We start from the raw sequence: 72,089 nt of genomic DNA, 5'->3' as shown, positions 1-72,089 counted from the left end.
TGTCTAAGATTTCCCTTAGTCGTTAAAAGATACACATCATTGTTTCTGTCTGGAAATAGCCAAGCATTTTTTGTTAAAATCTATTATATTGTATTTGACAAAATGTATATACCACTTGATAGTAGTCAAATCTCTAAGCAGTTTGCAACAAATATTAAGATTACAAATTAAAAACAAAAAAAGTGAAAGAGATTAAAACACATCAACGTCAACATGTTTGGACAAGCTTGCCTAAAATATTTTAAGCAGGTGCCGGGAAAAATGTGGTAAAGTGGACTCCTTGATGTCAATAGGCAGGAAGTTTCAAAGGTTTACGTTCCGCTTGTCAAAAGTTCACATATTGTTGCATATCTGAAAATTAGATATATTACATCAAACAAAGCTTCTCAATATCGCTTTGCAATGTTTTATGTATCCCAACCATAAAGAGAAACATCAGCTGGGAAATGGTTGTGATAAATAACAGATATAATTTTGTGTGTGTGTGTGTGTGTGTGTGATGATAATTTTTTATTAGTTTTCAAATACAATTCAATAATAACCTCATTATAACAATGACCAATTTATAATACAATTATTAATACCAATAGTTCAAATACCAAATTATACAATTTAGATAAGAAGCTTCCCCCCCATGTGCTATAATTGATGACTTGATTATTTGCTTTATTTCTGCCTTGCAAAATCTTATTAATTTCCATTACATTCCAGTCATAATAATAATCCCTTATACAATAATGGATATAAATTTTGAATGGGCTAGGGCAGGGGCCAGATCACTCCCACAGAGATTGTCCGTGGGCTGGAATGGTGCAGCGCAATGCCGGAAATCGCGTCTGTGCATGTCCGCGGCACCAGCAATCGCTTCCACACATGCCCAGATGCCGAAAATTGTTCCTGCGCAGAAGCGTTTTCAGCGTCTGGACATGCGCAGATGCAATTTCTGGTATCTGTGCATGCACAGACACGATTTCCGGCACCGCTCAGCGAGTCCCCGCGCTGCACTGCGCTGGTTTAGCACAGCGCGTGGGGGACTCACCGAGTGGGCGGCTTGGTTCGGGGGCTGTTTGTGGGCTGGTAAAATGGTCTTCATGGGCCACATCTGGCTCATGGGCCACACGTTGCCGACCCCTGGGCTAGGGTTATAAATAAGGAATTACCTTGGGGATACTGTAAGCAGTGGTGGCTCCCACTTGCTGATGCAAAAACTGTGTGTTCACTGTGGGGATGTGCTAGGGACATCTCTTATGTTGGCAGTGCCATTTGCACTGGCTAAGAACATATTTCCCACAGTGGCTAACCATAAATGATTCTGTCCCTCCAGACCATTTGCAGTGAAATGAATGGGGCGGATTCACAGCCGACAGCGAGATGAATAGCGTAGTTTTTGGTGGAAGATGAACAGCAGTGGAATGGAAACACGGCAGCACTTGACCAAGACAGGGTGGAAGGATAAACGATGCCTTCTTACTGTTATGTACTGAAGTTCTTACCCTGGACCAGCAGGGGGATACTGTAGATAGCTTTCACTCAGGTCCACATATGCAAATAAGGGATCGAAAGTGACATTCAGTGATTGGATAGTTACAGAAAGTTGTTACAGTTACGTTGTACTGGAGCTCTATATAAGCAGGCTGGCTGAACCCTTCAGTTCAGTTCTGTTCTGACCTGTGAATAAACAAGAGCTGTTTGGAGAATTGCTGTGTCGTCTGATATGTTCACCCACAACCTAACACTTACCATCCCTAAAAGCAACCAATCCAGGAGGACATGAAACATTGGTGATGGTGGTGGAGGTGTTGGGGAGATAGAGAGGCCAACAGTAGCAAGAACCAGAGCCAATAGCAGAACTAATTCTAGTTTGTCCTCATCCTCCTCCCTGCTGAGTTCTAGACTAATGAGCCAATGTACTGGAGTGGTTAGAGTGCTGGACTAGGACCTGGGAGACCTGGAAGACCAGGGTTCAAATCCCCACTTGTCAGTCATTCAGTTTTATTGCACATAGCCAAAGGCTGCCGCAATGTACACAGAATCATTCAACAATTACAAGAAAATATACTGGATTGATAGAAAAAACTTAAAACATTTATATTATCAAGACATTACCTACTCTAAACAGAGCTATAAAAGTACCTTAATATACAAGTTAAGACATTAAACAATAAAATTTATAAGCTAAAATTATCACACGGGCACTAATATATTAAAAAATAATGTTAATTAGTACAATGTGCAATTATATTCGGAGTTTGGTGATAAAGATAGAATATAAGTTGATGTACATAGGGTCAAATAAATTCATCTCCTTTACAGTTGGTGGCTACCTTGGCTATATAATTTGCTCTAATTTTCCTAGCGGCAGTTGCAAAGAGTGCTGCACGCCAGGTCACATACTTATCTGTGCCTGTGAGGAGATGTAAAATCATGTCAGAGGGGTTCTGGCCAGGGGACCTTGTCATTATAGGTGCTAAAAATCTTTCTCTTGCTTCATTATATAATCCCCACTTGACCACGAATGAGGCTCACTTGGTGACCTTGGGCCTGTCACTGCCTCTCAGCCTAAACCACCTCACAGAGCTGTTGTGGGGATTAACTGAGGACAACCAGGTATGCCACCTGGAGCTCCTTGGAGGAAAAGGTGGTGTGTAAAATGCAATAAATAAATGTAAAACACATGGTGGTGACACTGAGCAGGAAGGTGACAGCCAGGGTTAGCCTCTGAAAGGGATATAAGTAAGAAGGAATGGATGTGGGTGCTGGTTGAGGGCAGATCAAGGTGTGTTTTTTCTGGGGGGCAGTGCCCCATATGCTAAAGTGGATCATCAGGCCCAGAAGTCAAGTAGGGAGCCTGAACAAGCTGAAGCAGTCATGCAGCGGTAGGACTGGGTAACTGGTGTGCTGTTTTAATTTAATTTAATTTAATTTAATTTAATTTAATTTAATTTAATTTAATTTAATTTTATTTTATTTTATTTTATTTATTTTATTTTTTTATTTTATTTTATTTTATTTTATTTTATTTTATTTTATTTTATTTTTTATTTTATTTTATTATTATTTATTAGATTTATATACCACCCTGCATCAAATGATCTCAAGGCAGTTCACTGAATAAAACACAAGTAAATAATTAAAAACAAAGCAGCAAAACAATACCCCCCTCTTTCCATAGACACATTTAAAAGGCTGTAGAATATTCATCAGCCCAAGGCCTGGTGGAAGAGGAACATTTTCGTCTGGTGCCTAAAAATATATGATGAAGGCACCAGGCGAACCCCCCTGGGGAGTGCATTCCACAAATGGGGAGCCACTACAGAGAAGGCCCCGTGCTCGTGTCGCCACCCTCCAAACCAAACATGGAGGAGACACACAAAGAAGCAACCGAGTCTACATTTACAATGTTGAGATCAAAGTGTGGCATGTTCTCTTTTTGTTATGACTTAGAAACATCCCCTACCCCCGAAACAAGCTCAGATTATGAGCAAATGTTTGATTAAAATTTGGACCAGGTTAAAAAGTGGCTTTGGAGCTGCATTCCACCTGGAGTGGCAAGAACCGAGTTAATGCATTTAAGGGAGGAAAATGAGATAAAGTTTACTGCAACTGTGACCGGTTGTTGTTTGGAAAGGAGAAGGAAGAAGCAGGGAGAAAGAGACAGGCCAAGAGAAGGTGTTTGAATGAGAAGGCATCATCTCAAGGAAAGAAATGCCAGACTTACAGTGCTCTTTGCTGAGGTCACATCAAGGCACCAGCACTGCAAACCTGACATCATGACAGTTTTGAAATATAAAGGCGTCTTAGCCACCAAGCGACTTGGGACTTCCAAAACAAGCAGCCTGACCTACTCAAGGCATGAAAGCCTTTGGCGTATATGCAAAGGCTTTGACGAAGCGCATGGCTAATTATTGAGGGTTCTCTCTCTCTCTCACTGCCATTTCATGTTTGGCTGGCTTTGCATATGACTGGCGGAACAAATGCAAGAAATATGCATTTGATGAGAAATTGGACAGAGCTCCGAACTGTTATTGAGCAATGACCAACCCCCGCCCAAAACTACTCAAGCTGACCTAAGGGCTCATACAGTCCTCCTTTTGTCCCACATTTCTAGGGACAACTCTGCTCTTTAAAGCTTTGCATCTAAGCATTTCATCCTCTCCAGCGCTTTCCCCGTGAACACCCGTTCTTTACCGCTAAATTCGAGCAAAAGACAATCCACAGAAAACCTGAATTACCATTTGTTTAGAGGAGGGAACTCTGCTGCAACAGAAAAATAAAGATCTGCCTTGCTTTCACTGCACCCTGCCTCCGTCCATTCATCTCTGACCGATCCTGGACTTAGGGGACTCAGTCCCTTGGGGAGTTGGGCAGCAAAAGCCAACCACCCCTATTTTTTCTATATCAGAGGTCAAGAGTGGCAGTGGTTTCACTCGGGATATATTGCCAGGTGAAGGTGCCATCATGCTCTGGCCCTCACAGCGGTCCTGGGTGATGTATCGATGCATAGCCCAGGCCTACCTGTGCCCACAAAGTGTGGGGCAAGCGTTAAATGTGAATAGGCTCCAAAGGAGGATTAGGAAACATAATTTTAACTGGTTAAGAACATGTGCAAAAAGCCCTGAAAAAATTCTCAATTGACTAGGCTTCATAGCGGCCTGGAATTTGTATCTTTGACTTAGAAGCCCTTAATCTTTGACCCACATGCTTGCAGTGGTGGTGGTTGCAATCTTCAGTCCTCCACATAAGACTCTTCCAGAAGTCCTGGCTTTTCATATGTATGGGGTGGGGGAACAATTATTGACTGTACCTTTTCAGACTGTGTGTGCACAGAGGTGCTCTTTTGAATCCCTCCTCTTGTGAAAACACACACACACCTTCTGCCAAGTTAAATATATAGCACTTCAAGAGATGTACTGGCTAAAGCCTTGTTTCCTGGTGTGCTAGATCATTTTTCTAAAAAAATAAAATCAAATAAAATCAGCATTCAAATATATGACCCCTCCCCACATACCTGCAGCCTGAAGTGGTATGGCCTATAACTTCAGGTCTTTGGTTCCGCCATTTTCAATGTTATCTCTCAGCAGACTAAAAATCCTGATTTTTATAGGGAAAAGGAGAGTCTGGGAAGTACGTGGGGTTTTTTGTTTTTTTTAAAAAATAAATTGCATTCACCAGTGAAGAAGTAGAAAATTTTGAGTGAAAGCTGGCATTTGTAGGCAAAGGATTATTATATCATATCTGAATTGGTTCCCTCAAGCCTTGCCGTAGCCCAGTCACGCTCAGAAAAAGAGAGGAAAGAAGTCCACTTGATAAGGCAGCCTCTTTTCTCCGTTGCTTCATATTGGCATGCAAAGAAGGAGAAAATTAACAGCATATGCCATTCAAAACACGAAATCTCTTTCACCTTGTAACTTTACAGAACTCTTTGTCAGAGCAAAAATAGCATTTCAGATTAGGCTTTACAGACATTTCCTTCTCAGAAATGGAGTGCAAATTAAATTTCAGAGACAGATTCTAGAAGGGCTGCTGCTTCTTTTTTCCATCTTCATTTGCATGCTTGTTGGCTAAGCCATCTTCTCTGAAAAGTTTCACGCCATGCCTTTGCCTTTAAAAGACTCTGTGGAGCTGTCCAACCGATATAGCCATGGGCTTCCCTGACTATAGCAAACTTACACCATGGTGAAGAGGTGGTGGAGAAACCATGTGATCCAACTGCACCATGCTGACCTCACCACCACCTTCCCCCTGTCCTCAGTTATTGGCAACAACTTATGCTGAGAAGATGATAGGTGAGTAACACTGCCCCACAGGCCATTCTACCTCACTGGCCACACCTGGCAATTTGACACACTATTATTTTCCCTTCCATTTGAAGGGGACTCAGAAACTGCAGCTAATCAAGAACGCGGCTGCCAGACTAGTGACTGGGAGTGGCCGCCAGGACCATATAGCACTGGTCTTAAAGGATCTACATTGGCTTCCAATATGCTTCTGAGCACAATTCAATGTGTTGGTGCAGACCTTTAAAACCCAAAACACCTTTGGCCCTGTATAACTGAAGGAGTGTCTCCACCCCCATCATTCAGCCTGGACACTGAGATCCAACTCCAAGGGACTTCTGGCGGTTCCCTCACTGAGAGAATTGAGGCTACAGGGAACCAGGCAGAGGGCCTTCTCAGTAGTCATGCCTGCCTGGTCAAACACCATCCCATTAGATGTCAAGGAAATAAACAACACTGCGGATAAATCTCCCTCGACCACACACCCTCCTGGCGCTGATTGGTCAGTGGGTCCACCAAGGTGTGGCCTTGCTGAGTGCCAGGGATGCAACCAGGTGACACAAAAGGGGGGTGTCAACTCTCTGCCCCCCTCCCCAGGACAGATCACTGTTAGGTCCCAGCTGCCTGGTTGCAATGCCACCGACCGGAAAATGTGAGTGGACCTATCTGACATTTAGAAGACATCTGAAGGCAGCCCTGTTCAGGAAAGTTTTGAAGGTTTGATGTCGTATTGTATTTTAATTAGTTGGAAGCCGCATAGAGTGGATTGGGTAACTCAGTCAGATGGGTGGCAAACAAGCAAACAAATATTATGTTGCTGTTGTTATTGTTATTGTTGCTGCTGCTGCTGCTGCTGCTGTCATCGTCATTGTCATTGTCACGGGAGTCATGTCAGGCTGTCTGGACGCTGGACTAGTTCCAGCCTTGAAGCAGTAAAAGACTGGGAAATGATATATAATGAGTTGGGGGGGGGGGAATGTTTAAAATAACTTTTTCTAAAAACCCCGAAGCCTTTCTTTTAGGAATTCTAGGTGCTGAAATCCCAAGGGAACAGAAAAGGCTATGTATGCAATCATGGCTGTAGCGATCGTGGCTGTACAGATGTTATTGGCCCAGAGATGGAAAGAAGATAAAGTTCCTACCAGAGAAGAATGGCAGATCAAGTTGAAATTTCTGGAAGAATCAGAAATCGGGAAGACCGAAATTTTAATAAGGAATGGGGGAAATTTATAATTTATTTTAAAAACCATTGTAAACAGTTAAAAGCATTAGTAGAATTGAAATAACTCTTGTAGTTTAATCATTTCCTCCTGCATCTTTTATAATAATCCAAATCTTTTACCTCTCCATTGTGTCCAAAATTCAACATTAAACTCAGGGCAGGATTTAGGTCTGATGAGACCCTAAGCTACTGAAGGTAATAGGGCCCTTTTATATGTGATATCTTAGGGAGCAGGCTAGCAGCCAGGGCCCATTATTTACATCATAGGAGCCTACACAGCACAAAGCATTGTTGCTCTATGTAGGTTTTATTTTATTTGTTTTTTCATCTTATATTTTGGAAATGTACATCCTGGTGTTTTTTCCTTTATTTTTATTTTTATTTTTTTTGGGGGGGGAGAGAGTGGGGCCCTAAGCTATAGCTTGTTTAGCTTATATGTAAATCCGACACTGATTAACAACAGAAGCCACAAAGGGGAGGAGGGGAGTCCAGGAGATTCCTTGGAATCTTGTTTCTATGTTGTATGTTGGATAAAGGTAAAGGGACCATTAGGTCCAGTCATGGCCGACTCTGAGGTTGTGGCGCTCATCTCGCTTTACTGGCCGAGGGAGCTGGCATACAGCTTGCGGGTCATGTGGCCAGCATGACTAAGCCGCTTCTGGCGAACCAGAGCAACGCATGTTAACGCCGTTTACCTTCCCTCCGGAGCAGTACCTATTTATCTACTTGCACTGGCATGCTTTCAAACTGCTAGGTGGGCAGGAGCAGGGACCGAGCAACGGGAGCTCACCCCGTCGCGGGGATTCAAATCGCCGACCTTCTGATCTGCAAGTCCTAGGCTCTGTGGTTTAACCCACAGTGCCACCCACATCCCTTAACATTGTATACATGCATTCGAAACACCCTCCTCCCAAGTGTCAAGGGAACTGAAGTTTGTGTGTTAGGAGGGGTAAACTGCACTTTCTGTGGGTGGGATGCGAATGTGCTTTAAATACATGATGTGTGCACAGCTTAAATCTTTCCCTTCTCCCAATAAGGTCACTGGTTTCAGTCAGATTGTGGCATTTGACAATGGCTTTCACAAGGAATCCACAGTGTGGAGCAATGGGTGGTTCGAACCCAACCAGGGACAAATGTGGGCAGGATTCCCGCATTGCTGGGGGTTAGACTAGATGACCCTCGGGGTCCCTTCCAACTCTACGATTCTATGAATCTTCTTCACGGATGGAAAAGCAGCTCAGTTGTAATTTAGCATCACGCTCTACACACCTGCATTGCAAATTGCTGTATGATTAGAGATGGAAAATATAAACTTCCTAACATATGTTGCCTATGCTCAAGGCACTGTTAGGATGGGAAAGGAGGCAGTTAGCTATGGAATTTCTAACATAAAAGAAGCATGCTGAGCTCATTAAGAATCCCTTGAAGTTTTTTGGCTTTTTTTTAAGGAAACAAACATTTCATAATCTCGCCACAAGTATAGTCTCTAAAATCTGGAAGGCAAGTCTTGAAAGCTAATTAAACTTGGCAGCTTAACAATTAAAGTCTGGAAACAGAGGCCTTTATCCTAAGCAAATATTGCTTAAACAGCTATGTATGGTGTTTAAACCAAATGAGCCTGGAAAATGAGTGGTAAATTGTTGTTACAAAGACAGTGCAGGATTAAAATTGAGATCTCATACAGCCTATGTGAAGAAAATTCAGATCTTTCTCCTTTGGCGTGAGGCCGCTGACCAGGAACTTAGGGGTACACACTGACCAGCAGATTTGGTTTAGACCCCAAGTGTGGTGCTTCAGAATACAACCCATCTGGGTCTGAACTGCTTCATAGGCTTCCTAATTCTGCTGGGGGTCTGTCTGAGTCTATGTCATTCTACTCCCATTAACTACTGGGATAGCAAAGAAAGACTAACTCCCCTCTTTTAACAGAAGTGGATGAAATTTGCAGGCCTACTACTCTCTCCGGAATACAGGCAAATGGGTAAAGGGGCTTTGTGATTGGGTACCTTTAATGAGAGAGAGAGAGAGAGAGAGAGAGAGAGAGAGAGAGATGCTGTTGATGGACTTTTCAGACAAAGACTCCCTTACTGAGGACATGAATCCTATTACATTTCAGAAGGGTGGCTGCAATGGTTTTCAAGAAGTTTTGGGGTGGATAAAAAAGTAATCTTTCTTGATGTTTTATGGGCAATCTGTCTGAAAGTTGCAGAACAAAAGAGGCGAAGTAGTTAGCTTTCAGTTATTGTTTTGTTGGGTGAATATTTGAGTTATTGTCTTTGGGTGTGTTCAGGCGTGGGTTTTATTGCATTCGTTTGCCTAGTTATGATTTCTGACCCAATTTCTAACACACCTTTCACACTGCATTGCCCATTGCACTGTGGTTTCTGATCAATATACTGCCATGTCATGCTAAATTTTCTTCACAGCAATGGCGTGATGTGACACAGCAGTGAATGTAATTGGACATATTGCCACCTTTTATGCACATAGGTGCTTCTGTGCCCCAATGATTCATCTGTGAAGATAGCTGGAAAGAACTACATCTGAATGCAACCGCAAATTTCATTCTGTTAGCAACAGTGATGTGCACCATGAAAACCACAGCTAAATTACAGTGCAAAAAATCCTGAATTTTTCTGGGATGACGGGCTTGTGAATGGATTCCCCCCCCCCCCCCGGAAGCAATTAATATGGAAATGAGCATTAAACTTCAGTATCTCCTGCTCGATTTCCAGAACTGTCTTTTACATCATGTGAAAGACCACATAAAATGTCAGGTGAAAAAACATCGAGAACACGAGATAAAGTCCTGTCTGAATGCAGGCTTTGTTATTTTGTTTTTACTGTGTCAGTTGCACTGATGCACTTGAGAGCAAAAATGCAGGTAATATATAAGTATAATATAATATCAGACCCTCCAAGTGTCCCTAGTTTTCCAGGAGCAGTCCTGAATTTACAGAAGCCGTCCTGCTTTCTGATTTGATCCCAGAATGTCTCACTTTTCAGAAGAAGAAGAAGAGGAGGAGGAGGAGGAGGAGGAGGAGGAGGAGGAATTTGGACTTGAATTTGGTCTTTCACTCCCCTTAAGGAGTTTCAAAGCGGCTAACATTCTCCTTTCCCTTCCTCCCTCACAACAAACACTCTGTGAGGTGAGTGAGACTGAGAGACTTCAAAGAAGTGTGACTAGCCCAAGGTCACCCAGCAGCTGCATGTGGAGGAGTGGGGAAGTGAACCCAGTTCATCAGATTACGAGTCCACCACTCTTAACCACTACACCATGCTAGGACATCCCTATTTTCATCATATAAATGTTGGAGGGTATGGTAGGATGTCCCTATTTTCATCAAAGGAATGGGAGGTTATGGAGTTATGTGACCCCTGAGCCAAGAAAATTAAGTAACTATACAACCTTTAGAAGACATCTGAAGGCATCCCTGTATGGCGAAGTTTTTTAATGTTTAATGTTTTATTATGTTTGTATATATCTTGGAAGCTGCCCAAAGTGGCTGAGGCAACCCAGTCAGATGGGTGAAGTATTATTATCATTATTATTAATTTATAGGATGTCCCTATTTTCATCTGGGGACACAGGTGGCGCTGTGGTCTAAACCACTGAGCCTCTGGGCTTGCCGATCGGAAGGTCGCCGGTTCGAATCCCTGTGACGGGGTGAGCTCCTATTGCTTGGTCCCAGCTCCTGCCAGCCTAGCAGTTCAACAGCACGTCAAAATGCAAGTAGATAAATAGGTACCCCTCTGGCGGGAAGGTAAATGGCGTTTCCATGTGTTGCTCTAGTTTGCCACATGACCCAGAAAAACTGTCTGCCGACAAACACCGGCTCCCTTGGCCAGGAAAGCGAGATGAACGCCGCAACCCCAGAGTCGTTTGCGACTGGACTTAACTGTCCGGGGTCCTTTACCTTTTTTTATTTTCATCTGAGAAATGTTGGAGGGTATGTAATATGATTTTTTACCATTTGAGCTTCCTTGGGGAAAGATTTGATGATAGACAGGAAAGTTCAGCCTTAGGAAGCTGGTCTTCCTTTTCACACCGCAGCTCTGAGCACGCATGGGTATTCAGTCCTGGAAAAAAACACCTTGTCAGTGCTAATTGCAGAAGCTTGTCAATCCATAATGCTGGCTACTTACCGATTGCCCAGAGTCTAATAGCTTGCCCCTGTGGAATACCTGCCTCATCTCTATTCAGTAACCTTCTTCCAAACCCTCACCATTGCAAGACTTGAGTTCATTAGCAATACTGGTCTATACCTTATATTCACAGCATCAAGGTCCTTGCCCTAATTTGGCACTAACGAGAATAACATTGAGTAGAAAATTTATGGGGGATGTTGGGGGTGTGTTGGGGGGGCAGGGAGTCATAACTTGAGGGGAAAGGGGCAAAAAGACAGCATGTAAAATCTTAAACTCATTGACATCCCATAAACTGAACAATGAAAGTTTCAGAACAGATAAAAGAAGGTATTTACTTTCTCACACACAGAGAAAGTAATGATGGCCACCAATCTAAATGACTTTAGGGCAGTGTTTCCCAACCTTTTTTGGGCAAAGGCATACTTGTTTCATGAAAAAAATCTCGAGGCACACCACCATTACAGCCCCGTGACGTCAGCGCGCAGCGTCACGCCGGGAGGGCGTGTGCCAACCGCCAAAAAGCCAAGAAAAAAGCCAAGACTTTAGGGCAGCAGGTCGACACGGAAGAAGCTCCTACCTAAGGACAGGTGCGACGGCCGTGTCCTCTTCTGCCACACTTGGCAGCCCTGCCTCACGGTCGTGACTCCCACCCTGATTTCTCCCCGCAGGTCGAGCGGCACAGGCAGCCCAATGTGTCCAGCCCAGACACAAGCCCCGCTTCCCCACTCTAGATCCTGAATGCGACCAAGTGCTCTGGACTCCCGAGCAGGGTGGGAAAGAGGACTCGCATCTGGTAGCCTCCGGGCTCCTCGCCTGCTCGAGGGATGGCATTGCAGGCAAGCTGCCGGCTGTCGCCATCGCCGCCCCCTCATGCGAGTGGACCTGCCCGGAGTGGTGGGCCGGGGGAGGCTCGCTCTCTGTGGGGATGTGGCCCGCACGCGCGGCCCCGCTTCCTCCTGCCCAGGGCTGAGCTCCTTACCCGCAATCTCGGTCTCGTGCACGCGGATCCCACTTATTCTGAAGCTCGCGCCACTAGCCGGGGCTCTCACACCGTGCCAGGGCGAGGCGGCGCGGCCCACTGACGTCATCGCGGCTCGCCGCCGCCCTCGACTTCCCTGTTCCCTCCCCTCCCTCGGGTCGCCGTGGTTACCGAGGACTGCAAGCTGCTCGGGCGAGCGTGGGGCATTAAGTGGGAGAAGGAAAATTAAAATTAAAACTCGCCTGAAGGCCGCCTCTCCGGATACAGTGGTGCCTCGCAAGACGAAATTAATTCGTTCCGCAAGTCTCTTCGTCTTGCGAGTTTTTCGTCTTGTGATGCACGGTTTCCCATAGGAATGCATTGAAAATCAATTAATGTGTTCCTAGGGAAACCGCCTTCAGACCAGGTCCGGGGACAGTCTGTCCCCCGACCTCTTCTGAAGGCTGGGGGGGGGACAAGGGCTTTTCTTCCCACCCCCAGCATTTTAAAAAACCCCGGGACAGCGGAGGACTTCTCCGCTGTCCGGGGCAATCTTAAAATGCTAGCGGGCGACATTTTAAAATCGCCCGGGACAGCAGAGGACTTCTCCGCTGTCCGGGGCAATCTTAAAATGCTAGCGGGCGGCATTTTAAAATCGCCCGGGACAGCGGAGGACTTCTCCGCTGTCCGGGGCGATTTAAAAGCCCCTGGGAAGGCAGGCAGGGGGGACAAAGATTTTCGCCCCCCGCCCGCCTTCAGAAGAGGTCCTGGACCTCTTCTGAAGGCTGGCGGGGGTCAAAAGTCTTTGCTCCCCCCTGCCTGCCTTCCTGGGAGAGCGGAGAAAGGCAGTGCGTTTCTCCGCTCTCCCGGGAAGGCAGGCAGGGGTGAAAGTCTTTGCTCCCCCCTGCCTGCCTTCCCGGGAGGGCGGAGAAAGGCAGCGCGTTTCTCCGCTGTCCCGGACGGCTTTTGAAGGCAGGCTTTTGAAAGCCGTCCGGGACAGCGGAGAAACCCAGCGCGCCCTTGCCGCTGCCCCCCGACTTGGCTGGAAGGCTGGCGGGGGGAGAAGCCTGCTCCTCCCCATCGCCAGCCCTGCAAACTCGGGGGACAGCGGGAGAGGCGCAGCGCGCCATCCTGCTGTCTCCCGACATGGTTTGGAGGCTGGCGGAGGGCTTCCTCCTCCCCCAGCCCCGCAAGCTCCCAGAGCGATGCCAAAGCTGTGCGCAGCTTCGGCATGGCTCTGGGTCCCGTTCTGGGGGAGGGGGAAGCTCGGGCTTCCCCCGCCCCAGCCCCACGCCTGGCGGTGGGGGAATAATTTTTTTTCCCCTTTATTCCCCCCCGCCAATTTTTCCCGCGGCACACCAGGCAACGTATCACGGCACACTAGTGTGCCGCGGAACACCGGTTGGGAAACACTGCTTTAGGGATATAGCAATATTTCAATATTTCCTAGAAAGGATTGAAGCAGAATGATGAGAGAGATCAAAGAAAAGTGGACTCTGGCAGGAACTGCTAATCAACTAGCAACAGTTAATTGACTTCATTCAGTCATCCATTCAATAACTTCATGAGAACATATGAAGACAAGAAGAGCCGGCTGGATCAGGTCAAAGGCCCATCTAGACCAGCATCTGGTTCTCACCGTAGCCAACCAGATGGCAAGCAAGATTTGAGCAGGAACTGAGCACAAGGGCACTTTCCTTTCCTGTGGTTTCCAGAAACTGGTTTCCAGAAGCATTGCTGGTTCTGACCTAGGAAACAGAGCGCAGTTGTCACACGGCATGATTCAAAGCAGGTCCCTTTCTGCCCCACAAGAAGAAGAAGAAGAAGAAAAGAAGAAGAAGGAGGAGGAGGAGGAGAGTTTGGATTTGATATCCCGCTTTATCACTACCCGAAGGAGTCTCAAAGCGGCTAACATTCTCCTTTCCCTTCCTCCCCCACGACAAACACTCTGAGGTGAGTGAGGCTGAGAGACTTCAGAGAAGTGTGACTAGCCCAAGGTCACCCAGCAGCTGCATGTGGAGGAGTGGGGAAGCGAACCCGGTTCACCAGATTACGAGTCCACCGCTCTTAACCACTACACCACACTGGCTCTCAGCCTTTGATTTCCACTCCAACCATCAGGTAAGGTTGATTTGATATCCCATCCTTGCTCCCGATGTAGAGCTTTATTCCTGCCTTGTTCCTGGTATAGATATTCACTCACTGCTTCTTCCATGGCAGGAGTGGGAGTGAGATTTTGTGGTTCAACTCAGGTGCCAAAATGTTTCGGGCTAGGCGTGATTATCATCATCATCATCATCAGTATTAGTACAGTCATACCTTGGGTTACAGATGCTTCAGGTTGCGTTTTTTTTCAGGTTACGGACCGCTGAAACCCGGAAATACCGGAATGGGTTACTTCCGGGTTTTGGCAGTTGCGCATGCGCAGAAGTACTGGATCGCAACCCGCACGTGCACAGACGTGCAGCTGCGGGTTGTGAACGCTGCAGGTTGCAAACGTGCATCCCACACGGATCACGTTTGCAACCCAAGTGTCCACTGTATTAGTATTTGAAGCCTGCTGTTCATTGAACGTTTTGAATCCCAGAGCAGGGAGCAAAGTAATGAAAATAATCAGAGAAAAACAATACACAAAAATTACAAAACCGCACAGATGAGCATCCAAAAATTGGAGAAGGGGAAAGGAAAGCTTTTAAGCAACTGGAATTATGCACAGCAGGTAGTTAACAAGTCATGTGAGCAAAAAATGAATATCTTCGTGGGGAGAGAATATATATATATTTTTCAAGACAACCTTGAAAAGGTAAGAAGCAAAATGCATTCAATGTCTGATCAGCCCACTTAATGATAGTACACTTTATCCTCTCTCTGTGCTTGTATTCTAATTGTCCATCCCCAGTATGTCTCTTCCTCCCTCCTGTTTCAAACACCGCAAAGACTTTCTTCTTTTGTATGTTTCTTAAGACATGTGGAGGGAATGTTTCCATGACTTTGTCACAGAAAACAATGACTAAGGTGTGGGTGAAAACAAAAAAATTCCTTCCAGTAGCACCTTAAAGACCAACTAAGTTAGTTCCTGGTATGAGCTTTCGTGTGCATGCACACTTCTTCAGTTACCTAGGTGTCTGAAGGTGTGGGTGGTGTGGGTGGTGTGGGTGGTGTGTGATGATGCAGGTTCATAGACCCAGATCTCGGGTGGACAGAGCTGGGTTTAGTCTTCTGGCATTCAGTTCAGGACAGACTCCTTGCACACCATGGGAGTGTTCAAAGGAACGTCCTTGTGTGCCCATCAGTGCAGGATGGCATAGTGGGAAAGCTCTGATTGGCCACACACTTCACATGCTGACCTGGTGGCCACCTGCCACGCTTTGGGAGTTTGTTAGAAAGGGAATGTAACATGCCTCCTCCTCTAGCATTCTCATTGTGCGGGGGGCAGGGTCACTGGTGGAGGAAGAGGGGGGCAGGGGGAGCGCACCACCCCTGGCACCATGATCCTGGTGGGGTGCCATCGCAGCTGGGCCCCCTGCGTGGGCGCCACGCCCCTGCAGGACACATGCCAGCCATGCACCTGCCTGCTCTCACCAGAGTGCTGCATGCTCTGGTTATGTCCTGCTTAAAGTACTGCAATGCGCTCTTCATGGGGCTACCTTTGAAGGAGACCCGGAAACTACAACTAATCCAGAATGCGGCAGCTAGACTGGTGACTGGGAGCGGCTGCCGAGACCATATAAAAGACCTACTTTGGCTCCCAATACATTTCCGAGCACAATTCAAAGTGTTGGTGCTGACCTTTAAAGCCCTAAATGGCCTCAACCCAGAATACCTGAAGGAGCGTCTCCACCCCCATCATTCAGCCCAGACACTGAGGTCCAGCGTCGAGGGCCTTCTGGTGGTTCCCTCCCTGCAAGAAGCCAAGTTACAGGGAACCAGGCAGAGGGCCTTCTCGGTAGTGGCACCCGCCCTGTGGAATGCCCTCCCACCAGATGTCAAAGAAAACAACAACTACAAGACTTTTAGAAGACATCTGAAGGCAGCCCTGTTTAGGGAAGCTTTTAATGTTTAATAGACTATTGTATTTTAATATTCTGTTGAAAGCCACCCAGAGTGGCTGGGGAAACCCACCCAGATGGGCGGGGTATAAATAATAAATTATTATTATGCTGATGCTCTCTGCCCTCCTCCCCCCCGCCCCGCTACCAGACCATGAAGCTCTGCCACTGGGCAGGGTTATATTTGCAGAGAGGGTGTTCCTGCTAATGCCAAACTCATGGAATGGAGGGAGGAATTCCAGGCTTTATCAGACTGCAAAATGTTTGGGGCTGACCCTGGAAAATCAGTGGAGGTGAAAGTTGCTGCTGTCCTCCTTGCTCTTGTCAATGCTTGCTTGCATGCTTAGAATCATAGAATTGTAGAGATGGAAGGAACCCCAAGAGTCATGTAGTCCAACCTCCTGCAATGCCAGGAATCACACCTTAGAGAAGGGCAAGTCCACAGGAAAGCCACGTCCACACAATGGGATATCTCCATCTAGGTTTTACTCAGAGCAGGCTCACTGAAACAAATGGATCTCGGTTATTTATGTCCATTAATTGCAATGGGCCTACCTTGAGTTGAATTAACATTCATTGAAACCTTGTAATACCACTTTAATAGTCATGGTTGTCCCCAAAGAATCTTGGTAAATGTAGTTTGCTAAGGGGGCTGAGATACCCCTAATCTAATAATAATAATAATAATAATAATAATAATAATAATAATAATAGTTGTATTTGTCATGGAATTCTACTCAATATTGATCCGGAGCAGATTCTGGCGTATAGTTAGCAGGAGTAAAAACTTAAACATGTTCCAGGATTCCCAAAAAACGGACCAGAGGCAATTGTATATCATCCAGCAGAGCTTTACTGCTACTGAAGGCAGATGAGCATCATGGTCGCAAATCCAATACATTCAGGATTGGCATTGTCCATAAGAAATCCAGTTGCAGCAGACTTATCTTAAACTTACAATAACTTATAATAAATCTAAACCTTAACACTATATACAGAACCCCACACCAGAAGGAAAAGAGATAGAAAGAGAAAGTGAAACCCAGGCTCCTTCTGGCCTCTTATTATAGTCAGCATGACCTTGATAGGAAGAGATAACAGAACCAGTTTAAGCCAGCTGTACTCAGCTTCTCTGAAGGTAGAATCCAAACATCATGAACCTTCTGCTTGTTTCTTGCACGCAGAGAAGCTTCCAGAACCCTCTTGAATTAATTAGAATAGGAAAGATCTCTACACATCAGATGAATACTTTCTGCACTAAGAAATGCAAACTGACAGTATTATTGTACCCCATCCACCTGACTGGGTTGCCCAGGCCACTCTGGGTAGCTTCCAACATATATAAAAGCATAATAAAACACGACACATTAAAAAGCTTCCTTATACAGGGCTGCCTTCAGATGTCTTCTAAAGGTCATATAGTTACTCATCTCCTTGACATCGCATGGGAGGGCGTGCCACTACTGAAAAGGCCCTCTGCCTGGTTCCCTGTAACCTCACTTCTTGCAGTGAGGGAACCGCCAGAAGGACCTCAGGCTGAACGATGGGGCTGGAGACGCTCCTTCAGGTATCCAGGACCAAGGCTGTTTAGGGCTTAGACTCTCCTCCCTGCAAGAGAGGGGAGTGGTTGTGGGCGGGAGCCCGAGCACCGGCCCTAGCAGGGGGCGTCAGCCCCCTGCCTCCACCTCACCTGGCTGGCGCCCACGCCCCTCAGCAGGCATCCAACCAGGTGCCTGAGAGGGGGCGTGTTCAGCAGCCTTTTGCTGCAGCGCCAGCCTCTCCCCGGCCTCATTCTTCGCCGTCGTCTCGTTGCGAGTCACCCACCCTCCACTCCCTTTGAGTTAGGGCTTAGGTCATTGGCCTTGCTATGGACCTTAGGTTGGTCGCCCTGGTTGTCTAGGGGGCCTGGTAGGAGTTTTTCCATTTGGCATTAGGCCTTTTGGTTTTTTCGCCTACCTCGTAGCAATCGTCACAACTTTTGTGGTATTGGTGGGTAGGTTAGGCATTGGAATAATGTGTTGTGGTGTGTCAAAGAGCTAGGTGTGGCCATCGCCTATGCCTTCAATTTTTGGGTATTCCGTTAAAGGAATCTGGCGGTCGTGTATTCTGTCCGATGCCTGCTTGGTGGGAGGCCATGGCACGACCCTCGGTGACATCAGGGGAGAGCCTATAGTTGGATTAGCATCAACAGGCTCCACCTACTGGTGAATAAACCCACTTGTTTGAGAGATCCAATGCCTAAGCCAATACCTTTTCACTGCTGTAATCAATAAAGTTGTGGCCTTTCCTTGCCCATTAACCTTATATAACGTGTCCTTGTGTATTCTTTCCACATTGTGGGGGTCGGGTCCTCGAACCACAATAAAGGTCAGCACCAACACTTTGAATTGTGCTCACAAACGTACTGGGAGCCAATGTTATGTGGTCCCGGCGGCCACTCCAGTTAACTTCAATTAACAGAGTGCTGTCACAGTCAGTCCTTCTTCCCAGGGAATACTGATTTCTGTAGCTCCGTGACAGAATCCTTTAGAGGAAGCAGAGACTGTTGAAGCAGTATCATGGTGCTTGAAATATATAGTCGGTGAAGTAACAGCAAGGAAGAGGATCAGGGTCAGGGTTCTTTGAGCTGACCTATGAGTAGCTCAGCAGGTGCCTGGTGCCTGCTGACCCAACGGCGACCTTGCTTGCCATGCTGCCACAGCAGTCACAGTTTCAGGGGCTTTGACTGAACCTTTATTTGAAATTGCTTCTCCCGCTCTCTCCCCCTGCCCCACCGCGTAAGGAATGGCAGAGAGCTGATAGCTATAGATCTTGACAGGGGAAGTGACAAGGGTAAACGTTCATTCCGGACTTGCTCAGGGTTATAAGCGGCTTTTGCTAACAAGCTTTCTGAGAACTACGCTCCATCATTTAGAAGAGCAAAGGCGCAGAGGTCACTTCCTACGATACTCTTCATTGCATGCTGAGTCAGTTAACATGGTGGCCCCCTTGGTAACTCTCTGCACAAAGGAACTGTTCTCTCGTTTCTGATGCTTTCAGTTGTCACTGCAATATGTTTCCTGGAAAACTCTTAGCACTGGATTGCCCAAGCTCTGCAGGAGTCAAAGCAGGCACAGCTGTCTGGGAAAGAAAAGACATTCAAAATCTGCTGAATAGAAAAAGAAACAACTGATCATATCAGCCTATGTGTGAACTTTCAAGCTATCCAAAGCCCAGACAGTTTAATGACACCTTCTTGTTATGTGTGGAGTGATGTAAACACAACCAAATACAAAGAATTCAGCAAAGATTGATGGGAAGCCTTCCTTTAATTTTCCACAGGCTAAACAGAAGTAATATCTAGATGCTAGGTGCTTCCTGGGTTTAAAATCATGTGGCCGTGTAACAACAGCTCTTAAATAATTGCACTGGCTACCAATCTGCTCTTGAGGATCTGGTTCTGACATATAAATCCCTGAAATGTTGGGGACTATTACCTGCAGGAATATTTCTCCCTACTAGGGATGGATGAATCTTTCAATGTCACTTTTTCTTGGTTTTTAATTGTTCAGTTTGCAACACTTTTGCGCCAGATTGTAATGCAAAATATGCCAGCATTTTGGTGCAAATTTCTCCCGATATACACAATTTTGTATGCCATTTTGCCCGGTGCCCTGGAGGTCTAGCAGAATGTCTGCAAATGCTGAAAGATTTGGAAGGAAAACATCAAATCTACAGGCAGCAGAAGACAGGTGCAAGCACAGGAACAGCGGCTGGATCAATTTGACCCTTATTTTGATAGTATTGTGTACCAATTTATTCCCTTGGGCCCAAGAGCTTTTCATGTTCAGTGGCTGTGCCTTGTGAAATTCTGATCTTTCCTACTGAATTGAAGCTCAGTAAAGCAAGTCCACCAAGATTTTCTGCACATCTGACAAGATCTGATTCAGTGGGTGCAGATTTTTATGAGGCACAGCAGCGGAACAATGAGAAAAGCTCCCAGACCCAGGGGAAATAATTGGTACACAATATGATCAAAATCAGAGTCAAGCAAAAGTGTGGTTGATCCCTTAATCCATTCTGGAGGGGCTGCTGTGCCTTTAAATTTAATCAATTTCTACCAAACCGGGGGCACTAATTTATATTTCCCAGCAGCAGATGGGGAGAGATGTAGACACCTTTGTCCTAAGTGGACTCAGACCACATGCAAAATCAGAAAACACCTGAATTGTCCCCAACCAAGGCAGGCTGTTTCACAAAGAATCAGGGTCTGAACCCAATCTTGTGGTTGGTGCACATGCATATATATATATATATATATATATATATATATATATATATATGGTTTGTTTTTTGAACTAAAAATATTTTGCAAAATCTGAAGATGTGTTGAATTTAAAATATCACTGCTTTCTGATTTCTGTATTAGACTGGGAAATTTCTTCTTCCTTCTTTGGCGATCACTCGTAGCCGAGTAAGATTATCTCCATGAACATGGTCTTAACAGTGAGTCTGTAAGTGACTGTGGAGGCCACCAGCATTACACTTTCCATTTTTAAGTTTGGAATAGAGTAGTTGCTATGGAAGACGATCATCAGGCATCTGCACAACATGACCATTCCAACGAAGTTGATGTTGAAGAATCATTGCTTCGACACTGGTGAACTTTGCTTCTTCCAGTACACTGGCATTCGTTTGTCAGTTCCCCTAGTGATGTGTCAACATTTTCAGAGACACCATATTAGTCTGAGAAATATGAATCAGGCTGGTTCACATAAAAGAAAATCTGGACAGAACAAATTCCTGGAGCATCCTTTGACAGGAGCAGTGCAATAGGCAGAAGAGAGCAAGGCAAAGACAAATAATCAAGATCTTTGTAGTACTTCAGTGATAAGACATCCACGTGGACGGTGTACTATCAGTGTTTCATTCTCATGTGCAGGATGTGTCTGGGGAAATTCACATGATTGGCAAAGTGCAGAGGTGAGCTGTCTATCACCTGATAAAACCTCATGTTGCAAAGGCATTGGAAAGGGCAACAGAGTCCTGTGGGGACCACCGCACAATCCATTTGAACGCAATGCATTCCATTGCAGTTTCTCCTTTGCAGTGGTTACCCTGGAGTGCCTTTGTCTTATGCTAATCAAAGTAGTTGTCTGTCACACATCTCACAATGCGGACAGCATCAAAGCATGAAACAGCTAGGCTGCCTGGTGCTCTGGCTACACCAAGGGGAGTTATGAGTGGGACGCTGAATCTCAGAGAGATATTGGAGTGGTCAGTGTTTTACAGGATACATTTTGTACTGTCAGGGGCTGATTAGAAACAAATGCAAGAAGTCCAACATATTTATTTGGGATATATATCAATAAGAGATCAGATAGCAAGAACAACTCTTCATAGGCCAAATTAGTTAATAATTTCTATTACAGTCCCAAAAGAGAAATGTATTCAAGAGATTCTTAGATTTGGTGTTCTACTAATAATGGAAAATCAATGGCCATTATTTATATTAAAGCACAGCAATAAAAAGCCTCCCAGATAGTACATTGCACCCAAATATGGATGAATTTTCACAATAACATTTTAAAAATAACAATATTTTAATTGCAAAAACTGATTTCAAAATGTGGAGAAGTGAATTTCAGATTGGACGAATGAGAAAATGGGATAAACCAAAATGGTCAGATTCTTCAATCCCTCTTTCTAGGTAAGACAGTGGGGAAGTACTTTGTTCTTATTTCCCAAATCATTGTTTCCCAAATCTTTGTTCTTATTTCCCAAATCATTGCTCTTCACTGCCCATTCCTCTGTTCTTTCCACAGCACCGTTTGGTAGCTGCTGCTGCTCTTTCGGGTTCTCTGATTAACTCTGCTTTTGCCTTCTATTTTTCTGCGGCTACTAGAGACCCTCCAACAGCCTCTCATAACTGCCATTCCCAGGTTTCCATCGCAATTCCCGAGAATGACACCTGTGTGCGGCAGATGGTGCAAATGACCCAGTATATATTTTCAGGATCGATGTAAGAAAACTAAACTGTCAGGCCACTGATGGCTCCAGCCTTCTGCCTTGTGGCATTAGAGGCTGTTTACAGGGAGCGAGCCAGCCAGCCTGAAGACAATTTAGATGAAAATACTCTGAACTTTTGCGGGAAGATTTCAGAGTGTCTCTTTCCATGCACTTTATGACCCCGTTTTCTGTTCTATTAGTTGGGTTTTTTCTTTCTTTCTCTTACCCACTGAAAGATTATTTGTGTGTGAAGGTTCTATATTCCATTGATGTTTCCCTTACTTTTCTTTAATTAAACTACTCCGCTGTGAACCTTTACATTTTGTTCAGTGCAACCAGTCTCTTTCCTCCTTGCCCCACATAAACCAAAGAAACTTCTACTCCAGCATCCCATTCTCACAGTTGCCCAATACCTATGGGAAGCCTGCAAACAGGATCTGGGTGCAACGGGAGGCCCTCCCCACATATTTCTGTACATATACGGAAGCTTTTCACACTGCCACACACACACACAAAATGGGGCTCCATCCAGCATTCTCTGTCTGCTCATACAAGGGCTCTTGTGTTAGTGGGATGGGTGAGTTTTATTGTTCTGCAAAATAGGAATCCAACACAAGTTGTACTAGTGGAAACTCATCAGATTGCACAACCCACTGCATGACAGAGTTACCAGCAACCTTTTGTGTAGCAATGTTCTGTTGGAGCAAAATATTTCACCAGCAGAACAAGCAGATGCTTTGCACTCGGGGGCAGGGCTAGCATATCAGGGGGCGCCACCTGCGGCGAGCATCCTAGGGGGAGCATGGTGATGTCACCCCCCTCGGGGATTACATCTGGGGTGGACTGCACCCACCACACACCCCTTCCTCTGCCACTGAGAATTCTTAGTATTCCACTAAACAGGACTTTTTTTCCAGCTGGAACTCACCAGAACTGACGGGATCAGTTAGAGGAACATCGGAACAAAAAACAACTAGAGAATGGATAATATTCAAGAACTATGTAAAACTTTATTGTACAAATAATTCCAAATTAGCAGAACAATTCTGTGTTTAAAAAGAATGTTTATATTACAGTATAATGAGAAGGATGGGAAGGATTGTGTCGATGAACACTTTTATTGTGTAAATAATGTTGTCATGTCTTTTCTTCTTTTGATTTTTTAAATTTTGTATCTTTGTTATTTCTTTATTATTATTTTCTTTTCCTTTTATTACTTTATTAATTTTCTATTTACTACCTAATTTTCTTTTTCTTCATATGTAAAGAGATAGCACATAGTGTTTGTATAGATATGTAAATTTTTAATCAATAAAGAATAATATATTTTTTAAAAGGAACTCACCAGAACTCAGTCCTGGCACCTCTCAGGTGGGCACCATTGCCATTATAAGAAAACAAGGGTGGTGTTCATGGTGAGTTCCGGCACCTCTTTTACTAGAAAAAACAGCATGGCCACTAAGATACTTTAACTTAGTGCTGCAGTGGATATAACCCATGGTAGTGGTAGAAGCTAGTGGGGACATTCATCTCACCTCTGCAACCATCCTTGCACTGGTGACTGACCTAAGAGGCTTATGTACAGCTGAAATGGATGCTTAGAATCTGCAGGTGGGATGAGCATCCCCTCAATTCATTTGTCCAAGTCATTTATAAAGATGCTGAACAACAATGGGCCCAAGACAAATCACTGTGGCACCCAGCTTGTCACTTTTCCCCCAGGATGATGACGAACCATTAGTGAACACCATTGGACTCAGTTAGTCAACTAGGTACAAATCCATCTAACAGTTACCCCATCCAGCCCCCATTTAACCATTTAATCATGGGGGACTTTGTCAAAAGCCTTACTGAAGATGAAGGACACCCACAGCATTCCACTGATCCACCAACCATGTACTGTACCTCTATTAAAAAAAAGAATTGAGATTTGTCTGGCATGACTTGTTTTTGAGAAACCCATGCTGGGTCTCAGTAATCACAGCATCCTTTTCTAAGTGCTCACAGACTGACTGTTTAATTATCTGTTGTAACACTTGTCCTGGTCTCGACAGCAAGCTGACTGGTCGGTAGTTACCTGGGTCTTCTTTTTCATCCCCTTTTTGAATATGGGAACAACATTTGCCAGTTTGCTTATTCTTCCCATTTACCCCTGCCTCCATTTGAGATAGGCGAATCTATCCATTTCGGTTTCTTTCAGTTTCTCATTTTTCCAGTCACCAATTCTGTCCTCTACATCCCCACGTCAGTTGGCATTAAAAACAAACAAACACAAATCCTCATGGAAATCTGTCAGAATTTTAGCACAAAATTCTCCTAACGCACCCTATCTGTGCAAAGCAATTCCCCATAATTCATTTTTGTGAGTTATTTTCAGGAATGTGTGTTTATGCACACCTTCCCCTAGTAAAGCAATTTTTGTGCACATTACTTGGCTACAGAACTGCCCTGCAAGATTCAGAAGAGTGGGAAACTTCGTAAGCTGGCTGTGTTTCAGCTCTCTGGTTGTTTTGGAAAGTGAGAATTAGATAGGTTCACCTTTAAACGTGAACTGAATCTTATTTCTCCACCATCCTTAGCCTCCATTTCCCTCCCTTCTCTCTGTGTCAAATTTTAGATTGTACACTCCATGTGTTAAGATCCTTTTGCATTTTGAAAAATACCATGCATGTGTGGCTCCATGATGTGTTTGTCTATATTCATTATATACCTAAACCTCCTGTAGTCTAACAAACACTCCAAAGCATGCTCCAAAATTTGTCCTTGATTGCTCACTTGCAGTAGACTGGAAAAGAATGGAGGTTCTTAAGATTATTCTCTCTCTCTCTCTCTCTCTCTCTCTCTCTCTCTCTCTCTCTCTCCTCCCTCCCTCCCTCCCTCTCTCCCTCCTTTGCCATAAGGATTGTTACGTTCTGCTCTATTAGTCTGCAGATCACTTTTCTTTAATCCCGTAGAGTAGATTTGTAGCACACTTTACGTAAGGCCTCAAGTTGTGTACAGCCCCTTCAGTGCAGATGCTTCACACAGATGTGTACATAGCTGCTAGAATCAATCTCTTCCACACGGAAGCCTGCAGTGATGGTTATTGTTAAGAGTCTCCGTGTGCCATAGCAAAGATTTGAGAATTGCTAAGGGAGAAGCAATGAGCATGCTAAATTCATCTGGCTTATTTTTCCAGCTGTGATGCCTCTCTCCATTTCCCAGATATTCCCTTAGAACATTAGTCATAGATAGGCGGTTTGGCAGGAAAACTGATTCCAGGTTCTCAAAAAGCACATCTTTGATAGAGGTAGTATATGTCACCACAGTGCCCCTGACATAGCATCTCCCCATGGCATTATAAGAGGAGAAATTGCTTTACATTAGGCAAAATTGCATACAAAAGGTAGGAGAAAAGTTCACTAAATGGCTGGTCGATTTTCATCAGGATTTTTGTTTGTTTGTTTAAGAGAATGCAATCCGCAAACCTATGTGGTAATTTGAAGAACTGAGCTTAAGATTGGGAAAAGGGGAAACGGAGAGAAACCAAAATCGATAGATTCATCCATCCCTAAGCATGTATGGGAAGAGAAGCTCATTGGGCCAAAACTTTCCTGTCTTAAGTCGTCTCCATAAATAGGTGTTTAATTCAACTTGATGAAGCCAATGTCCCTGGCATAATGGTGGAAAGACCTACTGGCACAGGCGAGGGGTGCCAACTTGAATAAAATATTGTGGGGGCCCTGGTAAGCCCCGCCCCACATAATTGATTACATGATGCAGTGCCCATACACCATTTGAATGGGAATGCCCATAAACTTTGTAGGGGCCTGGACCCCTCAAATATTTTATTGTTGGGGCCGAAGCCCCCATGGCCCCTAGGATCTGGCCCCTTTGGCACAGGCTGAGTTCATACTTGTGGGTTGGCCAATGATGGCTTGAGCCCAAACTCGGTTCCTAACCAGGAAAGAAGTGAACACTCAGACGTTGATTACAGAAGTCACAGATCTTCGCTGCCTGGATATTCAGATATACTAATGCAGTGCTCCTTTTGCCATAAATAGACCTGTTACTTCTGAGAAAGAGGTGGAGCTGATCTCTGCGGTGTAATTGAGGTGCTCAATCAAAAGAATGTGCAGCACCTTTTTTGCTCAGCAAGTAACTACTTTGCAGCAATGATGATGGGCACCCCCTGCTTTGACCCCTCCCTCTGAGCCTGTTCAAACATAACATATACAATTCTGCTCTCTACTTCTTCTGAGTCTCTTGCACCATCTATAGTTAGAGAAGGGCTACAATGCCCATTGGAAGACCTATGGTGTACCCCAATAAGGGTGTTGTGCCATTCCCCAGAAATCTTTAGCTATAATGCTCCAAAACGAAATTTTATTTCCTTCCCAGGTGCTTGTAGCATTTCTGCAGGTCAAAGGAACACTGTTGTACATTGCTGGTGTATATGTCCAAAATGTGTTTCCTATTAGCAAAAAAACATAGTTTGCTGTGTCCTCAGGATATATGCAATTGTTTTATTATGGGAACGATAGTGAAACAGTAGGATGGGGTGGAGGCAAGGAGATAGAAAAATATATCTTGTTTTTAAAAGGATCATCTTCTAACTATGCATAACTCCTGGGGGTCTGTTGCTTTTGCTCTTTCCTTTTCTTTTTCAAGAGACTGAAGTCATAAAGTTAATTGCATCCTCCTGTGAACAGAAACTATTTCTCAGCGTCCTCCTTTATGTCTTCTTATAGCCGCCTTCTGCAACGTATTATTGTAGCAAATTGTAGCAAAGGACTTGATTTTACAGGATGGCTGTACTCAGACAATGATTTCACATTTTCCATAGCAAGAAAGGGATGATTAAGCTTAAGCTCACCATTCCCTTACCTTCTTTGCTACAGTAGCCATACACATTTTGTTTCTAGCCTTGCAAGAATCTTAATCAGAAGTTAGGAAGTTGCCTTTACTCAGGCAGACAGAGCACTGATCCGACTGCCTCAGTATTACAGGGGCTCAGTTCATGTGAGGAGAGGGGGTCCTCAAGGTACCAGGGGTCCTGAGCCCAGTATCTTTACCAGAGCCCAACACTCTAAACAGAACTAGCCATGTTTACATGGTCATCTCCACTACACTGGGCAACAGCGTAGCCCAAAAGTCTTAGCCACAAACTGCTTGAACTTGATGTGTCCCAGAATCCTCTCTGTTTCAGAGTTCCATAGCAGACTTCTGCTGGAGAGAAGAGGACGTAGAAAAGATTCTCTCAAGTATTGGCACTCACAATATTAATCTGTCCATACTCTTTTCTTCTTCTTCTTTTTTGCAGGTTTCAACTTGTCCTCGATAATACATGGGATAAAATATAAAATTCAGCAGCACGGAATGCAGACATTATAGTGCATAATTTATGCATATTATAATAGACTTTATTCTGAATACTAGGACGTTTGGAAATTCAAAGAAGTGAAAATTACTGCAGTAAATCACTCATGTTCCATTAAACAAGGGCCCTGGGAGTGGGAGGTGGATCTTTTAGAAAAGACTAATTACTTTCTCCTGCTGGAATTTGATATAAAATGTGAGAGGAACAGAGAGAGCTATGCAGCAATATTATATCATCATCATGCCTGCTGCTTCTGACATTCAGGCAGTAGAGACTGGTCCCTGAGCCCGGCTTCGGCTGGGGAGGGCGGGATATAAATAAAATTTATTATTATTATTATTATTATTATTATTATTATTATTATTATTATTGTGAATGGGACCTAACCCCACCAACCTTAGTCTTCTCTCAGCCATGGCTCCACCCAGATGGTACCACTGGCTGTCAGGTAATTCTTCCTTAGTCTCGGGCCACACTCACAGCATACATTTAAAACACTGTGATATCACTTTAAATTGCCATGGTTTCCACAGAAGAATTCTGGGAGCTGCGGTTTGCTGAGGGTGCTGAGAGTCTTTTTTTTTTTTTAATGAAATTTTATGAACATATAAAACACATACATATACATTTACACAGTACATGTACACAACACACTACCTTATTTTCATAACATAAAACATACCTACATTACTCTATGTAATACCTACCTATACTGTACATATCAACATACCTACACACCTACCCCACATGGACAGAGGGTGCCGAGAGTAATTAGGAGGTCCCTCTTCCCCTCACAGAACTACAATTCTCAGTGTGCGCTAGCAGTCAATCTCCTCTTCACAGGGAGCTCTGGGAATTGTAGCTCTCTGAGGGGAAGAGGGGCTCCTCACAGCACCTTTAGCAAACAACAGCGCCCAGACTTCTTTGGGGGACGCCATGACTGTCTAAAGGGGTATACGTAAAGGTAAAGGGACCCCTGACCATTAGGTCCAGTCGTGACCGACTCTGGGGTTGCAGCGCTCATCTTGCTTTATTGGCCGAGGGAGCCGGCATACAGCTTCTGGGTCATGTGGCCAGCATGACTAAGCCGCTTCTGGCGAACCAGAGCAGCACACGGAAACGCCGTTTACCTTCCCGCCGGAGCGGTACATATTTATCTACTTGCACTTTGACGTGCTTTTGAACTGCTAGGTTGGCAGGAGCAGGGACCGAGCAACGGGAGCTCACCCTGTCGCGGGGATTCGAGCCGCCGACCTTCTGATCAGCAAGTCCTAGGCTCAGTGGTTTAACCCACAGCGCCACCCGTGTCCCAAAGGGGTATACATAATAGTGCTTTAAATGTATAGCATGAATGTGGCCTTTGTGCTACCTTTGTAGAATTCAGCAGAAGAATAGGGCAAAACTACAAGTGGTTAACTCTGCCTGTTATTGGCTGCTGTTCTGCCTATAATCCATTCTGCCTCCATCACCACTTGCCTCCTATTCTTCCAGTCAAGGTAGGCACCAGACACCTTGACTGTGTTCAGGCAGTGGGGACCATTGTTTATGTAGCAAGTTCTGGCTGGGGGGAAAAAGCCCTGGTACTGAGAATTCTTTACAATTTATTGTTTGATGAGTGTTTCTTCGGTGTTTTCTTTCTGAAAAAAATATATATTCCTGTGCACTTTGAGAAAGCTTAAGTCAGCTTAGGTCTGTGTGGTTTGGTCTTTGCAAATTATCAAGGTATACTCTGGTTTTTTCCCTCCATTGTTTTTTTAAGAACGTGCTGGTATTCGTAAATGACACTGGGTGGAAATTTTATTTGTATGGGCACCGCAGTGCAAGCACCACACAATGCAATGCTCTGCATTTATGCCAATACACCCTCACCTAGAGTGTTAATTTTCTATGGTCTGCTAAACTCTTTGCTTTTTGCTTTTTTTGCTGAGTGTGCTTGTAAGATATGCCAGCCGTGATGGGGGAAATTGTCTACAGGGAAAGTGACGGGGACCACCAGCCTCATTTCATTTAGGCCACTCAGAAACCTGCCAATAGTAACAACTTTAAGTCACAACGAATCAGATCCATAGATAAATTGCCAAGAAAAACACTTAACACTTCTGCTTCTCATTTGAAAGGAACCTCCTGCTAGGTCTGTTCCTCCAATCAGGGGCGAAGGAAGCCTCTCTGGCACTCAGGGTGGGGCGCGCCTGCGCGGTACCCGTACCTATATGGACACCCAACGTGCACCCTTGGCCGCTCTACAGCTGGGGGGGAGGCAGTGGGTCATCTTTCCACCCCCTCAGATGGCACCGGGAGCCATGCCCCCCCCCTTTGTACGCCCCTGCCTCCAATGTTGGGGAAACATGCACATCCCTGTGTGAGTTGGCCAAGCAGGGCAGGTAAAGGAAGATACTCATTCACACAGCACAGTTAAAACTACGCAACTGATGGCAGTAATGGCCATCATCTTGGATGGCTTTAACAGGGAATACAGTGGTACCTTGGGATGTGAACGGAATCCGTTCCAGAGCCCCATTCGCATCCCGAACGGAACGCAAGGCGCAATGGCATGTCTGTGCATGCGTGGGTCACGTTTCGCCGCTTCCATGCATGCGCGTGACATCATTTTGAGCGTCTGTGCATGCGCAAGTGGCGAAAGCCAGAAGTAACGCGCTTCGTTACTTCCAGGTTGCCGTGGAGCGCAACTCGAACACGCTCAACCCGAAGCACATTCAACTCAAGGTATGACTGTACAGTGGTACCTCAGGTTAAGAATTTAATTCGTTCTGGAGGTCCGTTCTTAACCTGAAACTGTTTTTAACCTGAGGTAGCACTTTAATGGGGCCTCCCGCTGCCACCACACAATTTCTCTTCTCATCCTGAAGCAAAGTTCTTAACCCAAGGTACTATTTCTGGGTTAGCGGAGTCTGTAACCCCATTCAGGACCAGGGAGTCCTCCACACCCGCCCACCTCCTGTCCCCCAAAACAGTACTTCTGTCTTGTCAGGATTCAACCTCAGTCTGTTAGCTGCCATCCATCCTCCAACCATCTCCGGACACTGTTGTTGTTGTTAGCTACTAACCATGATGACAGTGCTCTGTTTCCATGATCCGAGGCAAAATGCTTCTAAGTACCAGTTGCTGGAAACCAGGAGAGAAGAGTGCTGTTGCACTCAGGTCCTGCTTGCGAGCTTCCCAGAGGTATTTCATTGGCTTGAATCTCCAGGCAGGCAAAAGCACCTTTAAAGCATTTAATCATGATTATTCGGAAGTCTGTGCACTGCATGCATCTTGCAACCCTCTGCTTGTCAGGAGCCAGCTGCAAATTATTGTGCAGACTCTCGGCGGGTGGTCTGCCCTCTTCCCCTCTTCCAATTAGCCTCAGTTTCTGCAAATGATTGCGCAGACTCTCCAGGGAGTTTTCCCTCTCCTCCTGCAAGCTTAGGTGCTGGGAGGAAGTGCAGAGGAAGAAAAATAACCATGCTGGACTCAAGAGGAGGAGGAGCTTATGAGTTCATCTGCATGCCTGGCCTGGGGCGTAGGGTAGGAATGGAGACTGGGCAGTCAGAACTGGAGGAAGCATTTGTTTCCATTTCAGGTGGAGTTGAGATTTTACCTTCTGCTAAAAAATTGGCTTTCTCTGAGACTCTGAGTGACCCGGAAACTACAACTAATCCAGAATGCAGCAGCTAGACTGGTGACTGGGAGCGGCCGCTGAGACCATATAACACCAGTCCTGAAAGACCTATATTGGGTCCCAGTACGTTTCCAAGCACAATTCAAAGTGTTGGTGCTGACCTTTAAAGCCCTAAACGCCCTCAGCCCAGTATACCTGAAGGAGCATCTCCACCCCCAGCATTCAGCCCAGACACTGAGGTCCAGCTCCAAGGGCCTTCTGGCGGTTCACTCATTGTGAGATTACAGGGAACCAGACAGAGGGCCTTCTCGGTGGTGGCGTCCGCCCTGTGGAAACCCTCCCATCAGATGTCAAGGAGATAAACAACTATCTGACTTTTAGAAGACATCTGAAGGCAGCCCAGTTTAGGGAGGTTTTAAATGTTTGATGTATTTATCGTGTTTTTAATATCCTCTTGAAAGCTGCCTAGAGTGGCTGGGGAGGCTTGGCCAGATGGGCGGGGTATAAGTAAATTATTGTTATTTTTAATATTAATATTATTATTATTAGGGATAGACTTTCTCCACACTAACGAATAAGGATGTTTCTTACCTTCTTACGTCCACTACCATTGCTTCCTTTTACATGAACTCATAATACGTTTTTATCTCAATACACCATTTGCTTATTTTAAGGGGTTGTAGTGTGGGTTTTGATTTAACGATTTTAAGTAATATGCTATTAAGTCTTTTAATGAGTTTTCTGTATGCCGCCTTGTGAACGGACCGTGTCCTGAAAGCTGGTCTTGAAATATCTTAATGAATAAATGCATTCTCATGTTTCATCATTCAGTCACCTCCTTTAGCATTTCTAAATTGAACACAAACACTTCATCCAACAGAGACAAAAAAAAAAAAGTAAAAGAAAGTGATTTAACATCATCTTGATACATGCTTTATGATTATTTTCCGATTCTCTGAAAGGGTGTGATTGAGTAAAGCAATAGATGGAATTTGTAATCAGGATTGGTACTTAATGAATGTATTGAATTTTAGAAAGGAGAGAAGGGGGGGGGACAAGCTTGTGGCTTTCGACATTTTTGCTTGGACTGCAACAGCATCTTTAGTAATTTAAATTGATGAGGCCTTTGCGTGTCTGCCTTGTTCTTTTTCTTATGGTAATTGCAAAATTCTGCACCATGGAACCAAGATCCAGTTTCTGCTTATACTAGCAGGTGAGTGAACCAAAGGCACAAAGGCAGCCTTCCAACATTTGTTGTGAAAGTTAATGTGTCAAACATATTCCACTTGTCTTTGCTATAATGGTAATAATGATGAGAATGAAGGGAGATGGATCTCAAAGTCCTCAGCTGAAGAACTTGTTGTGCTGAAACTTGGCTGCAAATACACCATGCATTTTAAAGTACATTACCTCACCCAAAGAATCCCAGGAACTATAGAGATCTATAGTTCCCCGCACAGCTAAAGCAAAGCAAAGCAAACACATTTCTCTCATACCCCAAAATAAGAGTGGACACATATGTCAATTTCACTTCTCAGAGTTTCTCTTTTTTACAACCTTAAATTCAGTTCTACACATTTTCACTTTTTTTTTAAAAAAAGAAAGAAATCTTCATGAACATTCGTCAGCATTTCTGTGCAAATTTCTCCTAATGCACATATTTTTGTATGCACGTGTTTTTGCAAGCAGTCCCCCCCAATATGATTCAATTTTGTATGCTATTTCCCGTAATATGTGCATTTTTATGCACACTCTCCCCTAGTATATGCATTTTTCTGTGCACACCTCTTGGCTGCAAAACTGCCTTGCAAAATTCAAAGAAGTGCAAATTTCGAAGGCTGGCTGTGTTTCGGTTTGCATATTGTTTCAAAAAATGTACATTTGGTAAATTCACATTTAAATGTGAACTGAATCGATTTTTTCCCCTTCGGCTCTACACTTAATGCACAAAAAGGTAGTTTCAGATTAAATTCTGTGTGGCAGACTGTACCAATGCCTCTGTTTTCCCCAAACTCCACATTTTTTTCTGTAAATTGAATGGCTTTAAGCTTGCGGCTAGATCTATGTAACCAATCACGAACAGATTGACACTGTCTGGCTGCTGCTACTGCAGCTGGATTATTCCCTGAAGTTGACAGGCACTCTGTCTTATCCATATTCTCTTCAGCCGGTCTATTTTTAAAGCCTGCGTAAGCACCTGCTGATTAAAGATGGGTCAACCTCAAACCCTTGAATGCAGGGTATTCTTCACCAAGCCTTGTACAGGTAGTGCAGATCACCCCCGGGGCATGAAATATGTTCTCCCTTGAACCAATTGCATTCTGCAGTGACAGAAATATCAAAAGACCTTTCTGCTCTACAGGATTATGGTAGAACGCCTACCAGTCTTGGCTACGCACAGAATATTAAAAAGGAAATTCTCACTCCAAAACAGCTACTGTACCGGCACAGCTGCCACAAGGGACCTGTTCTGAGTGTCCCACATAGTGCTCATCCCTTTACTCAAACTATCCAATTCTCCCTGTGAAAACAGGTTTTATTTTTCTGGCACTTTGATGAAATATTCACAGGTGGTGTGTAGGGAAATCTCACTTCTTGCTCTCACCTTTTTTAAAAAAATGAAGTGGTCAAATCATGTTTTCTCTCCCATACGATGATGATGATAATGTATCCAATGTAGCGGTGAGTTAAATTTACTTAGTGGTGGATTTATTCTGCTGGTGAAATTGCCTTTATTTATTTCATTTATATCCCACTTTTTCTCCAATGAGCTCAAGATGGCGTTTGCTGCCCTCCTCCTCATTTATTCCCTACAACAAACCTGTGAGGTAGTCTGGGCTGAGAGACAGTCTGAGACCTGGCCCAAAGTCACCTAGTAAGCTACATGGCCAAGTGGGGATTTGAAACCCTGACTCCCCAGATCCTAGCTCAGCACTCTCACCACTGCGACACACCAGTTCCCTTTTGCACTAGTGGAATGTTGTTGTGCAAAAGGATGCATAGGCAGGTTGGTGGAAACTTAGTTGCACAATGGATGTCAATGCTCCGGGAAAGCTATTCCTCCCCCCCGGTTGCAGCAAGAGCAGAGAAAACAAGGTAGAGTCCTTTTAATGAGTTTATTCAATCATAATAGGAGAGTGTGATGGCCTGGGAATCCGATTCAGAGGATGAACCGGAGGAATCCCAGCCTGCACAGGAGTCCCCGCCTCCAGGGCCGGCTGAACTGGGGCAGGGCCTTGATTCTGAGACGCCTGCACCTGTGCCGGATCCTCGGGAGCAGGCACCAGGTGAATCCATTCTGGCTCCAGAGGTAGTTGAGGACTCAGTGCCTACAGGTGAGTCTCCCCCTGGGCCCAGTAACCCTTCAGCCTCTCCTGAACTGCAGAGGCTCAGGGCAGAGAGGCGAAGGGAACTGGTTTCTCCCAGGAGGAGTGCTCGCCTTAAGGCCAGGAGAGGCGGGTCTCCTGGGGGCCGGGACCGCCCCTGGCCTCAGAGAAGATAAAGGCCAGTCAGCCCGGTCCCAGGTTGCGGGAGCAACGTCGTCATTGAGTACCTGCTCCTGTCCGGACCCAGACCTGACCCTCCAGTGTTCCTGTCCCCGCTCGGCTTCCTGCTTCAGACCTCGCCCCGCTCCTTGCGAACTGTTTCCAGGCTAGTGACCCAGGACCGGACTTCGACTACGTCAATGGTAACCTTCTCCCTGGGACCAGCACAGAGAGATAAAAGAACACAGGAAGCCCTAACAATGGCGTTACTCCAAACTGGGCTCCTCCTCCCTCCTTCCTAGCAACAGCATCTCCCTTTATGGTGGTCACTTGTGGTCAAATGTCTCTGATTCCTTTGTTCCTGCACTCTTAACAAACGCCGAGTTCTGGAAGAAGGGGGGTCAGAAAGACTCTCCAGTGACAACGTGTCAGCTGGCTGCCCTGCCGTAGTCCCCCCAACCTTCTTCTAACAATTCCCAACTCTTCTGTTTGTCTATCTCTGAGCTGTGACTTTCCTCAAACTCCTCAAACCCCTGCTGTAAATCAGTGCTCTATCCCACTACACCAGTGTGGTGTAGTGGTTAAGAGTGGTGGACATGTAATCTGGTGAACCAGGTTCACTTAATTTTCTTGGCTCAGGGGTCACATAACTCCATACCCTCCCATTTCTCTGGTGAAAATAGGGACGTCCTACCATACCCTCCAACATTTATCTGATGAAAATAGGGATGTCCTAGCATGGTGTAGTGGTTAAGAGCGGTGGACTCGTAATCTGGTGAACCAGGTTCGCTTCCCAGCTCCTCCACATGCAGCTGCTGGGTGACCTTGGGCTAGTCACACTTCTTTGAAGTTTCTCAGCCCCACTCACCTCACAGAGTGTTTGTTGTGGGGGAGGAAGGGAAAGGAGGTTGTTAACCGCTTTGAGACTCCTTAGGGTAGTGATAAAGCAGGATATCAAATCCAAACTTCTTCTTCTTCTTCTTCTTCTTCTTCTTCTTCTTCTTCTTCTTCTTCTTCTTCTTCTTCTCCTTCTCCTCCTCCTCCTCCTCCTCCTTCTTCCTGCAGCATCAGGAGGGGGGGTGATCTCCACCATTCCTCCTGCATCTCACCCTCTTGAGTCCAAACCCTGACAATAGATTGTGTTGTCTGTAACACAATGAGTTTCTTCTAACATACCTGTTGTGTTGGATTCCTCTGTAGCATTAAATCTCACCCATCCACTGGCACATGAGCCCTTGAGTTCTTGGACAGAGGATGTTGGACACACTCTATTCCTCCTTCATCCCTACTCGTAGTACCAGAACTTGGGGCCATAGAATAAAATTGGGTTGTATCCTGAGTTAGTTCTACTCAGAAAAGACCCACTGGATACAGGTTGTTGGCACTGTTGCTAATGCTTCATGTTGTATTCTAGAACTTCTTTTTTAAAGCACGCACACGCATGAGAGTTTATGATACTCCTTTTTACCTCCAGGTCAAATATTTCATCCACATTCTCATACCTGACTTGTTTTCCATGTGCAATTTCTTTTCATCGCTCATCCATGCGAATGATTGGTGTTTGTCATGTTTCTGGGCCCAATAACAAAAATGGGGAGCAGTTTAATAAGATGAGCATTATTCAGATTATTAAGATCCTCTGCTATAACTGAAGCTTCAGGCCTATTGAACTTCCCAGATCGTGTGATTTAGGGCAAGTTCTCAAATTTCCAAGTCCTAAGGGAGTGTCAGTAAATTACAAAATATATCATTACAGCACAAGGGGACACTGCCAAAAATATTGGCGCAGCATTTGCCCCATGTTATTCCAATGGCCAGCATTTTCAGCAGAAAGTTATACTTGTGAGTTCTCAGACCTTGGAGACTATCTCAGACCTAGATGTGAGGGCAGCAGCGGGGGTTGTGTGAGGATAGATAGAACATAATTGTTTGTGCCAGAGCTGCTAAGAACTGATGATTCATATTTAAGAACTTTGAACATTTCCCCAGCTATTTGAAATGTCACCCACGAAGAGGTCTCGGAGTCAGGAGGTCAAAGGTCACCATTGCAGATGATTTAATGAGTTTGAAGGGGAGTGAAAAGTCATAGTCAATTGGCAAGTTTCAGTTGGGTCACAGCTATATTCGGAACCAAGCTTAGAGTCAAGACAGGGCGAAACTGGGGCTGCAATGGTTAGCTGAAAGTGTGGGATGGTTTGCTTAATATTATTGGATTGTTTGAGTGAGATTCGAACTTGTTCCCTTCTAGATGTTGTTGGACTATAACGCCCATCGGTCTGGACTCCAGCTTCCATCAGTGGCACAGATATATGTGTATATAATTAGACAAAACTGTGTACAAAAATGTTTATGTTAAGAGAGATTGGCAGGAAAATGCTGATGAATTTTCATGAGGTATCCTTTTTTAAAAACAAACTGCTGCATAAATGTAGAGAACTGAAATTAAGATGGAAAAAGCGAGAGCATATTAAAGTGATAGATTCAGCCATCTTTATTTTTTAAAAAAGATATTTATTCAAGTTTTACAAAATAAAAAACATAAGTTTACAACATAGAAAAAATTATAACAACAATTATCACACTAACATTATTACAACAGTTAACGAACTAAAAAAAACACACATAAAAAAGAGAATAAAAAAGGGTGCAAAATACAAAAAGAAAGAAAAAAAACAGGCAGTTGAAAAAGAAATTTAAAAAGAAAAAAATATCCATTTTTCAATATCTTTGGACTCATTTACTTGTTTCCTTGACCTCCTCTCACCTCCCCTTTTTGTATTCCCATTCACAAAAACATTTCAGCAAATCCTTACCCTCTTTCAACCATCTTTACTCTATATCTTAACCTATTATAACTATATATTCCCATTCATTATCCATCCATATTTGCATATTCTTATTAATCTTAATACCAATACCCCTTATTTTCAGTCCAACATCATTTTAACATTCATTAATTTTACAGTATTTCTGCAAGTAGTCTTTGAATTTCTTCCAGTCTTCTTCCACCAACTCTTCTCCCTGGTCTCGGATTCTGCCAGTCATTTCTGCCAATTCCATATACTCGATCACCTTCGTCTGCCACTCTTCCAGTGTGGGTAGATCTTGTGTCTTCCAATACTTTGCATCAGTATTCTTGCTGCTGTTGTTGCATACATAAAGAAAGTTCTATCCTTCTTTGGCACCAATTGGCCGACTATGCCCAAGAGGAAGGCCTCTGGTTTCTTCAGGAAGGTATATTTAAATACCTTTTTCATTTCATTATAGATCATCTCCCAGAAGACCTTAATCTTTGGGCACGTCCACCAAAGGTGAAAGAATGTTCCTTCAATTTCTTTACATTTCCAGCATTTATTATCGGGCAAATGATAGATTTTTGCAAGCTTGACTGGTGTCATGTACCACCTGTAAATCATTTTCATAATATTCTCTCTTAAGGCATTGCATGCCGTGAATTTCATACCTGTGGTCCACAACTGTTCCCAGTCAGCAAACATAATGTTATATCCAAAGTCCTGTGCCCATAGATTCAGCCATCTTTAATATATCCAGTGCTCTTGCTTTTACTTCCTGGCTTTAGGCTGTGATCTTATACATAGTTTCCTGGGAGCGAGTCTCCTTGCACTCATCAAGACTTATTTCTGAGTAGATATTTCTTTATTGAAAATATTTGCAACCCACCCTTCATCAATGCAGTTACCAGGGCAGGGTACAAGAAATGCCCTGCTGCAGATGTCAGTGCCCTCCCTCCATTCCCTGAATAGCTGCTTCCTCTCCTGAGCTGCTTTGGTCTAGAAGAAAGCACAGAAATGTTTCTTGTTGTTCTGTGCTCATAAATGTTTATTGTGATTCACTAGGTTAACATTGTGGTTTTAATGTACAGTGATACCTCGGGTTACAGACGCTTCAGGTTACAGATGCTTCAGGTTACAGACTCTGCTAACCCAGAAATAGTACCTCAGGTTAAGAACTTTGCTTCAGGATGAGAACAGAAATCATGTGGCGGTGGCAGCGGGAGGCCCCATTAGCTAAAGTGGTACCTCAGGTTAAGAACAGTTTCAGGTTAAGAATGGACCTCCAGAATGAATTAAGTTCTTAACCTGAGGTACCACGGTACCTTCCTGCTGCATGCAGCTTTGAGGATCATTTCATGGAAAGTTTGGGTACAAATATTTAAAAATAAATAATTTTACATCCATACCATACATTTAAAACACATGGTTCCCACCCCAAGAATCCTGTGAATTGTCATTTACTCCCCACTGAGCTACAATTCCCAGCATCTTTAACAAACTACAGTTCCTAGGATTATTTGGAGGAAAAACATGTGCATTCAATGAGCTGTAATTTATGGTTTGGTTGTGATTTAAGCATCTTTGGCTGGATTGTATGTGCAGTTTGGGTAGCCTTCCCATTCTCAAATTGCCCATCCTGTGCAAAGCTCCTGTTCGAAACTAAATATGTGCAGAAGAATATTTCTGCTGCTGTTGGACTTACGTGTATGTCTGTTGAGGAGAGATGCTCAAGTCCTGTGTTTCCTTATAATTTGTGTGCTACCTAGTCTGTCAAGACTAGGTAAGCTTTCAGATCTCTCTGCATGCTTATCCAATCAGAGAGGGCTGCTTTTCAAAACGCATTTGCTCCAGTTCTTCTTCTACCTCTACATCCTTTGATATTATTTTTTTTAAAAAAAGATTCTTAAGTACTTAGGATGAGGCTTTTAGTGGAGCCTAGTGCTGAACTACCCAGAATTTCATAGGCGGATAACAGAACTGAAAGACTTGGCATTAAGCCTTCGAGAGAATTGTTCCCACAGCTCCAGCAGTATGATGAGTTGTGAGGGGGTATTTGAAAGTTATTAAGCTTGCTAGCATACTGTGGACTCTCCCTGACAAAGAGATGTCAAGCTGAAAGGTTGCAAAGTATAAAATAAAGACACACGCGTGCGCGCCATAGCTAAAGATGTTATAGGAGCCTAGAGGGCTTTTTCGTCTAAAAAGTAAAGATGACTTGCTTTTCAGATATCCGGGGAAACACTAATATTATTATACTGGCAATTACAGGCAAATAGGAATGGTTCTGTATATTTTACACACATTTTCTTGAGAGGGAGACTGCCAGCAAGGTCAAATATTCTGAAAAATTAACCCCAAAGCTAAAAAAAGAAAAAGGAAGGATTCAGCTATTGAAACCCTCTGGCATAACAGAAATGGCTGCCACATTCAAAAGGCAATAGGATTGGGGGGGGGGGAATGCAACATGCCCCCACATCTGCTCCATAGGGTGCTGAAGGAGAAGAGAGCTTTATCAGCTCACTCACAGACAGCTTTTCACATTTCTTCTCTCTTCAGAATGGAATGAAGGTTGGGTACTGGTACCCAATCCGTCTTCAGATGCTAAGTTGGAAGCAAGCAAAGACATTATTAGGATGGTAATAGCACAGGATTTTATAATGTGCAAAAAACCCATAATCTCTATTAAGCCCCAGGTTGATACTGACAAACTTCGGTATAAATTCCTATTCAGCTATCCCGCATTCTGTGAATCCACATGATCTGACCTTCTGAAGAACAGTAACTCTGAGGTCTGTAACTCTGTGCCCAGAGAGATGGAGATTACTGGGTGATGACAACCTTGTTGCCTCTCCATTGCTTTGCTTTCTGTTTTATTCTTGGGGGACAAAAGCAACCTACTTGCCCAATTTCCCTTTCAATATCTCCATCATGTTCAATCTTTGCAAAGTAATTAATATGGGTTGGAAATCTCCTTCTGACCTTCACTCTTGAAGATAATTAGACTGTGTGAGTGGGTGTTTTCAGCCGTCCATATCCCTGCCCTTTATATTTTTGTGGAGGAGGAGATTGTTTTGACCAAACATCATGCATATTAAAGCACAAACATTTGATCTCATGGTTGGATCATGGGTGGATGTTTAGCATCCCTTTGACACCCAAACTGGGGATACCTGCTAGTATGCTATGAAAAATAAATTATCTTGCAGATTAAAGTCACAAGTGAGCCCACAGCTTCAGGAGCAGCTGCCTGCTGAATCTAAAATAATAATAATAATAATAATAATAATAATAATAATAATAATAATAATAATAATAATATATTATTTATACCTCACCCATCTGGCTGGGTTTTCCCCAGCCACTCAGGGCGGCTTTCAACAGAGCATTAAAAACAGAATAAAACTTCAAACATTAAAAACTTCCCGAAATAGGGCTGTCTTCAGATGTCTTCTAAAAGTCAGATAGTTGTTTATTTCCTTGACATCTGAGGGGAGGGCATTCCACAGAACGGGTGCCACTACCGAAAAGACCCTCTGCCTGGTTCCCTGTAACTTCGCTTCTCACAGGGAGGGAACCGCCAGAAGGCCCTCAGCGCTGGACCTCAGTGTCCAGACTGAACGATGGCGGTAGAGACGCTCCATTTAGAGGAGGAAGAAGAAATGTTGATATTGCCAGTTAGGGAACACCATATGTAATGTGTAGCTTAGCCCCAGTCTAGGCAAGAAATCCCACAGGAGTGTCTTACAGAGCTTTCAAAGACCTCTGGGAACTGTGGTCTGTTAATGGTGCTTAGAATTGTTAGGCGACCGGTATTCCCCTCACAGAGCTACAATTACCAGAGTGCTCTAACAATCATGTCCTCTTCCCAGGGAACTCTGTGAGGGGAATAGGGGGTGTCCGAACAAGTCTTAACAAACTAGGGTTCTTTGTGGGAGGCCATGACTGTTTAAAGTGGTGTGATATTGCTTTAAATGTCTTGTGCAGATGAGGTCTTAGTTACAACTTTTAGGATGCACAGGTTTTAGGGTTTTTTTTAGCTGGCAGATGTTTGGAAGCTTTCAAAAATGGAAGAACTTTCTGCCTGCTGTTAACAGAGACACCTCCATAAAATAAGAGGTGACAAGTAGCTTTTTATTTGAGCTTTAAAAAAGGAAAGAACACAAGACCTGCAGAAAGCTGCAAAATATGACATTATTTAGGGGCTTGGATTTCATATAATGACCATGATGTTTGTAACCGTATTGTATTACATTATTTGTAGCTATACATGTGATACAGAATAATGTCTCTTATTGATCCAATGCCTATTGCTTTAAAGTGTTGCATGCTTTAAGAGCCAGAAAATTCATCTTCAGCAATGGGCTTCAGAACAGCATGAAAATAAAATAAAAATGGAATAACTTTTTATTTCTTTCATGCCCAGGATATGCTATGGAACACTTGGAATCAATACTTTTTTTTCTCACAGCCCCAAGATATGAAATTGAGGAGCACCTGAAAACACAGGTACAAGGATTTTTAAAATGTATTTTTAATCTCTTTCATAGATATCAGTATTGTTATTCTAATACTGCTGGCTATATTTAGGGCTGAATGCTACCACTGTCAGAAATAAGGGTTGGTAAAAACCTCCATCATCACACAAATAATGCACACCCATTTTGGTGACTGAATGGAGAGCATCTAAACTGATAAGGGCAGGATACCACCGCCCTCACTCTGAGTAGGCTTTCATGATGTCATCACAGAGCTAAATCTGCTGCATTCACAAGGAAGCTTATAAAGAGCGAAGGCATTTGAATCTCCAGGAAGGTGATAAAGACTGACGACACTGCTTCCTGTCTTCAACTGACTTAGTTGCATAATTGTGTAGCTAATTCTGATTATGATGACATCATCACCATAGCTACATCATCCCTGATTGGCTGAATCACTTGGCCCATGAAACTTTGTAACCTTCCACTTAAAAAAATGTACCCTGCACTTTCAGCCAGGCCTTTGACTGATTAATATTCTATAGCCTTTTAAATGTGTTTGCTGGAAGAGGTGGTTATTGTTTTAATGTTTTACAGTGGTACCTCGGGTTACATACGCTTCAGGTTACATACGCTTCAGGTTACAGACTCTGCTAACCCACAAATAGTGCTTCAGGTTAAGAACTTTGCTTCAGGTTGAGAACAGAAATCGTGCTCTGGTAGCACGCCGGCAGCAGGAGGCCCCATTAGCTAAAGTGATGTGTCAGGTTAAGAACAGTTTCAGGTTAAGTACAGACCTCCGGAACGAATTAAGTACTTAACCCGAGGTACCACTGTAGTTTTAACCATTTATTTGGGTACAGTGGTGCCCCACAAGACGAATGCCTCGCAAGACGAAAAACCCGCTAGACGAAAGGGTTTTCCGTTTCGGAGGCGCTTCGCAAGATGAATTTCCCTATGGGCTTGCTTCGCAAGACAAAAACGTCTTGCGAGTCTCGCCATTTTTCCCCCGCTCCCCCCCCTTTTCAAAGCCGCTAAGCTGTTAATAGCCTTTTAACAGCTTAGCCGCTAAGCCTTTAATAGCCGCTAAGCCGCTAAATCGCTAATAGCGCTAATCCTCTTAGCCGCTAATGGTCTTGCTTCGCAAGACGAATAAACCGCTAGACGAAGAGAATCGCGGAACGGATTCTTTTCGTCTTGCGAGGCACCACTGTATTTCTCTTGTATTTTATCCTGTGAAACACGCTGAGATCTGTTGGAAACTCCATTCCACCCTTTGCTGCAGATATGTGGATTGTCACATGTCTGTTTACATTCCAGCACAGATTGCTGGCACGAGCAGAACTTCCGCTCTGTATTGCTTTTGTTTTTTTAGTCTCTCTCCGAGAAGACGACAAGGAGAGAAGCCATGTTTTCTTTGTCCTGATTTATGTATAATAAATGCGTAGTTTAGTATCGTGTCCATGCCTCAAGCCTCATCTGTCGTGCAGTTCACACTGCTGAGTAATGTGTGTTCAAGACTGCACTGCAGCTTGAGTCACAGACACACATCGGGGAGGATGACTGATGGAACTCCGCAGCTGCAAGGCTGAGAGGGGAGATGCTTAATCTGGGGCCGTGCCAACTGGCTTTTCATCCCCCGGTTCTGACAAGATCTTGTGATGAAGGGTGGAATAATAATAATAATAATAATAATAATAATAATAATAATAATAGTGTTGAAATAGCTGATCAGAAGTAATAGTGTGAGAAAGGTAAGTTTTTTAAGGGGGTTGGGTCAAAGGACGGTTCTGAGAAAACATTTCAGTCCCTCTATAATGTCATTATGATATAAAACATTTAGTGCAGCTTTCATAAATTACTTCATCTGTTATTTCGTTATATGAACATATTGATCAGGCTTGGCAATACTCTTGGGCAACTCACTGTAGCCCAAGGCAAACTTTTCTCCCATTTATTCATATTTATTTTATTATTTTATTAAAACATTTATACCCTTTTGGTGCTCCACTTATGACATTTAAAATTACAATTTAATTTATGAAAATCCCATCAACCAAGGAAACAGGATCAGTTTAAAAAATATATTACAAAAATAACCCATCAGATACAGGGAAACTCAGCCAGAAAAAAACATTCACTAGAAAGTGATGAAAAACTGTGAGTCAGAGGCCAATTGGACTTCATTAGGTGAGGTGTTTCACAATCTGGGTGCAGACACTAAGAAGACCCTGATTTATGAAAGAAATATTTCTTTAGATGGTTGTTTATTACACTTGTATGCCACCTGTACAACCTTAGCTCTGAGGGCACTTGTGTGTTGTGGAGCGGGAAGCCACAAGAGAGTAAATATGCCATAAATATGCCATATTCTCGTGGGCTTTGCAAAGGCATTTAACTGGGCACTAGAATGTTGAATGAGATGAGCCATTGGTATTGGCGGCTGGCCTGGCTTCCCAAGTGTTACTGAGGGAAGGAGTTATGAGGCAGCAGAGAGCTCAGCACCATGCGAGAACAACAATGAAGCCAGTCTGATGATCCCACCAGGACCAACCCAAGACATTCCGCTGCCTGGAGCAAAGGACAAGAAGGTCTCCCCTCCTTCCATATACAGAAGCCAAATAGACTGGCAGCTGAAACTTACTTGTAGCAGAACAGAGACCATCTTAGCCTTGAGTCCTGGGCAACCTGCTCCTTGCCTTGCAGACTTTTCCCCACCTTGCCCTGACAGACTCCAGCTACAAAATCTGAGGCTGCTGATCAGGGATTTTTGTTGCTGTTATTGATTGTATCTTTGTTTCTATATCTCATTATTTATAAGATCGATTTGGTTGTGTGCTTTTTGGTGTGTTTTATTTATTATGACCAGTGCTTTTTTCTGCGGGGACACAGGGGGACGCATACCCCTAAACATTTTGTAAATCTTTGTACTTTTCTCCATTTACTGTATTTATTCTTCCCGATCTGAACTATAAAATGGTGATTTTCTTGAGTCAAAATCATCACCAAACCTTTATTGGCATCGTTGAGTCAAAATGAGAGTACCCCTAAACATTAATTTCTTTTTAGAAAAAAGCACTGATTATGTCTACTTCTTTGACGTTTCTAATTACCGTATTTTTTGCTCTATAAGACTCACTTTTTCCCTCCTAAAAAGTAAGGGGAAATGTGTGTGCCTCTTATAGAGCAAATGCAGGCTGCGCAGCTATCATAGAAGCCAGAACAGCAAGAGGGATTGCTGCTTTCACTGTGCAGCGATCCCTCTTGCTGTTCTGGCTTCTGAGATTCAGATTTTTTTTTTCTTCTTGTTTTCCTCCTCCAAAAACTAGGTGCATCTTGTGGTCTGGTGCGTCTTACAGAGCGAAAAATACGGTATGTAATTTGTTTCACGTTGTAAGGCACCTTGAGTATGGCTTTAACTATGGAAAGGTGGCATACAGATAAGATGAGGATGAGGATGGCATTGCACCCGGGGCATGCAGGGCAGGCTGCATGATATACACACAGCCCTGTGCTCCAAGACATTGCTGTTACTCCCCAGCACCTGCCACCAGAGGCAGCTGCCTCACTCTGCCTAATGGTAGGACCAGTCCTGGCTTCCATCATGCCTACACCACACTGACTTCTCTGCCACCTCTCCTTCTTGGTAAAGGTAAAGGTAAAGGGACCCCTGACCATTAGGTCCAGTCGTGACCGACTCTGGGGTTGCGGCGCTCATCTCACTTTATTGGCTGAGAGAGCTGGTGTACAGCTTCCAGGTCATGACTAAGCTGCTTCTGGCGAACCAGAGCAGCGCACGGAAATGCCGTTTACCTTCCCGCCAGAGTGGTACCTATTTATCTACTTGCACTTTGACGTGCTTTTGAACTGCTAGGTTGGTAGGAGCTGGGACCGAGCAACAGGAGCTCACCCCATTGTGGGGATTCGAACCGCCGACCTTCTGATTGGCAAGTCCTAGGTTTAACCCACAGCGCCACCCGCGTCCCTCTCCTTCTTGCTAAGTGGCAGAAATACTTAGCATTTGGAAAGCAGGTGAACAGCTTCGCTCCACTCCTGCTGCCCTGCCAACCCTGACTGGCCAGCAGGGCTCTTTTAACACAGGAAACAATGGCTTGCTCATTCACACACCTTCAAACCAGGGTTTGGAGGATCATCAGAACTGAGCATCAGTAAATCTGCGGAAGAAAGACTCGTAAATTTTCACCAAGTACCCAGTAAAAATGATTTCAATGTAATGCATGATTAAGGAAGTCTGGAGAGAGAAGATAGGAATTTGTGACAGAAATTAGGAAACTTTTGCAAAGCTGTAATTATGGTGTTACCCTGACACAGATGTTAAGCAGTTAAGGGAAAGGCTAGGCTAGTGGAATTAGTGGAATTTTATTTTTTTAAAAAACCCTTTTTAAAATAACAAGCCTACTGTCTGAACTACAATTAACCTTTGAGTCAGCTTTAAAGTCATCACTGGCAAATAAAAATGTGATGGTTTGCAGGGACCGCTCAGGAGAGCAATGCCGCAGGACAATTAATATGCAGAAGGCAAAGAGAAATGTATGCAAAATTACAAAGCCGACGGTTGGCCTTCATGTAGACGTAAAAACCTTCCTAACCTCTTTTTCTTAGCACCAGTGCTCTCCTAGCACAGAAGTTAAGCAGTTAAGGGAAAGATGAGACAAGTGGAATTAACAGTGAAATAAAATAATATATTACAAGAAACTACTCTCAGACCTAGACGATTAAGTGCTGGAGTCAGCAAGTGTGGCAGACAGAAAAGTCTGATGGACAGTAAGGAGCAGAAAAGCACTTCCCTTAGATGCCACTTATAGGGTTGTCAAGTCAGAAACTTCCCAGATCTTGAGATTTCAGGGTCCAAACCTGAGATCTAGGAGTGGCCATTGGTGATTTCACAGGGTTGGACCCAGGAGATGGAGGTTAATTGTGAGAATGGTGCAGAGGTGGGCAGACACACACAACCCCCGAGTGTTTATGCTATAAGTTGCAGCCAGCTTTCAAGCTGCATTCACAGTCTTCTTAATTATTATCGGCACTCTCACACACCAGGAGTTTCAAGCCCTCCATCTGCCCCTTGGAGGTGACCAGGCAAACTTGGAGATTTCAGGTCAGACCTGGAGCTCTGGCAACTCTAGTAGTTAGACTTGTAGAGTGAACACAGGTTTAGGGTGTAATGATAATAGGAACCAAAGCACTCAGTGAGTAGGTACACAGGGGAGAGCAATTCAGGAGCATACCAGCAGAGAATCTAAACTTAGGGTGTGCTCACATGGCTGCCTTAGAACACAGTCAAGTTATCCTTCCTTTCTGGTGTGTCTCACAGCTCTTTCTCCTCAGCTGTCCAAATCAGCACGGCTTCATTGGTGTCAGATTTGTTTCTGCCTGTGTACACACCAGGTGTCGTTAATGGCATGGGAATGTCTCTGTCTGCCCTATTGTCAAGAATGGGCCAGCAATAAATCACACAGAGTAAGTGAAGTTAGCTCTTTATCAGAAGAGGTTTGAATCCCAGCGACGGAGTGAGCTCCCGTTCCTCGGTCCCTGCTCCTGCCAACCTAGCAGTTTGAAAGCACATTAAAGTGCAAGTAGATAAATAGGTACCACTCTGGCGGGAAGGTAAACAGCGTTTCCATGTGCTGCTCTGGTTCACCAGAAGCAGCTTAGTCATGCTGGCCACATGACCCGGAAGCTGTACGCCGGCTCCCTCGGCCAATAACCCAGAGTTGGCCACAGCTGGACCTAATGGTCAGGGGTCCCTTTACCTTTAGAAGAGGTCTGCTCATGAGTGCCAGGCAATTCTTCTTGGTAGGTCACGCCCCTCGGAGGCAGTTGTGAAGACTGATGGTCCCTGCCTTCCCACAGCTGCCTAATGCTCCTCTGAGAAATCTGAGACCACACCAGCACACCTGCCTTTGCTCTTCCTTCTTCATACCTCTCCTGGTCCTGGGAGACCAGGCTAGAGGGAGCTTGTTGCAACAGAAAGGAGAGGAAGCCTGGCTTCTTCACCAGCCTGACTCATCTCTGCCTCTTGGCTTCCCTCCTCTCTTGCTTCTGCTTCTGGACTTCTCTGCCACAGACTCTCCCTGCTCACTAAACCCTGTTACCTCTTCAGCTACCAATACCTCCTCCTCCCTATCTTCTCCTTCTGACCACTCAACAGCATTCCACTGCAGATCCCCAGTCTCTGAGACTTCTTCTCCTGGGGATTCCCTAGCGGGTGCCTCCCACCATTGCTCTGCATCCAGCCAGCCCATGACACAAATGCAAAGGTGTTCATACTTCGGCTAGAGACAAATTAAGGATGGCTTAAGGGCTCCTCCAATTGGTGTGAAACTGTTATGAGAAACAATGAATCAAACAGTAGTCACCTATAACAAATTACAGGATACATATGCATTTTAGATAATGTTGTGTAAGCACAGATTTTAAATCCCAGTGCTGGAAATGCAGCGAGTGCACAGAAAACAGGAGGGTGAACACATCCCAACAGAAGTAGCCATTTAGTTAATTATTTTAGCAAGATTTACCATATATAACACTTAATAATGTTGTTGTTTAGTCATTTAGTCGTGTCCGACTCTTCGTGGCCCCATGGACCAGAGCACACCAGGCACTCCTGTCTTCCACTGCCTCCCACAGTTTGGTCAAACTCATGCTGGTAGCTTCGAGAACACTGTCCAACCACCTCGTCCTCTGTCGCCCCCTTCTCCTTGTGCCCTCAGTCTTTCCCAACATCAGGGTCTTTTCCAGGGAGTCTTCTCTTCTCATGAGGTGGCCAAAGTATTGGAGCCTCAGCTTCCAGTGAGCACTCAGGGCTGATTTCCTTAAGAATGGATAGGTTTGATCTTCTTGCAGTCCATGGGACTCTCACTTAATAATAAAAGAAACCAAAATCCCGGTTTGCCAAAAATTGTCTAAAATATTAAAGGTAAAGGTAAAGGTACCCCTGCCCGTACGGGCCAGTCTTGCCAGACTCTAGGGTTGTGCGCCCATCTCACTCAAGAGGCCGGGGGCCAGCGCTGTCCGGAGACACTTCTGGGTCACGTGGCCAGCGTGACATCGCTGCTCTGGCGAGCCAGAGCCGCACACGGAAACGCCGTTTACCTTCCCGCTAGTAAGCGGTCCCTATTTATCTACTTGCACCCGGGAGTGCTTTCGAACTGCTAGGTTGGCAGGCGCTGGGACCAAGCAACGGGAGCGCACCCCGCCGCAGGGATTCGAACCGCCGACCTTTCGATCGGCAAGCCCTAGGCGCTGAGGCTTTTACCCACAGCGCCACCCGCGTCCCGTCTAAAATATTACTTAACAACAAAATAATATCATCAAAATACTGATAAAATCAACTTTTTAAACACACACACACATGTATGTTATAAGATTACATGTCTAAATAATATTATTTTTCAAGATCATTTGTGGAGCCACGCCATTAAGGAAAGTTTTATTGGTATTCAACTAAGTTTTACCCAGAGCAGATCCCTCAAAATTAATAGAGCAAAAGAGGCTGTGGTTCTCGGTCTGCAAGAAGGTTCATCACCCCTGATTTACAAGATGTTTGAATCCAAGGAATATCTCTAATAACAAATGCAGTTTGATTATTTGATAAATGGCCATTTGTTTGTCCACTGGAAGGGAAATGTGGATTAAGCCATTGGCAACAGGGAGATTTAATCATATGGAAGTGCCTCTTTGATTCGCTAGAATCTCCTAAGTCTGCACGTGTCAACAATAAAGTCATGCAAAATGGATTATCCAATTAGCCGATGCATATGCTTGCTGGTTCCAATGATCCCAGCTACACATGTAGATGAATTCAACCCTACTATGATAGCGTTCGTAACAGGAATTCTATACACACTTTTGTACTTTCGTATTAAGTAATTTGCAATGTAATTTGCAAACAGATGTATCCAGTTCATTTGTGGCACTAGAAATATTAGATGTTGTGGAAATGGGAAAAATCAATTTAGGGTTTTTAAAAGACTGTGGAAACCTATATTGCTTCAGCAAGGCACCAGCTATTCTCAAGCTACATTAATGGAAAGATGGCAACAATCTCCCCCAACCCCTTTATGCAACAAATATAGCCCAATATGCATAGTGTTCTGCCACCGATCAATCCCAGTGAAAGAACAGGCTGAATGTCAGACCTAACTAGGAATGAATGGAAATATATTAAGAAATTGTCCAATAGCACCTTAGAGACCAGCTAAGTTTGTTCTGGATATAAGCTTTCGTGTGAATGGACACTTCTTCAAGCTTATACCCAGAACAAACTTAGTTGGTCTCTAAGGTGCTACTGGACTATATCTATCTATCTATCATCTATCTATCATCTATCTATCTATCTATCTATCTATCATCTATCTATCTATCTATCATCTATCATCTATCTATCTATCTATCTATCTATCTATCTATCTATCTATCTCTATCATCTATCTATCATCTATCTATCTATCATCTCTATCATCTCTATCATCTCTATCATCTATCTATCTATCTATCTATCATCTATCTATCTATCTATCTATCTATCATCTATCTATCTATCTATCTATCTATCTATCTATCTATCTATCATCTATCATCTATCATCTATCATCTATCATCTATCATCTATCTATCTATCTAATCTATCTATCTATCTATTTAGACTGTGTCAGACCAACATGGCTACCTACCTGAATCTAGGAATGAATGGGTCATTAGAGCATATGTTTAATTATATGTTCATTCCAACCTCTTTTCTGTGGATTTGTTTTTAAACACACACAAAATTTTAGCATTTAAATTGCAAGCATGCTACCCCTGAAATGCTTTTTTGTACACATTTTTAATGTCTTTTATCCCCAAATTATGCATTTTGCATACATTTCCCCCGAAATATGCATTCTGCACCTATTTTTGTACGTGTTTTTCAACAAAAACTACACCACAAAATTCAGAGAAATGCAGTCGGATTAACTGCATCCTGATCTGTGGCCCCAATTTGTAAACTCCTCCAAGCCTGTGGCAGTTGCTTCAGTTTGCCTAATGAAAGGGCTGGTTCCATTGCTGAATAAAGCATAGGTTGGCCTTTGGGAACTCTTTGTGGCTTATCTGCATGCCAATGTAAGCACTGACAGATGTGCAGAAGCACACAGGGGATAGAACCAGGAAGGAGCACCTGTGTAGTCACAATGTAAGATCAGATCAGTTGTAGCATTCCCAAGCATTTGTTCCCCCTCCCCAAAAGAAATTAAAGAACATTGAGAAATGGAGGTGAGAGCTTTTCAGAAGGAGCTTGGATTTCCAGCTCGGATTTTGCAGAGGTTGAGGGAGTGGTGAAATGCAGGCTCCGTATAACCCAGTTTGCTTGGATATCTGTAAAGGTCACCTTCAATAAGAGTTGTGCTGCAACCAGCAGGTTTAACCATAAGTTATTATTCTGTCCTGTTTTAAATTAGGGCAAGTGGGACATAGTGTTTTCGCATTGATCAATGACACAGAACAGATTATACTTACCTAAAAAGCCAAACATTTGCAGGAAGATAAATGATCTTCTTTCTCCCTCTCTCCCTCTCTCTTCCTCATCTGGTGGTTTATTTGACTTTATAACATCTTAAAGTGCTTTAAATGTGTAAAGTGGTTTTTGGCTACAGATTAATTCAGGGAGAAGGGGCTTTTGCTGCTTTCATCCTCTCCAGAAAATGTGCTTCTGTTCTTTTTGCTGTTTTTTCCCTCTCCCTTCCAATAAAGTGGCTCGGGGCGAGACTGAAAGCCTGAGCTGAGAATGGAAGGCCTGTGTCTTTGACTTTTTTTTTTTTTTTTTTTGCAATAAGTGCCGCAGTCTATAGCACATGATTTCTAACCGTTTCTGCTTCACTTCCTGGTGCTTTCCAGTTCCTGAAGCATTACTTCACAGACTAGTTAGACTTTTGAATTAGCTGGTCTCAGAGCTAGCCTCTTTGGGTTTCTTTGGGTACAATGATATCACCCCTGTGTCATTGTCCATAGGGCAGGTAAGTTGAAGCCTAGCATGGCCTCGGAGAAATTCTCCTGGCCATTCTAGATCTCATGCTCTCTTCTATGAGCTCTCCAAGGTCCTGGATAGTGATATCACAACCCCTTTTATTTTACTGATTATGTATTTGAAATAATTATTGCCTGTCCTTCATTGCTGACAATATCAGGGCAGGGTAAACCTTTTTTCTTAAAAAAGCAAATCAATCAATAGTAAACAAATATATAAAAGTGCTAAGAAAACAGAGGTAGCTAAAAAGTGATGTAAACAGCTGTATCTTCCATGGAATGAATGCTCTCCTCAGTGAGGCCCGACTGGTACCAATTTTGACATCCTTTCAGACCAGCTGAAGATATTCCTCTACTTTCATGAATCTGATGGTATGGGGTGGTTTTTAATGTTTTGTATTATTGCCTTCTTTAAAGTTTTTTAATTTTTAATCTACTGTAATATGCCTTCATTAAAAAAAGAAGACATTGAAGAAATGTTTTAAAAATGGCTTAGCCATATAGGGCTCAGCTACCTGAAAATAAATTCTAGTGAATTTAATGGGACCTGCTTTGGAATAAAGAAGCATAGATTTGTGATATGAGGGTCCTAGCCTGAGATTCACAGGTCATTGCAGTGAAATTCTGAGGACTTTTGGGGTTGTTTCTGCATACAGAGGACAGCAGTGTGTGTGTGATATGGTCTGCAGTCTGTGGAAATTGAGACTGGAGCAGAAAACCTTCAGTGCTTCACAGTGTTTTTGCCCCACTTTTTGTAAAATTGAGGTACACAAAAAAAAATGCAAGAGAGAGTTAAAATTATCTGTGTTTTATCAGGCAGGAGCAAAAGTCAGAAATGAGAAGACAGTGGCACGATTAAGCTATTTCAAGTGTTTCTTGTTCTTTTAATGAGGGGTTCATGCAGCTACATCAAATTATACCGGATCTCCGAGATAATGAAACAATCTTAGCTAAAGCGAGACTAATTTTGCCTTCAGTTCGGCTGGTGAGATTGTTCAAAGCCCAATGTGACTAATGCAAAGCAAAATTTAAAGCAACCGCCAGGAATACAATTTTCATCCACTTTTTACAGTTTGAAAACTCCACGTTGGAAATAGGTTTGAACTAGGGCTGTGCACGCGATTGGGCCAAATTCCAAACTGAAACAGGCTGATTTGAGTGGATACGGGCTTCAGCAGAATCAGGCTGGGACAGCCCTGGATCGGGTCAGCGCACCCAGAATAATCTGGGGCTGCAAAAGGCAAGGTTGTGGGCAGAACAGATAAAGGACAGGCAGGCAGCCAATGCAAAGAATAGCATGGGGTTGTTGGCCAAAAAACATTCCCCACAGCTGGAGAGTGGGAAGTTCAATCCTGCTGTGATGTAGTTGAGATAGGAGGAAGGAGATGTAGCAACTTTTTCTTCCTTCCTGACTCTATTTAGGAGTGGCCCCTGAATTGATCTGGACCACCGGACCACGTCAGGTTAGCCCAGATCAGTTTGAATTGGGTCTGGGCTGATCTGAAGTTGTGATTGGAGTGGAGGCATGCACATACATCGTTTGAAACAGGCATGGCTAACCATGAACCAGCGCTTGCCCAGCAAGTCAAGGGTAGTGGCCCACCAGCCCCCATAGCTTGGTGTAAGTGGTGAAGAGGTAAATCCCTCTTTCTCCTCTTCAGAGTTCTCCTGTCTCATGAAAGCAGATTAGTTAGATCCAAACTGGGAGAATACAGGAGACAGAGAAAATTCGTAAGCTTGGAGAACAAGTGTTACCTGCTGTGCAACCTGGACAAAAGCTGGGCAAAATATTTTGAAATGATGAAGTGTTCATATGGCTTCAACCCTACAAAACCCATGAATTACTGTGACAAAAGCAAGCCACGAAACATGCACGACAACATCTTAGCCCAAATTAAATCAACCAACGGCCTCCATTTTGCTGCTTTCTACAGAGCATGGCTGAATGATTTGAACCCAGGACTCGCTAGTTCTAGTTCAAAACTCTAACCACTACACCACAGTTGCCGCAACCTCCACTGACTTCTGAAAAAGTCAGTGGTCATGGTCACAAGCTGTGTCCATCTAGTGTAAATTTGTCTTAACGGTACAAATATAATGAACACGTTTAGTAGCTCCACCACATCTGTCAAAGAACGATCTCATGGGGAGATTAATTTGCAAGCATTAATTAATTGTGCTTCCCAAGATCATTTAAAAACAACAAAAATACGACATGTAAATAAATGTGAAAAGATCATGTTTGCCAACTTAATTTGTGCCTTGTATTCTGAAGAGACTTTTAACAACTGGATATAAGTCCCAGAAAAGAGGTTTGTAATTTGAAACACTGACAGATCCTTTATTTTAGTGCAGCTAACAAGTGCGGTTCTAATTTATTTACATAAAAAAAAAGTTGGGAGGAAGCAGTAATTGTGCTTTATGTACTGTGCCGTAAGCAGCAGAAGCAGCATATTAAACCAAAAGACAGCCAACATGTTCAAGGAGTTGAAACACCTACCTTTGAGGCTACAGTATTTGGAAAGCTGTTTTTTAAGACAGTTGAGAGGGCATTGTCAGGAGCTCGTCCTACTCTCGAGTAGGACCCTGGCAGAGACACATGCCCAACTGGCATGTTCCCTCCCTCCTGATCAATCGTTCGAGAGCTTCAAAAGCTTTCTTCCGCCTGAACATCACAGCTACCGATGCCAACAGACATCGGCACACTTAGGGATCCACAGAATCTTTGCAGCTTGCGTGACAGACCTCAGCAACTCAGCATTTTGGCTAATCTACTTTATTTACATATAAACATACACGGAGCACTGCAACATGGCTCCCTCTCTCCCTAGCATCAGACAGCAGAGAGAAAAGGAACAAAGGACAATAGTCCCACTTTACGAAACACAGTAACACAAACATCCGGCCTCCGTCACTTCCCACTCTGTGGAGTCAAAACATACACCGTCATGTGATAGACAACAATCCTATGACTGCAGTCACGGAACAGGAATTCTAACAAGCATTACAAAGTTGATTAAAAAAATTATACACATTGAGGAGAAAGTGAATATTGGGAAGAGTTTTACATGCACACTGGGGCAGATGGGAATCGATGTTGACAATATCTGGGTACCCAAAGTTTGGAGAATGTTGTCCTAGTGCGCTGAATTGTCACAGGGAGATGCAAAAACCAGAACCCTCCAGAGAAACAACTCTGGCCTTTCCAGAAGAGCTTTGTCTTCTGGAGTCAGATGCCCTCATCAGGTTGATTTGAGGATAAAATGAGTCGACCCCCATCTGTATCACCCTGAGATAGTTCCAAGGATGCAAATATAGCAAGCAGAGGTTGGATCAGGCTGCATTGGTGCCTACACTGGCATTGCTTGCAGACCCAAACTCAAGACCTCTCACCGGTTGGATGCTTTCTCCACTGGGAATATGTGCACAGCAAAGCTCACAGCAAAGCAGCATCTCTAGGGTCAGAAGAAGTCTAGGTTTGTGCCTGCAACCACACAATAAAGATCAGGCCTGGGCAGAAGTCCTTGCAAGAGGTCTTCCACCTGATGGCTAGATGTGGTTTCATGGACAGAGCATGTCTTTGTTTTCTTTTTCCATGTGCATATGGGCAGTGAAATGGAAGTGTATTCCCGCCCCCTGAATCCTTTAGCATCATTTGCATGCACTGTAAGGTCTGTGCCTGTAAATTTAACCTTGAAACTTCCCATGAGATAAGCTTTCACTCCTTATTATTTTTAGAACTTGACAAATTGAACAAAACAGTTATAATGAATCTTCAGCAGTGCAGCTGCAAATTAGTTAACCTAATTATTACCTCTATAAATCCTGTATGTGTCGTTGGTACATGACCCATCGTAAATGTCAACAGTGTAAACCCCATTGCAAATGAATTGGAGACAAGCGAGACCTTAGTGCTCTTGTACAGCACTCATCTTCTAAAGTGAAATTTGAGAATCTGGAGGATTTTTACTCAGGTAAGCCAAGCTGTAAAGCCAGGGACATTTCCCAGGGGTTTTTACACATCTGTCGAGTTGCCACTGAATTTCAGCTAAAGTAAATATATACAGTCTTGCTGGGGTCAAACATCTGTGGGAACTGTGAGGAAATTTTAGCCCCCCCCCCTCCAAATGATCCATCCACCTGGACTGCAATTGCCTCACAAATCACTCTCAATGCTGAAACAAGTAAATTAAAATACTTCAAAAGCCAAGGGATGTTACCTGCAGGAATTGGCAAATCTGACACTTTCTGTTTCTCTCGGTTTCTTAAGTTCAGTTCTCAACACTTTCACATCGTGATTTCTTTTTAAAGTTTTCCTCAAAAGTCACCTGCATTTTAAAGCAATTTTTCCCCTAATATAGTTTTCTATGCAATTTGGCTAATGTACACATGCTTGCAAAAGAATTGTCCCTAATCCCATTTGTTCATGCCATTTCCACTAATGTATGTGGGTTTTTAGGGATGTGGGTGGCGCTGTGGGTTAAACCACAGAGCCTAGGACTTGCCAATCAAAAGGTCAGTGGTTCGAATCCCCATGACGGGGTGAGTTCCTGTCGCTCGGTCCCTGCTCCTGCCCACCTAGCAGTTCGAAAGCACGTCAAAGTGCAAGTAGATAAATAGGTACTGCTCCGGCAGGAAGGTAAGTGGCGTTTCCGTGTGCTGCTCTGGTTTGCTAGAAGCGGCTTAGTCATGCTGGCCACATGACCCGGAAGCTGTACGCCGTCTCCCTTGGCCAATAAAGCGAGATGAGCGCCGCAACCCCAGAGTCGGTCACGACTGGACCTAATGGTCAGGGGTCCCTTTACCCTTTACCTTTACGTGGGTTTTTAATTCTATACTTTGTGACCTTCTGATCAGCAAGCCCAAGTGGCTCAGTGGTTTAGACCACAACGCCACCCAACTCCCCTTCTTGCAACCACTGGCAGTCGGTGGGGTGGCACAGGGTGGGCCACTGTTGCTCTCCCAGTTTCCCAACACAGTGGGTCACTGGTGCTTGCTGAGAGGGAGAGAGGTGGCTTGTGACATGGGGAGCTTGGCCTGATGCAGCATATTGCGGTGAGTGTGTTGGACTGGCTCTCTTGTGTGTCGAGGTCCCCAAGCCACCCTTCAAAATAACTCACAACTCACACATAATTTTTGTTTAAGGTTTTTGGCATAATTTTGGCCACAACTTTATTAAAATACATATGTGTGAGTGGTTGCTTAGGCATTGGTTAAGACTATCTGCCCCCCCCCCCCGCCTGGGACAGAACTGACTTCCGAACTCCCTCGGAATCCAGTGAAGGGAAAACAATATTGGGGAGCAATGGAGCTGAGTCACAGGCCCTCACTGCTCACCCACATGCTCCCCAGGGCTTGTCAGCCCTAGCCCCATTTCAGGGATTTGGATGAAACCGTGGCAAGCCCCTGGATTCCATTAACGGAATTCCCTTCCGCACCAGCATTGGAGGGGCAGGCCCAGCCCATCCTAACCCCTCCTCCAACCAATTTATAACCAATGCCTAACCTTACAACCTTATAAGTTGTGATGATTTGCTACACAGTAGGCAAGAATCAAATGGCTCAGCCAATCAGCCATATGGACAAAATTCCTACCAGGCCCCTGCCCCAACGGCAGACGACCCTATGACAGGCATAGCAAGGTCAACCAAAACACCCTGAACTCAGGGCGGGCGGGCAGGTGATCCGATGCACTCAGCAAAAGAGAAAGCAATAAGCTGAGTGCCCCAGTATTTAAAACCTTCGATCCCACCCACCACATTGCAACATGCAATTTGCCCCAGCAACCAAGCCATCCAACCATTGCCCCAGGTCAGCATATTCAACCCTGCCTGGCAACAGAGGGATGGCTTTCCACTTTGTCACCCCTCTTCCTTCATTAAGTGCCAGCGGATGGCTGTGGGGGGAAGCCAAAGAGCCATGGTCCTCCAGTCATGCCATCCCACCAGCTGCTACTGATGCCAACCAACAGGCTCTCTGCTTAACAAAACAAAGGAAACGAAGCCGTTTGTATGGTTATTAGGAGCCCAAAGCCTGTCAAGATTGTGCCCGGTATAAAACCAAGACCGAAAAGATCAATGGTTTAGCCAATACAAAATAGAGCAAATTTGACATTACAAAAAGGAAAGCATCTTGACTTAAATGCATAAGTACAAATCATAAAGAGAGTTAACAGACTATAAAGTTCCATCTGCTGGTTCAGCTCATATTGCACTCCAAAGAGGCTTGGAAGTCTGGCTTAAAAACACACTTTGTGGGGAAAGAGGGTCTTCTCACCAGGATAGATAGCTTACAACCAGCTTCTCTACTCTACTCCAGGAGAGACTAACAGCTGCAAAAGGGGAAATGCTGGAGAAGGCAATAATGGGCGAGAACCTCTTCCTGGAAGCTTCAGCTGCTGCTGCTGCTGCTGCAGGTCTAACTGCACTTGGTCCCCATCTTCCCTGTGCCACTTGTCCTGTCTGGTTGGACCTTTGGTGGTCCACAGCAGCACCCGGAAAGTAGCAGAACGAAAGACTAAAGTTGGCCAGTCCAAATCACTCAGGTGATCTGAGGAGCCAATAGCTGGTCCTATATAAGAAGTGTCCTAGGGTTGTGCTTTGTATAGCCATATAGATACCATCTCTAGGAAGCCATCCTTCTGCCTGTATCGGACCATATTATCTGCCTCTGGTCTCTTTGCTACTTGTTCATCTTGGAAGATTTTGGTGCTTCAGACTCATTTGTCACTTTTGGACCTGACCTTGCTGAATCCCTCCAGGCCTCACTGCTTCCTGATTTGAAATAATCAGGGATGTAAGACCACGGATCACATCCAAGTTATGTTGTACTCAGAGTAGACCCTCTGAAATGCACCTTAGTCATATCCATTCATTTTAATGAGTTTAATCTGATGAAAACTCTACAGCCCTACTTTATTTATTTGTATTTCAAAGCATTTAGTCTTTTAAAAATCTCTTAAGGGCTGTACAACATAAAAACAGGAAACAATACCATTAAACAAAAATAAATTGTAAGATTAAAAAAATAAAACCAGTAAAATAATGGTAAAACAGCATATAAAAACAGGATTTTAGGGGATTTGAACACACAAAAACCGGGTCCAATCTTATTGGTCAGGGAAAGACTTGCAAAAATATATTTCTTTACAAGGTGTTTGGTGTAACTGATCGTTGCTGTTTCATGTATGGCAGAGAAAATGGCATTCCACAGTACAGAGGCAGTTGCAGAAAATGCCCTTTTTGGCGGTCACCACTCTATGATATTCTGTAGGGTGCAGTACCATGAGATGATCTAAGTAACTATAGGTGCAGGCAGCATGCGTGCCAACTTGAATAAAATCTTAGTGGGACCCAGTTAAGCCCCGCACCACATAATCGATCACAAGACATGTCAAACACACACCATTTGAATGGCACTGCCCATTTATTGGGGGGGGGGGACAAAGGGACCTCAGCGCCTAGAAGTTGGCTTCTAGGGTAGACAGACCTTCAAGTAACCTGGCCCTGAGATGTTCAGGGCTTTGGACAGAAACTCAGATATGGCCTACTACCCAACCCTTAGTTTTTCATTGTTGCTGGTCACTGAGTTGTGCACCAACACTAACAAGAGTGAAGTGTGTGTGTGTGTGTGTGTGTGTGTGTGTGTGTGTATGTTTTGTAGCCTATTTAGGTGACGTGTCATTCATAACGCAGAGGACATTTTTTTTATCCAAGATACTACTCTTCCTTCTTTGATGTCTTTAAATAGGTTTTCAGTCTGGCTGGCACTGAAGTAAACACCCCTTGATTTGTGACAGGGAGGAAATGGATGTAGAACCAAACAGTTCCACAGCCTCAGATTAGGAGTAGCATTAAAGTCCCAACTTATGATTTAGCATGCATTGTAGTCCCGGGGCTCGTTCAGTTGAGCCTCTGATCTGAGTGCCATTTGCAATGCACACCTTGACGACGCATCAATATCCTGTAGGAACCTTTCATCTAGCTGGCAAAATTTTGGGAGCGAAAAGCAGCCCCTGTAAACTAGCAAACGAGACTCTAGCCAGCACATATGTTACTCTCAGTGTTGCTTAGCAACACTAGTCAGCATGAGGACATGTTAAACAAACTTCCATAATCAAAAGTAAGGCAGTATACATTTGAAGCAGTACCGTACCGCTCACTGAGCTCTATTTCCCAGAGTTCCCTGGGAAGAAAGTTTGATTGATAAGCTACTCTGAGAACTGAAGCTCTAAGAGGGCAACAGGGGTCACCTGACATCTCTCAGCACCCTTAACAAACTACACTTCCCAGGATTCACTGGGGGAATCCATGACTGTTTAAAGTGGTATGATACTACCTTAAGTGGATGGGGCCTAGGGCAAGTAAGGCTAGCCTAAGACACTTCAGTGTGTCAAGGTCAGGCTATCCAAAAGTCAGAGTCCATCAATTTATGTGGGACGTGATGTACTTGGAAGGTCTTCTCAAAAAGGGTGATTAAATTGGAAGGACACTGTAGAGGAGCACAGCACAGCTTGGTTTGCCCTCAATGCAGGGGTGGGGTCTGAGTCCAAATGTGACTCTCCAATGGTCTTGGGGCTTTTCCCACATTCTTGTAGTTTTGCACCCTCCTTGCATGTTTTTCTACAGGATGGAATATGTCTTAGAACCGTGGCAACGCCCTATGCTTGCCTGGATGGAGGATAAAACAGTTTATGTGTAGAAAATAGCTCACTGTATACAAGTAAAATTTACATCTTTTGTTCCCCTCACTTTTGTTCCACTGGCATGTGGTTCCCAGAAAGCTGAATGGCACCCACCTGGGGCAACAGACTTTCTGTTCTTATGATGCCGTGGGGCTCTCAAGGGATGTTTATGGAAGGGGGATCAAGTGTCAGTTTGCATTTCTTGGTGCAGAAAGTATTGATCTGATTTGTAGAGATTTTTCCTTTTCTAATTCATTCAAGAGGGTTCTGGAAGCTTGTTGAAAGTCTTCAAGGCCAAGGTGATCCCGACAATTGCCTATGCCATCTCAATTTGGGGGACTTTTGTCAATCTATCTCACCTAGAGGTTATTCAAAATCAGTTTTTAAGAGGGATATTGAAACTGCCCAACTGTGTAAGTAATACAGCGTTACGCATGGAACTTAATACTGTATCCCTGGAAAACGCTCTGTGGAAGCACATACTTTGTCACTGGTTATCTCTATGGCACAATCTCCCAAACTTGTACTTGATACAATGTATGTGGAGAGACGATTTCCAGAGCCCATGGGTAAAAAATTTACAGCTGAAAATTACGGCAATGGGAATCTCCCCATCCAAATTACTAGAGCAGGACATAGTTCCAGCTAAAAGAACAGTAACCTGTAAACTAGAGGAGATGGACTTGCAGCAGAAAATGGTCTTGGGCAATGGTACCTGCTCACCTCTAAACCTTGGTTTATTACCCCTCTTAAGGCTCCCAAACTATTTGAATTCCTTAACTTCTTCGGCTCATAGATATGCCTTTGTAAAGGCAAGATTCAACACCTTCCCATCGAACGTGCTGAGAAATAGATTCTCCAATGGACAGATATCACTCTTATGTGATTGTAATTGTGGGGCACCGGAATCGTTGCATCACATAATTTTTGATTGTGCTTTTCACTCATCGGCCAGGAGCAAGTTCCTTGCTCAATATCTAAAGGGAATTGCCGATGATACGAATGAAGCCAAACTGAGATATCTATTAAATGATTATGACCCCCTAAGATCACTCACGGTTGCCAGATTCTTGATCAGCGTCCTATCCCTAAAGAAGAGAAACGGACTCCTGTGCGGCTCGGAAAATCCCTTTAAACCATGATCTATGTTTTAGGATGTAACTAGGTGATATCACCACTGATGTCTTCTATTAATTTATGAGCAGAGGGTGATGTTTATGTTACAGATTTATTGTAATGTATGATGTTGGTCTTTTGTTTTTGTTCTGCTTTGGTTCTTGTCTGTTTTTTGTAAGTTTTGATGGTTTTAAATTTGGAGGTTCAAGTACATTATGTTGGTATGGGAAACTGTCGTGTGACGGGCCAATGGCCGTAATAAAGATCAATCCAATCCAATCCTGGAAGCTTCTCCGCGTGCAAGAAGCAAGCAGAAGGTTCATGATGTTTGGGTTATACCTTCAGAGAAGCTGAGTAAAGCTGGCTTAAACTGGTTCTGTTATCTCTTTTGTCAAGGTCATGCTGACTAGAATAATAAGGCCAGAAGGAGCCTGGGTTTCACTTTCTCTTTCTATCTCTCTTCCTTCTGGTGCGGTGATTCTGTACATAGTATGCTTAATGTTAAGGTTTAGTCTGGTTATAAGTTATTGTAAGTTTAAGTTAAGTCTGCTGCAACTGGATTTCTTATGGACAGTGCCAATCCTGACTGTATTAGATTTGTGACCATCATGCTCATATGCCTTCAGTAGCAGTAACGCTCTGCTGGATGAAATACAATTGCCTCTGGTCTATTTTGGCGGGAATCCTGCAACGTGTTTAAGTTTTTACTCTGCTAACTATACATTTTCATTTTAATGTATTTTTAATCTTTGTTGGAAGCTGCCCAGAGTGGCTGGGGAAACCCAGCCAGATGGACAGGGTACAAATAAATTATTATTATTATTATTATTATTATTATTATTATTATTAGAATAGAATAGAATAGATTCTTTATTGTCATTACACAAGTGCAACATTGCACAAGTGCAACGAAATTGGATGCCATCCCTTAAAAACAACAAAAGCAAAACAACAACAACAACCAAACAAACCACATTCCAGCCACACCCACACCAACACCCATCAAACTCCCAGGTCACACTATCGAGTTACAGCATTCAAAAAGGCCACAGCTCTTGGATAGAAACTGTTTTTCAGTCTATTTGTCCTTGACTTGATGTTTCTATATCTCCTGCCAGAAGGCAGTAGTGCAAACAGACTGTGTCCCGGGTGAGATGAATCCTGCAGGATGTTGTTTGCTTTCCTAAGACAACGGGAACCGTACAGTTCTTCCAAAGATGGGAGAGGATGACCAATAATCCTTTGGGCTGTGGTTATGACCTTCTGGAGCACCTTCCTCTCCCTAGCTGTACAACTGGAGAACCAAGCACAAATTATTATTATTATTATTATTATTATGACGGTGACTATAAAGCATATTCAAAGCGCATTCTCTTTCCCTCAAAGAATTCTGGGCTACTCTGGATCAATATGGAGCAGAATTTCCATGACATAAAGTGTTGTGGGGAGGAGGACTTGAAATGCCTTTCAATTTTAGAAGGATCTGGGCCAAGCCAAGGTAATAGATAGGGTGGCTCTACTATTAAGGCTGTGTGAGGGCACCATTTCAAACAGCCAATTCTGCGTGGCTTGGAAGGGCTTCAAAATACTGTATTTATTTATTTATTTATTTCTGTTAGGGAAGGGGAGATATGCCAATGGGATTTTCTACCTCCTGTGGTGGAATGACTTGGCTCAGTACTGCAGAGTGCTGCAGGCAGCGAAACATCTTTGCCAGGTACCAATAATCAAACTCAAGCGAAGGAGCCAGGCAAGTTTGAAAAGGAGATTCTACCTTCTAGCAGCACAAAGCTGCTGCCACCTTTGAATATCTGCTCCCGTAAAAATGCTTTGGTTCCTTCCAACTTGCTTTGCATAAGTGAATTATCACTGCACACCACAAAGGGGAAGCAAACTCTCCGTGTGTTGATTTGCATGAAGGTTGCTCAGGGACGACATGAAGCAAACATTCCAGAAGGGAGCATTGATGTTACTGATGGTGATGAGTGACAAATATCTCAACGGTTGAGATTAATTTCTCTTTTCATTTCCCAAACAGGAGGTGGAATAGTGCACACAGTTCAGGAATAGATGGCATGAACTTTTGGAGAGGTTCAATCTCAAACATCTCCAACCAAAACGATCTTGGGGGTCAGGGTTCAAAGACACTGCCAACCAGGGCAGACAGGACTGGGCTATGTGCACAGAATTGGTCAATTTAGGTTTCTCTTGGGTTTGCATTTTTCCAAATCTTAAATTCAGTTCTCTTAAATTCTATTCAAGGCAAATTTACCGTACCTTATCCATACTTTCCAAAACAGCAGTAGAGCTGAAATATAGCCAACCTTCAAAATGGACCCTTTGCTTTATTTTGCAATATAGTTCTCCAGCCAGGTAATATATTTACAAACAATAATATACAAGGGTAAAAAGGTAAAGGGACCCCTGACCATTAGGTCCAGTCGTGACCGACCCTGGGGTTGCGGCGCTCATCTCACTTTACTGACCGAGGGAGCCGGCGTACAGCTTCCGGGTCATGTGGCCAGCATGACTAAGCCGCTTCTGGCAAACCAGAGCAGCGCACGGAAACGCCATTTACCTTTCCGCCGGAGTGGTACCTATTTATCTACTTGCACTTTGACTTGCTTTCGAACTGCTAGGTTGGCAGGAGCAGGGACTGAGCAACAGGAGCTCACCCCATCGTGGGGATTCGAACCGCCAACCTTCTGATTGGCAAGTCCTAGGCTTTGTGATTTAACCCACAGCGCCACCTGCGTCCCTAGGATACAAGGGTAAAGTGTGCCTACAAATGCATATATTAGTGAAAATAAAATACAAAATGCATTACATTAGGGAAAAGTGTTTTGTAAAAATTTGCACATTAGTAAAAATTGCATTTAAAAATGTGTATACAGTATTAGGGAAATACAAATTAAAAGACTGTTGAATTTTCTTAAGGATTTTTTTTAAAAAAATGCAAACCAATATGAAAATTTATAGAACTGAACTTAAGGATGGAAAAATTAGAAAATGAGAAAAACTGAAATATGCAGATTTACCCATCCTAACTCTGGTCGTATCAGAATGAAGAAAAGTTTCATTTTCTTTCTTCTTAGGCTCAGAAATAGCTTCTGGTTCTCCACATGTGCAGATTCAGATATTGCATTGCTTCACCACAGACATTATTTTTACCCCTCCTCTATAAAAAAAAAAAGTAATAAAGGGCTAACACTACTATTTTCATTATAAACTGAGATTCTATCAAAGATAAATACATTGCAGAACATGCCTTTATCAATGGAAGAGAAAAATAAGTTTTGAAGATGATGAATAGATGGAACCCAAAGCTATATGGGTAGGCAGGAATTAAGTGGGGTTATATTGCCACTAATTTTATTACTCCAGAAGTTAATAAAGAAAGCCCATATTTCTGTAAATATATCTTCATGCTGGCTGCTTAATGTTCATCTCTGGTATGCTAACTTAGTCATTACGGCAATTTCCCTTATCTTCTGCAGCCATTCTTTTAAAGAGAGAATTCTTTTTTCTTTCCAGCTTTGGATGACACCTCCTGTTAGTAAACTGGCCATTAATTGTATGTCTACATTTTTTGTTTCTGTTTCTAATATACCCAGAACTGCAGTTTTCGGACTCCTCAAGAATCGTTACATATGCTCACTAAAGAGGTTCCCTCTGTGATTTATGACTTAGCACTATTAAAATCAAGTCATTAATAAATTAGTTGTAATATACAGATGATCCACTCACTCTCAGAGAACTTGGTTTATTGACTATTTGGCTTTTCAGAGGTCTCTTGGCAGTGTTTCCTGTCTGCTATTATTATTATTATTATTATTATTATTATTATTAGGGGGATAGGCCTTTTGCTCTGTATCTAGGGATAGAAGGAACTGTCCATTTCAATTCTCTGAATTTCTCATTTCCCCAGTCTTCAATTCACTTCTCCACATTTTGCAGTAATTTGTGGATTTAAAGAAGTCATAAAGATCCACCAGCATTTTACTATGATTTCCCCCCAATAAAAGCATTTCTGTGTGTAGTTTTAGCAGCTCGTTTCTCTAATGCAATGCATGTTTGGAGCTTATTTCATGAACGGATCTTCAGTACAGATGGATGGATGAAACAACCAGGTTGCACATCACAGCCCTTTGACTGTTTATGTGCCAACATTTTTGGAGCATGGGAACAGCCAGTGGCTCAGATAACGTGCACTAAAATGCACGTTCTTGTTGAGCTTTACATAGCTACATTACTTTAGCTGTATGCATCTGAAGGCATCGGTTTAAATTCAGTTTCAGAAACCAAGAGACCAGTTGTCTGTCTTTCCCAGCTGCTTTTTCTCTTTCAGCTGTCCAAAGGACATTTTTAAGGGCTTTTCTATTAGGGAGGGAATAGCCCAGCCTGTGACATGTTTCTGGACAGTAGGAAGTTGTACTAAGCTGCAAAGATAATTGCCTGGCACCCAAGACTTGGGTTACTGTTTCTTTGCAGAAATTGTTATATATCTATGCACAGTAATATTTCGGAAGGGAATGGCAAGAGCAAGTCCTTAGCAGTGATCTGAGTGCTGGAAAGGCTGTTGGAAAGCAACGTAACTGGCATTAGTACATTTTCTTAGCAACTCTTTCACACACCAGATGCTAGTGGCCTGGCAGCTGGATGCAACGGTGAACAGGGAACATTACATTTCTGTGCAAAACTGTCTCCCTGCAAAAACAGGGAGAAGCTAACAACATCTAACCATTCTAGGCTTTCATCTCCCATGCACTGATGTTGTTCTGCATCAAACAAAATTCCTTGGTCTAATTCTGAGAGGAAGGGGTATGTTCTACCTCTGGCCCTGAGCACCAGATGCTGGGAATCACAAGTGGGGAGAGTGCTGTTGCACTCAGATCCTGCATTTCGGCTTTGAGCTGACATTTGGTTGGCCATTGGACCTGATCCAGCAGGACATTTCTTATATTCTGAGATGAAAAGGGAATATGCTAAGGGTATGCATAGGACCCCAATTTAACCTTTGGTCTGTATAAGTGTGTTTTTTAAAACCTGGTCTGTTTCCGAGTTGCTCTGTGCTCTCTTCACTTTGATTTGTGTATTTGTATTCTGAAATGAAACTGTGTTTCCCATTCACTATAATGGGGTGTGTGTGTATTTGTGTGTGTAAGTAAACATGGCTATAAGATTTTTTCTCTTTGGCCAAAGTGGATGAAATTAGCAGACAAAGGAGCCCCTCCAGAATGGATCAAGTCTGCCAAATTGCAGACAAATAGTTCTAGGGGGAAGTAAAGGGGATTCACTTTCCTACACAACCCCTTATGAAGGGCAAGGAGTGGGGTGGTGATTTCTCCCTTACTTGTCTTATAATAACTAAGAGGTGGTCAAGTACTGTGTGTTCTTGCTTTGGCAAAATGCACTGAGCCCACCCCACTCCCCTTTGTATTCCTCAGCAATATCTGAAATTAATTCCTTCTTGACTGCACACATTCATTCTTTACAGTGCAGAATCCAAATGTTGGTTGTTATTTCAAATCACGTATAGAATTCGAGATCGGCTGCTGGCAAGTGTGTATGTTTTTGGATGCAAGGTTAGTTTTTCAATTACGTTTGCACAAGCTAAGCTTGAGCAATGGGACGCTCAAATGTGAGAGCTGCAATCATGATCAAATCCAAGCTGCCTTTCGGATTTAAATAATGAGAATGGGGCATGCCAGCTAATGCTGCACAGCTCTGCCGCAGTGCTGGGCACGTTTACTTGGGAGAGGATCAGATTGTTCCTCAAGATACAAGAGAGCCTGAGTAAGGCAGCTGGATACAGGCTGGTTTTAGTGACCTGAGTTGGCATTTGCATGCATACATCATTTTATTTGTATGCCACCATTCCATAGTTCAAACCATGCTCAGGGTGGCTTACAGCATGAAAAAATACAGTATTTTTCGCTCTATAGGACACACCCGACCATAGGAAGCACCTTGTTTTAGAGGGGGAGAACAAGAAAAAAAATTCTCCCCCTCTCTGCACAGCGCCCCTTCAGCGAAGCGGCAGGAGAAATGGAGCCCCTTCCATTTCTCCTCCCGCTTCGCTGAAGGGGCGCTGCACCTTAGCTGAAGGGGCACCTACCCTTCAGCGAAAGGAACCCAAAGCCTCCAGAGGCTTCAGACGGCTATCTTTGAAGCCTGGAGAGCAAGAGGGGTCGGTGCGCACCTCCAGGCTTCAGTGAAGGCAACCCGAAGCCTCCAGAGCGCGGCGGGAGCGCTCCCTCTGTGCTTTGGAGGCTTCACGTTGCTATCGCTGAAGCCAAGGAGCCTGCATTCGCTCCATAAGACGCACACACATTTCCCCTTAATTTTTGGAGGGGAAAATGTGCATCTTATAGAGCGGAAAATACGGTACATAACTGTAACATAACAGAAGTATTCAAAACAACAACAGCAACAAAAGGTACACAACCAAATCAAACTCTTTCCACATAGATCACAAGAAGATCTAAAATAAAAATACGGAAAATTAATATCAATGACAGCAACATTGCCCCCCGAAAACCCCACTGAACCATACCTCAGCTCTAGAGTCTGTTTAGCAGCCTCGGCTTTTGTAACTAGGGTCCTGCCCTCCCCAGCTAGGTGGAAAAAAGCCTGCAAGGTCTTCCAGAACTCACAGCCAAGATGATCTCTGGACTCTTCAGCAATGTGGCCCTCAATGCTTCACTATCTGGCCCTTGGTCTACCCACAAGCCACACCCCTTAGCTGCCTGCTCTTTGACCTTCCTAAGTGCTTTTGCCTGGGCTGGAATATGCCACTGAACTGTGATCAAGTCTCTGGGTTGCCTTCATGGAGGTGTGTGTGTGCACGAGGTGCAGGAACATGGAATAGAAACCTCAGACTTCTGTGTTGATGGATTTATTTGTTCTACACACATTTATAGCCAGCCCTTCACCATGCAGTCCCAGGGCAGGTTATATTACGAGCCCCTCCAGATGCATTTTTATTGTGCATTCAAGATGATTTGTGCTCCTGGTGGTGTTGATTCTGCGTTCAATACTGCTTGAGCCTGCAGAGCTTTGAGGGCAGACATCGTGCTTCGTTTCCTGCCAGTCCATATCCCATAGCTTCCTGCTATAATCCTGCAACTTTTCTGACCATAAATGCTCTGGGAGGATTCTTTTTTTGGGGGTCTGCTTTTGTTGTGTGGCGAGTTCCCACCTCCCCCCATAGAATAAAGACACAGGACACAAGAATTCGAGTTAATGGGTCAAAGTAGGCCACAACTTTATTGATTACAGGAATTGGTTGAAGGCCGGTGAGGGTTAACCACCAGTGGGAGGAGTCCTGCTGAGGCACGTCAACTAGGACCTCCTCCGGGGTCACCGCATGGGGGTGTGCCATGGGCCCACACCTCCATAGGCTTAGGACGAGGCCACGCCCCCCGGAATCCTTTACCGGACTACCCTTTATTTGGGAGAAGGTGATGGTGCTCCCCCTCCCCCTTCATCTGCATAACAATAGACTGTACCCCCACCAATGCTTACCGCCCATACTGTGGAGTTGTGACGGTTTGCTACGAGGTAGGCGAAAACCAAATGGCTGGAGCCAATCTGCCAGTTGGAAAAATTCCTACCAGGCCCCTTGACGGCGACCAACCGAGGTTCATAGCAACGTGAGAGAACCTAGCCTAAAGGTTGGGTGGGTGGCAAAAACCGGGTCAGCTGTGGCGCAGGAAAGAGGGCGGTCCTTGGCCACGCCAGACCTAAATAGGCAAGGCCACGCCCCCCGCGCCCCCCGATTGGCTGGCATGGGGTATGACATGGCCGAGGATTCCCTGCTATCGCGTGGGGCTGGAGCCAGCCCCCCGCGAGTGTGGGGAGGGGCGTGAAGCCCGCAACCCCACCTCCTCCCTAGCTCGGAAGTGGATTTGTAGTGCAAGATAGCGCAAGTTGCACATTCCATTTAAAAATCACAACGTTAAGATGCCACAAGACTCTTTCTCTCTTCTTTTTGCTGCAAAAGAAAAAAGAACCACTCCATGTCACTTTAGTTGGAAAACCGCAGATCAATGTAATGAATAAAGTCACCTGATGTCACCCTGGACACAACCCTTTGCCAGTGGAATTTGCTCCTGCCTCCGACAGTGAGGCATCAAATGTGCAGAATCAAAGATAGGGAGAGACCAGCTATACAGGCAGTGCCTGACCTGTCTCATAGCCTGTTCAGTTCAGGAGCTTCCTGCTCCATAGATTGCTGAACACTGGCTCAGAATCGCAGCGCTTCCATGGAGCTATCCGTTGCAACAAATAAGTCATATGGGCATTCCTACGGCAACTTCTGCTGCTCTTTGCCATTTGCACTGATGTATTTCACACTCCGAGAGGCACCATTTCATTCAGAATATTTTGTTTGACATATTAATCAACACATTGGCAAAGGTCCTAAGGAAATCATGGAAGCAGATTCCTTCTGAGCAGCATCAGACTCGACTGCTTAACCTTCTCCAAACTACATGAATTGGAAAACTGTTACAAAAAAAGGATACATGCCTCCTAACACTCGTACTGCACTCAGGCAGAGGAAGCAAAGGCTATTCATTGCCTCATGCAAACAAGGAATTCATGCTAATGAGGATTCCTCTTCTAATTTATTGATATCAGGGATGGGGAACCGCAGCCTTGGTAGTTGAATGTGGCTCTCAAGACCTCACTACCTGGCCCTTGGAAGCCTCCCCAGGCACCACCCCACATTGGCACTGTTAAGTAAAGTAATTTAATTCACTGAAATTGTAAATGCTTGTATGCGTTACTATGTGTTTTAATTTAATGGGTTGGTAACTGAATTCTAGAGAGTTCTCTGGTAGTTCTCATGTGATTGGCTAACATTGGTCACATGGGAGGTATTTAGTGAAGGAGAGACTCTGTTTTATGTGAAGCAAGATGACTGTGTTTTATAATCCACTGTGAACACTGCTAAGTTGAATAGAGTGTTGGAGTTCTTCATCTCTGCTTGGAATAAAGAGAGCAAAGTTGCAGGAGAAGGTAAAAATAGAGGTCTATCATAGCAGCTGCAAGGCATGGCCTAACTGAGATATAGAAAGCTGAGTGCTAAGCTCTAGAAAGAGAGGAAAATACTGTTGTTTGGAATAATAATAATAATAATAATAATAATAATAATAATAATAATAAAAAATAAATAAATAAATAAAATAAAATAAAATAAAATAAAATAAAATAAAATAAAATAAAATAAAATAAAATTTTATTTATACCTCTCCCTCCCCAGCCAAGACCAGGCTCAGGGCGGCTAACAACCAATAATAAAAACAAGTTGATTAAAATGCAATTTTTTTAAAAAAGCTTAAAATACAACATTAAAACATTAGGATGCATCCTCTTCACAGGAGGAGAAGGAAAAAGAAAGAGGGGCAGGGACTCAAACTGATTCTAAGCCAAAGGCCAGGTGGAACAACTCTGTCTTAAAGGCCCTGCGGAAAGAAGTCAGATCCCACAGGGCCCTGGTCTCATGAGGCAGAGTGTTCCACCAGGCCGGAGCCAGTGTTGAGAAGGCTCTGGCTCTGGTTGAGGCTTATCTAACTTCCTTAGGGCCCAGGACCTCTAGGGTGTTGCTATTTATGAACTTTAAGGTCCTCCGTGGGGCATACCAGGAGAGGCAGTCCTGTAGGTACGAGGGTCCTAGGCTGTGAAGGGCTTTAAAGGTCAAAAGCAGCACCTGAAATCTGCCCCTGTACTCCACCAGGAGCCAGTGCAGCTGGAAAAGCACTGGGTGAATATGCCCCCATGGCAGGGACCCCGTGAGGAGCCTCGCTGCAGCATTCTGCACCCACTGGAGTTTCTGGGACAGCTTCAAGGGCAGCCCCGTGTAGAGCGAATTACAGTAGTCAAGCCTGGAGGTGACCATCACATGGAAGTTATAAGAAGAGACTGTAAACCCATTCTTGGATGAGCATGTGGCTGTAAATATATTTTAATTCATCTATAAGTTTCTGCAAGTAAGGTTTTTGAAGACTGAAGTCTGGACATTGGTTTAATTTCCAAAGAAGTGTGTCAGTCATATATATGATTTGAGCACCTTAGCTGTGATTTCGCTACTCTGACTTCAACAGAAACTGCTTCACACCGGAGTGTTTTTGCCTGAGTGGATGTGGCCTTCGACTGTGATAATGTATTCTGCTTGCCTGGGTGGAGGAGAGAGGGGTGTTTTACATTAATAGTGTCGCTAACTTTTGCCTCTGGCACCCCTCACTGCCAGCATGTGGCCCTGAGCAGTTTGCCCAGAAGAGAATGTGGACCGCAGGCAGAAAAGGTTCTCCTGCACTGAATTATGCCTATCTTACATCTAGGATGGGCAAGAATCAGGAAAGCCCTGGTTCTGTTGTCACGTT

Source organism: Podarcis muralis, chromosome 14 (assembly GCF_964188315.1).
Source record: "Podarcis muralis chromosome 14, rPodMur119.hap1.1, whole genome shotgun sequence".
Taxonomy (NCBI): Eukaryota; Metazoa; Chordata; class Lepidosauria; order Squamata; family Lacertidae; genus Podarcis; species Podarcis muralis.
The sequence above is the reverse complement of the archived record's forward strand: the minus strand, read 5'-3'. Positions refer to the sequence as shown.